The following is a 70320-nucleotide window of genomic DNA, read 5'->3' on the forward strand; positions in this document are numbered from 1 at the left end:
AATTTCGTTCCTTAATTTAATTATGAATTTCAATCTCCCATAATTATGAATTATGAATTTCTAAAACAATTTATAATTAATTCGTTTATCATTTAAAAACTCCAAAATTTCATGGTGAAATTTCTTATGATATTAAAGAGTTAATTAAATGTAACAAAAAAAAAAAGAGTTAATTAAATGAACATGACTCACAAAAAAGAAATTATTAATATAACAATCGACATACTTGTCATTAAAAAAATTAGTATATCATCTTAGTATTTGAGTGGATTAAAAACAATTGTGTATATCTTTCAAACTTTTAAAAACTGATTCGAAATTGAATTTAAATTCAAATACTTAATATCCCAAAATGGAATTTAAATTAGGATATTATTTTTGACTAAAGAGTTGTTGCAAATTATACAAATTTTATATTAAATCCATAAACTTTTGATATTCAATTCTTTCAAAAAAAAAAAAAAAAAATTTTTTTGACAAAAAAAAGAAAAACTTTTGATATTCAATTTTCTTTTATATATAAAATCAAAGTAAGTTTTTTTTGAGGGAATATATAAAATCAAAGTGAATATTTGTTTTTTTTTATCGAGCGTATAAATCAAGCAACAAAATCTTTAGTTCCTTCATGTTTGCGAGGTTTTGAAAAACCTCATACGATAGTTGCCATGGCTGATACCTCAGCGCAAATTCAACAACAACAACCAAGTCGATCAAGGGACCTCGACAAACTCCTTCTCCGACCCGGCAATCTTGTGGGTCCCAGGTTCGAACCTGGCGCAGAGGTACTCTCTTTTTCATTCTTCTTCAATTCTCTTTACTCCTAGGGTTTCATCATCAATTTTGTTGTGTGTGCTCTTGTAGTTAAGAGATGATCTTCAAGAATTCGCGAAAGTGTTGGTGGTTGGTGCTGGTGGGTTAGGTTGTGAATTGTTGAAAGATTTAGCTTTATCTGGTTTTCGTAACCTTGATGTTATTGATATGGATCGTATTGAAGTTACTAATCTCAATCGCCAATTTTTGTTTAGGTATATTATAATTATAATTAAACCCTTTTGCTTAAATTTCAATTTTTTGTTGTTTTTGTGATATGGATATTTTTTGATTTGTGTGATTTTGATTGTTTGTAGACTTGAGGATGTTGGGAAACCTAAAGCTGAGGTAGCTGCTAAGCGTGTAATGGAAAGAATTAGTGGTGTGAATATTGTGCCACATTTTTGCAGGATTGAGGATAAGGAGATTGAATTTTATAATGATTTTAGTATTATTGCACTTGGTCTTGATTCGATTGAGGCACGGAGTTACATCAATACTGTTGCTTGTAGTTTTCTAGGTTTGTGTTTTTATCCCTATAACTTATACAGTACTTGTTATTATTTGTCTTTATATGCTCCTCTGCTTTTTTTATTTTGAGGAATGGTGGTTGTGTTTCAAATACTTGAGTTGTTATGACGTATTGACTGTTTTTACATTTTATAAATAGTAATTCACACACATGCACACCATAGGAAGACACACACGAATTACAGGCTTAGATGGTTTGAATATGTAGAGAGAAGACTTTTAGATTCTGTAGTGAGGAGAGTAGATCAAAAGGATGATAGTTAGATCACTAGAGGCAGATGAAGACCTAAAAAAAACTATAAGAGAAATCATTAAGGGTGTGTTTGGATTGAGGGTTTAGGAGGGGAAGGGAGGGGGAGGGTTTACTTTTCTTTTTTAAATTACGAACTATATAACATGTTTTTCTAAAATAAATTAAGTGTGATTGAAGTATTTATATGATCGTTTATCATATTAATATGATAACTTTTTAAAATACATTTCATAGTGTCCGTAATTTAAAAATGAAAAATAAACCCTCCCCTCCCTTCCCCTCCTAAACCCTCCATCCAAACACACCCTAAGAAGAATTTAAAGATTAACGTGTTGGACCAAGATATGGTTTATGATAGAACATTATAACATAATTTGATCCATGTAGCCTACCCCACTTGGTGGGACAGGGCTTGGTTGTTATTGTTGTTGGTCTGCTCTCGGTAACTTGTCATACAAACTTTCATTCTATACAGTATATTTTGTGGATGTGTTTATCGTATCTGACTTAATTATGTTAATTTTCATGTCCACACTCTCATAAGGTTTGCTGCAGTGCAGGGTGCTTAAGCTAATTTTAGTTTCTTTTATTTTGACTGATAAATATAGAGTATGATTCTGATGACAATCCACGAGAAGAGACAATCAAACCTATGGTGGATGGCGGGACTGAAGGTTTCAAGGGCCATGCCAGGGTTATTATGCCAGGGATCACACCGTGCTTTGAGTGTACCATATGGCTTTTTCCACCTCAAGTGAAGTTTCCTTTATGTACCCTGGCAGAAACCCCTAGAACCGCTGCCCACTGTATTGAATATGCTCACTTGATTAAATGGGATGAGGTATATATATATCATCGTTCATCTTTTCTATTATTTTGTAATGATCCATTCCTTTTAAACGAAGTTTGATTTATAGGTTCATCGTGGAGTGCCTTTTGACCCTGATAACCCCGAGAATATGAAATGGGTTTATGATGAGGTAATTTCTATTTCTTATTGAGCATTACTCTTCAGTATAGGTTTTAAGCCCATCAATCAGTTACAACTTTCACTATTTATGTTTTATAGGCTGTCAAGAGGGCCGAGCTTTTTGGCATTCCTGGAGTTACTTATTCTTTTACCCAGGTATTTGGGATGCTAGTTCTCCCTGGAAAATTTTCTTTCTTTTTGTTTGTTTGATGTATGTTGTTGTGTACAAGTGTGAGTTATCCCACATCAGATAAAATAGTAAAGGTAAGAGGACCCATAAACCCATTGCCTTAAGGTTTTGGGTAAGAGTGTGGTGTCTCTCTCACTATGTGGTTGTTCTAGCCTCGATGTGGACAGTCCCCCGAGCTCCCCCAGTGACCCAACAGTAATGACGAATTCATAAAATTTGGCCGATGGTTGTGCTACTTGTTGTTTTCCCTTGATAATCAATTGCATAATTTGCATTTTCCTCGTTCGCTAAGCAATTAATTGTTTTAATAGGGTGTTGTGAAGAACATCATACCGGCTATAGCTTCAACAAATGCAATTATATCAGCTGCATGTGCGCTGGAAACATTGAAGATTGCAACAGAGTGCAGCAAAACTTTGTCAAACTATTTGACGTTTGTTCTTTATCTTTTTTATTACTTTTTTACTTGGCTATTGCTCTATATACATATTATTAATTTGTTCACACCTCATGTAGGTATAATGGTTCAGAAGGCCTCCACACTAAAGTCACAGAATTTGAGAGGGACAAAGACTGCCTTGTGTGTGGTCCTGGTATACGTATTGAACTGGACCCTTCAATCACATTGCAAAAGGTAAATTTTCAATCAGTGCTCAAGTTTTTTTTTTTTAAATTTGGAATGTATCAGATGTCAATTCCTTGTTTTCAGGAGGTTCAAATGTTCCTGGTATAAAATATTGAAATCATATTTTAAATTGTTTGGTTGCTAGCTAGCTAGCTATTTATTTATAACTTAAAGCCTTGACCTTAAAAGTGACCGTGAATGCCTATTTACATTTGGCAATTTTCAGCTCTTGCTTGTCTTTATTTCATACTGTTGTCTGCAGCTGTTGTATTGCATTTAAAAATGGTTTTTAAACTTAACATCTTCGGCCTTTTGTCCTTGGGTAGACTACAAAAACACTATTTCGGCAGACGTAGAGCTTCTTTGTGTCAAATCTTGAAAGTTTCATTGAGTTTATTCTCAACCCCTTTCCTTTTCCTTATTTTTCTAATGGTTGTACAAGGAATGAATAGAATGCTGAACAGGTAGTTGTTGGGACGTAAGTTCAGGAAGTTAGAGTCAGATAGGATGTGCTTAGATAGGTAGCGTTAGGCTGTGTTGTAGGTAAATAATAGGAAAAGTACGAGTATGGTTACAATATCTTTTATCAACGTAAAATATATTTTTTGCCAATTTTTATGGCTATAGCTGTGTAATTATCCCCAATATATACCCTTCAGTAACAGTAAACAAATGGTTGTGTGCACTCCTTGTATTCCTTAGACTTGAGCTTGGCCCATTACAAGGTGTTTGAAAGAGTTTATCTAGACTTACCTTATGACATAATCAGCAAACACTGATATAAGTGCTTGGAATAGATTATGAAAATAGTTTATGATATGCTCGTAAGCTGTCTTTATTCTTTTAACTTATTTTCATAAGCTCCCTATAATAGCTCATAGAAATAATTTATTCATGGCATATGCAGAAAATGTTTTACCTAACTGATTAACTGACTTAATAATTCCAAGTTCCAACTATTTAACACCTCTGTTATCCTAATGATAGAAACCAACTGATATAGAAGAATAAAATAGGGAAAATCCCTTTGATTACTGAATAATATTGCAGAACTTCGAGGGTCTGCACCTCCCTATTGCTAAAATGGCCCCTTCCCAGTCAATCTTCCCATCTCTCCCCTATTTATTCTTAAAACTTAACCTCCCACTACTGACTTAATTAATTATTAATCATAATATAATAATAAACCATAACTGCATAATTAACTACTATAATTATAATAAAACTGACACAATTCTAATAAGATATCTAACAATACTCCCCCCCTAAAGATTCACCTTATCCTCAAGGTGAAGGATATCATAAGTGTCCACCTGGGTCCCATAACTGAAGTATAATGACAGAGCGATGTGTGAATCATGCAAACTTATGCCCTGATCATATACTCTGTTTGTAGTGATATTTTTGAGAAAAAAATACTGGATGATTGATGTTGTGGTGCCCATAGTAGTCCCCCTTATCTCTGACCCCATACTCATTTCTTTATTGCAATTAAGTTTGCACAAATCCGTTTTGCTCTCCTGTTCCATTTCCATAATCATGACATGCATATGGGCATTTTCTACATATCTCTCTATTTTCCCCATTTCTTCATCCTTCCAAACCTTTCTCTTCTCCTATCGCGGTGGGATTTGGATTGCCCTGGTCAATATCTTGTGGTTGAATATTGAATGAACCTTGAGTCGTCAACCGCTCCAATTCAGTTTCAGGTTCCTCTTCTTTATCAGACATAGGCATGATATCCCGATATTCCGGTTTTAAACGCCAAATAAATGCAAGTGAGAACATATGCCAACTAACCTGTTGATGGCGTCGATTCCACCAGTGTGACCATTGGCGAGCACGACCTCTGAATAACATCAGCGCATCTGTCAGTTTCTCCTCATCTGGTGTATCTCTCTTTTTGAATGTTCCTCAATGCATAGCAGCCACCAGTATGCATCTTCTTTGCCATCAAACACTCGAAACTCCATTTCTTCCATAACGGTACAACGGTTCCAAGATCGATGCTCTGATACCAGTTGATAGAAACCAACTGATATAGAAGAATAAAATAGGGAAAATCCCTTTGATTACTGAATAATATTGCAGAACTTCGAGGGTCTGCACCTCCCTATTGCCAAAATGGCCCCTTCCCAGTCAAATCCTCAGATGCCCCTCAATCTTCCCATCTCTCCCCTATTTATTCTTAAAACTTAACCTCCCACTACTGACTTAATTAATTATTAATCATAATATAATAATAAACCATAACTGCATAATTAACTACTATAATTATAATAAAACTGACACAATTCTAATAAGATATCTAACACCTAACAAGTGGTTGGAAGTCGAATCTTGGCTACAACAAACTGAAAATGACCAAATTCAAGATGGAAGAGACCGAGAGGGGTTTGAGAGAGGGGTGGGTGATGTTTTGGAAGGAATGGGGAATCAAACCAATGCTTCGGGTTAAGCCACAGAGAAGGAGAATATCTATAGGGAATGGAAAACCAGACCCATGACATACATAGAGAAAGACAATATCTTTGGGAATATAACGGAACTAGGCCCGTGCCTTTGGCGGTTGCACATACAGGAGGCGGTACAAATGAGGAATACTGGGTTGTGGTGTGCATTAAATCTGGTTCACATGAACCATAACTGAAAATTCAGTGAACTAATTTAAAAAACTCAAACCATTATTTACAGAAACCAACCCAGTCCACTTGCAAACTCTCTTCTTCAAGAACCCCCTTACATTAGAAATACCATTCCATCATACTTACCCAGCCATATGCATCCTCTCCAAAATTGGCAAGGGTGAGTTTCCAACACTTTTCTCAAGTTGGGGACTACCGTTCTTTCATTTTTTTACTTCCTTTTCCCCAAAGCTCTCCTCTCCTCTCCCCAGCTCCCCTCATAAACTCCCATACATAGCTTAAGTGACTCGATTCATTAATTAGTAGTTACAGTGTGTACAAAATAATAGGATGGAAAAAGAGGGAAGTAACAATTTCATTTGATAGTGTTGGGATCTTTTGGGTTTTTAGAGGCGTAGACCCTCAAAATTCTGCATGTTTCCGTCCTCATAATCTTTGGAGCATCGCTCCTGTTAGGAACTTTAGTCAAAAGGGTCCATGCTTATTTCATTGAACATGCATTTCACTGTGAAAGGTTGCCACCTATGTAATATTTTGCATCTTGACTCTAAATCGGTGAAATTGTTACTGTGCATGTTGCTGTGTGTATGAAATTTATTTATTTATATATTTTTCAACAGGTCCCTTGCTGCTTTTAAGCAGCTCATTTCATTGGTTCATTATATCATATTCCTTTCTGATGCATGTTTTTTAATCAATTATCAAACTTGTGCAGTTCATGGATCTTCTGGAAGAACATCCTAAGTTGCGATTGTCGAAAGCTAGTGTTACACATCGAGGAAAGAATCTGTATATGCAAGCTCCCCCTGTATTGGAGGAAATGACTCGATCAAACCTGACTCTATCTCTTTTTAACCTCATGGGTAAATTGCCCAAGGACATTGTGCATGTGAATGGGATGACAAGCAAGAATGACCAAAAAACCTCATGTTTGAGAAAATTACGCGTTGTTTTCAAGGGAATTGATGGGGTTACAGATATGGATACTGCTGGAGGAGCATAACTTAGGAAAATGTTCTGGCTTTATAAGCACAGGTTAATGTTAGATATCACAGCTTGTTTCCAATATTAGTGAGGTAAGATTAACAATTTCTACTATGTAAACGTCAGTAACATCGGATGCTGCAAATTTGGTTGTCCCACAGGGTGATGATTTTTGATAATTCCATTTTGTAATGTGCACCTAGATTGATGGAAGCACATTAGACCATGGATTGCTGAAATATTTCTCACTACACGTGTTTCATTTCGCTATATCAATTATTATTATTTTTTTGAAGGAGGGTTATTATCAATTTAATTTGTGCTAGAGAAATTAGGATATTTGTAGAGATTTGTAAACAATGAATGATTATGCATAAATCATATAGACATATGAACCAATCTATATCTATATTTTTTTTTTTTTTGGTACACCAATCTATATCTATATTATATACAATTGAGAATGATTTACAATGACCAAAATTAAATGCTTCTCTTCTCTTGGTCATCCACCTATTTTGCCACGTGGCACTCAATCAAAAAACTTATTTCAATTAAAGCTACATCACACATTTTCATTAGACCTTAAAGCATCAATGCTTCATTCTAATTTTAACAAAACTAATTATAAAAGACATTAAGTATTAAATGGTATATAACTTTTTTTTTATTTTTATTCTTTATTTGAACAATCAAAACTAAATATTTGAACTAATTATGTTTCTTTGCTGGTGATAATTTTACTGTTCTAACTATATAAATAAGTGTTCAATTTAATTTAAAAAATATGACCATTGCGTGAAAAAATGAAAAGTATCAAAAACATATTTTTTATTTCTTAAGTTCTGTCAAAAAAAAAAAAAGATGATTTCTTAAAGAAATTATAAATGAGTTTTTTCATCCTAACTAAAATATACAAATTTAATATTATGTAACACATAAATATCTAAATATGAAGCTTGTCCTAAGAACAAAATATAATTTTCTATAGCTCACACCGGAAAATATTTAAGTTTGTAAAAAAAAACAGCAAAATATTTATAAAAGAAAATGCAGTCAACAAAAAATTAAATGATAGTACTTGATTTGAATTACCAATTAATATTCCTTAAAACCAATAATTAAAACCAATTAATTTGTTAGATTTTCAGAATGTCAAATTCTATAAATCACAAACTGAAATTTGTGTTGTATATAGACGGAATGGTATAGTGCATACATCACATATTATTAATAGTTTTAAATGTCTTGAATTAGTTCTCAATTTTGAACCAGTTTTGGGCACTAAAGTCTGGTATTTTCAGCCTATAAATAGAGGCAACTCAAATGTGAAAAAAGTACATAATTTTTCCTCAGCTCCGTAGAAAAAACTAACATTAGTATTTTGAGTACTATCACCAGCTATCGTGTTGTTTTTATATTCTTTATTATATTTACTTATTTTGTTGATTATTTTATTTCGATATGTTTTTTTTTTTTTAATTTGGCAACCAAGACTTTCTTGAATTTATTCATCTGAATTTTGTTTTTCAAACATAAAACACGTTTTCTAATAAATGGATTGCGTCTGATATAAAGGAAAACTTAAAAAAATGGCAAATTAAAGGAAAACTTAATACCTTAATTTCATATACTATGTATACTTTTGTGTCTCATATATTTCTTTTGTAAATGCTTCTCCATTACTTTTGATTCAATACTGTCATGATTTTCAGCATCACATTCACGGGCTTTGCTTAGGATTACTTTTTTGTTTTTTAAAAAATACTTGTGATTACTTTTTGATAGCGAGGATTGTTTGAATATAATTGTGCATATACTGTAGGAAGTATACCTTTGAGTATTCCTTCTCGGAATATTCCTCCTTCAGTGTATATACTACTCCTTTTATACATCGTACAATTGGTATGGTATATTTCAATGAATAACTATCATTATCCAACTCTTCTCCTTGCGCCCAATATGAAATTGCCCAATTCATTATCTAGCATTAAAAACACTTGCTAATAATTTAAAAATTTGAGTATTCTAATTTTTGAAAGATGGGTTATCCATCATTTTTCTAAATTTAAGCATTTAAAAATTTTAGTTTTCTAATTTAAGCACTTTTCAATTTTTTTTAAGGTTGATAATAATTAATATATTTTGTTTTTATTTTTAATCTTTTGTTTTAACGGTTTTTTTCATTTAAACATATTCCAATTCTAGAATAGAATATTAAAGATCATTGTAAAGTCATTAGTCCAAATCTGACATCTTTCATTTAAGATTTGTCTTAATATTTTAGGTTTTGATATTTTTTCTTCTTTTTTATTTCAAGTAATTTTTTGTTTTATTTTTGTGTTTTTGGTTTGAAACAAGATAAATTATAATACATTATTTATTTTATGAACTCAAGTATAAGATCTTACTAAATAGAACAATATTTGTGTCGAAAAAAATATAGAATGATTATAAAGTGGTTAGTGGATTTCATCAAAAGACAAATGGGTCGAAAGAATCTTTTATAATACATTATTTATTTTATCAACTCAAGTATAAGATCTTACTAAATGAACAATATTTGTGTCAAAAAAATATATAGAATGATTATAAAGTGGTTTGTGGATCCCACAAAAAGACAAATGGGTCGAAAGAGCATAATTTTGATTTTTAAGTTGAATAATTTTCGATCAAGATTTACTTTTTGGTTGAACTCCAGATTTCAAGGACCCCTACTCCGTATACATTGATGGGTTTACAGAAAAATAACTTTAAACCCAAATTTTTTTTGGTGTAAATAGATAATCTTCTATAATCAATGTAATTTATCATTTCATTAAAGGTGCATCCTATTTCAATGCATATAGGATTCGGTATTGCTAATTAGTGCTGATGATTACTTTTGATTGGTAACTTAAATTCCATTTAATTGGCGTATTATTGCTAATTGGTTTTGAATTTTCTTTGCACTCTAAGAGGGTAATCACATCCTATAAATATATAAGAAACAAATGTGAGAAGACATTTGGTAAACTCCTCTTAATAAAAAAAATAAAATGGATGTCTTTGTCTTTTAATTACTATCCCTACGTGTTTTTTTCTATTTATTTTTCCAAATTTATTGATTTGCAACATGAACGCTAACTCAAATGTCGTAGTGTCATGATTTCTAAAATCATAGACTCTACTTGGGATTATTTTGTTATGCCGAGGATTGTTTGAATGTATCTTGTGACTAAAATATTAAAATTTCATGAGTCACACTCATTTGAAATGGTCTTATTCGATGTTTGAGGTTATCATTAATTTGTTGTTTTTAGTGTTCTTTTACTAAATTCAAAGTGTTTCTTGATAAATCTAATTTTCGATTTTGATTTTTGATGCCTAGCGAAACCAAATTCAAGCGAAAAAGAGGCTCACATACATGTTTATAAAACAATTGAGAGAATGTGTTGTTAAGAACACGTGAGAATGTCATGCTATTACTTAGAGACAACTTCAAGATAGACAAAGTGCATCACATTAAATTTACAAGGGTTGACAATAATGATTTACCATGAAATTTGTATAATTTCACTCCACGGGTTGGTATCTTCCAAGATGAAGATGATTTTGACATAGATTTGTTGGTTGGTGAATTTGTTTATATATTAAAAAAATTAAACAACTTCATCGTAATAATATAAAATATCACACTACAATAATATTGTTTATTCTACTCAGGCGTTATTGGTTTACTAACTGCTATTGAAAAAAAAAGAGAAAATATGTTAGAAATAACTTCAAAGAAAAAATTGTTGTCGTATAGTTAGACAATAATAGGTGAACATTTTTCGTTATTGAAATAGTCCATCAACATAATCAATTTATGGGTGGCTTCCAGCAAAACCCATATATATATATATATAACATGTTTTTTTTCTTCAGTTCAATTGATTTGGGTTACAAGTAGGTGTTTTTCTAATAGATTTCTTTTCTAATATTTTATTAAAAAATAGCATAGCGCACTTGGTATGGTGATAACCTATCCACAAGATCGTGTGTTCAACTCCCATTGTCAATGTAATGATCTCTTTGATGGATGGTATGAAAGTATCTCTACTAACGTTCACTGAGCCTTGAGCCCTACCCTGATAAACCTTTGAAGCACAAAACGATAAAATAATTTAAGTGATTGAAAACAATGGAATAAAAAAATCACTTCAAAGATATGTATATTCCCTTAATCTACATATATTTTACTTATTATTTTTAACAAATATTATCACCATAAATTAAAAAATATAAAAAAAAAATCAGCACAAATTTTCCCGTGCAGGGCACGTGTTTGAAACTAGTAACGAGTTATGCAATAAACCAGGAACGTTCAAACGCATGATTATGGAATTCTGCCCAAAAACGATGACATGCATCTTTACAAAAGAGTGGCTTCATCACTATCAATCAAAGAATTTGATTTGGTTACAAATAAAGAACCCTTTATTCTTGCTCATTTCAATGTTTAAGATAAACTTTTTTTCCTCTCAAACCATTGATCCATCATCACTCGTCGATAGGAGTTTTCAAACTTCTAGGATGATAATTTATTCTTGGAGACTTGTTGAATCAAGGGTGTTCTCATACTCACATGTTATACCTTGAGTGGAGGCGGAGATACTTAAACCATATGATAACCACGGTTCCTCCACCTCCAAGATAGGAGGAGTATGATCCCCTAGAGTCTAGGCCAATACACCAACAGGTACCTGCCTGAACAATGAATTTAGCATTTGAAATGCTCCTCCACATATAAAACTTGGATTCTGACCAAGTGAAGCCATCAGAAATATCTTGCTTTAAATTATCAGGTCTGAATTTCTCTGGAATTTCCGTACTTATTTAGCAAACTATGTGTTTGGTTCTGAATGTATGGTTGTAATTAGCATTCATCATTTAGTATTAGTACGACATTGCTGGGGGCTGCGTGCATGTGTATCACATCACATTAAATTAATTTCAACACAAAAAGGAATGAATGTTTTAATATAAAATAATTTCAAGACCATTAAGAGCATTGAGTCTTGTAAAAAAAAAAGAGCAGAATTGAGTTTGGCGGGATAATTCCATGATTACGCGAATTAATAAATATTAATGATGGTGATGATGATACACGGTAACACGGAATAAACATTTTTGAAAAAGCTCAAATCAATATTTTTTAATTAAGTTCAGTTAATTGTAGATTGATTATGTGATTATATGAGATGAAAGTTGATGTGATTAACATCATTATTATGTTTTATAAGGCTTAAAAACATTAAGTTTAGTTAATTGTGTAAACAAATATTTAGTTTATTGAATAGTTATATATAACTTTTTTAATGGGTCCTGCTAACCGGTGTTCCGGAGCACTGGTTAAGTATACCATAAAAAGGAATTATACCATAAAACGAAATTGTTTTTGACTTTATTATAAATTAATTACACAATTTCAATACATTAACTGCTATATAATTTCCTTTTTCATATCCTTAACCAGTGCCCCAGAAACATCGGTTAACATTTCTCTTTTTTAATTGATGATTCATTTTATGAACCATTTAAGTTGGCTTGGTCTCTTTTGGTGCAGTGTGGCTTAGTTTTCCTAATATCTTCCATTACATTATTCTTTTTATGAAAATTACTAATTTATATTGTCCATTCTCCCATGTTTTTTTTTCTCACTATTAATTAATACATTTCTTCCCATGATTTACCTTTCTCCGTGATTCAACCTTAATTAATCAATATACAAGAAAAAACTAAAACACAATTCAATTAAAGAATAGGAGAAACAGATTATGAATCACCATATACCAAAAGTGGGAAATGGGTTGGATTTATATATGTTTGGTCAGTCCGCATGCCTCTACGCATGAGCCGGATTAGTCGCCCATCATTGGTGGGTCGGAAACCGGCGTGAAAGAAAAAAAAAGTGGGAAATGGGAATTGAGCTAAAATACCTTTTCAAAAATATATATGGTAATTCAATTAAAAATATTCAACAAAAACCACTTTATATATAGTATATATTTAATTTTTTTTTGGAGAGAATTTAATACATTTATATATTTATAGGGAAGATGTGAGTATTTGTGCAGTATCAAATTTGTGTGTATTTCTTTTTCTAAATTCAATAAGCAAAAGTGTTAGTATCTTTCAAGGGTGAAATGAAATAGAGTTTGATTTGAGGAAGAAAGGGATTATACAAATGGTTGTGAATGGGGGGATCCTTTTTGTTTGTGTTGTGCTTCTCATGGCAATCGAGGTTCCTAGAGCAGCTGCACAAATGGGTCAAATTCCAGGTACTTTTCTTCTATGTCATTGTTACTTTACTTTTCTTAGTTCTTCATTTTTTTTTGCATTGTTCTTTTTTGTTAACATTAGAACAAACATGTGTGTAGATGATTCATTGACACTAAATCTTAACCATTAGATCTAATTAATTCATCGACCAACAATATTCTATCTTTTTAAACATGAAAACATATAGAAGAGAAGCACGACACCAATGAAATCACAAAACATTATTACAGTAACGTGCGTTTGTTAGGAATAAAAAAAGACGATTTTGACATTTTATAATTTATAAATTGTATAAAAAATTAGATTCTATTTTGTGTTTGTTTATTACAATAAAAGTGTTTTCTTTTTTCAATTGATTTTTACAAAAGTGATAATTTTATCATAATAGTGATTTATAGTTTGTTTATTATTGAAAAAAAAAGTAGAATAATTTTAGATATGCAACCATTAGACCTGAATAATGATTTTGTTTGTTTGAATGAAACTATATAAAAGTGATATTTTTATTATAAAATTACTTCAAACTTTTGACGGTAATTTCATTTAAAGTTTTTTCCTTATTATTTTCTTGTCTCCAAAAGTTGTACAAATAAATAGAAATCTTTAAATGTGATTATTATTATTTTCTTCTAAAAAAGAGTAACCATAGTTTTTTTTTTTTTTTGAAGAAGCTAAAATAGAATATATTACTGAACGCCTGAATATTTCAGCACAAGAAGTGCTAAAAAAGAGTAACCATAGTTTTTTGATATTCCAAGTTTCAATTGTAGTCCATGTCTGATTTGAGATATACTATATCCCACCTAATGAGGAAATTCCCCTAACGAGGCTGAGTGTTTTTATTTACTTTAATCATCTAGTTGCACCCAAGTGGAAAAAAAAAAAAAAAACCCAACTCAGATCCAAGCCGTGGGACAATTTTTCAGTTGAAATCCAATTACGGCACTGTATTTTCTAAATATAGTAATCAAACTATTTAGAATTTCTCAAAAAAATTAAAAAAAGCAATTTAAAAGTTGTTGATAGTTTTGTGAAAAAAACTTCCCCGGCAATGTTGTGTGACCGACCGTTTGCCAAGCATTTTTCATAGAGATAAACCCGCAATTCTCTCTCTCTCAGTAGGGACTGAGAAATTTTGAATGCCATTTAAAAATAGTCATTTCAATATAATATTTGAATTTATAAAATTACAAATGCTTCTTATGATTACTTACGGACCCGTCCGAAAATGCTACATGATATTGTTGCAAGTTATTATTATTGAGAACAATTTAAGTCGTAACATTAAAAATAGATAAGATTTGCCACACGTTTCTAGAGAAAAATACTCTCCGTTTTACGAATCGATTTTGTTAAGAAGAGTTATCTCTAATATGAATACTTCAATTTGTAAAATGACCTTATTATCTTGGCATTAACACATTGTGTAATTGTCTTACCACATGTTCTTGTTTATTATGCAGAGCGTAAGAATATCTTCAAGAAAATGCGAACTCACTCCCGCCCCATTGATACCGTATTCAAGCTTCCAACTGCAACTACTTCTTGGCCAAAAGGTATCCATCATTTGATTTCCATTTTTCTCTCCTTTTATGATATATTATAGAGAATACTCTGATTATAACATCCGTTGAATTGCAACATACAGGTAATGGTTTCGCGAGAGGAGTCCTCGATCTAGGTGGGCTGCAAGTGTCTGCAGCATCAACGTTTAACAAAATTTGGGGCGCCATTGATGGTGGACCGGATGATAAAGGAGCCTCAGTGTTCGAACCAACAGGAATACCTCAAGGATTCTCTATGTTAGGCAGCTACAGCCAACCCAACAACAAACCTCTTTTTGGGTATGTTCTTGTAGCAAAAGATGTTTCTTCAAGCACCACAAAAAGCACATTAAAGCCACCAATTGATTACACATTTGTATTGAAAGCTAAATCCTATTCAGCTACTCAAGTCTTGCCTTTGTATATTTGGCTACCAGTAGCACCTAATGGCTACCGTGCTTTAGGCCATGTTGTCACCAAAACACGAGACAAACCTCCCCTTGACAAAATCATGTGTGTTAGATCAGACCTCACAGAGAAATGCGAAACTTCTTCGTTGATTTGGGAATCCGAAGACTTCAATTTCTATGACGTTAGACCAATAAGTAGAGGAACTCAAGCTCGAGGCATTCATGTAGGCACTTTTGTTGCACAAAATGGTAGACTTACTAACCCTCCATCTATTTCATGTTTGAAAAACCTTAATTCCATTTCAAAGATCATGCCTAATCTACAACAAATTAAAGCAATACTCAAAGTTTACTCTCCATTTGTATACCTACATCCTGATGAAAAATACTTACCTTCATCAGTCAATTGGTTTTTCTCCAATGGAGCATTACTATACAAGAAAGGTCATGAGTCAAATCCTAGACCAATAGCACAAAATGGTACTAACCTTCCTCAGGGTCCTAATCCTAAACATGACCGCGCCTATTGGATAGACCTACCAGCTGATCATGCAAATAAAGATAGGGTAAAGCAAGGTAATTTACAAAGTGCGGAATCTTATGTACATGTGAAGCCAATGTTTGGAGGAACCTTCACTGATTTTGCAATGTGGACTTTTTACCCTTTCAATGGACCTGGAAGGTTAAAAATAGGGTTTATAAATATTAAATTAGAGAGAATAGGTGAACATGTTGGTGACTGGGAGCATGTGACATTAAGGGTAAGTAATTTGGATGGTAAATTATGGAAAGTCTATTTCTCACATCATAAGACAGGTTCATGGGTTGATTCCTCTCAACTTGAATTCCAAAATGATACTAGCAATATTGATTTTCCAACAAAAAGACCTGTTGTTCATGCTTCATTGCATGGCCATTCAACATATCCACATGCTGGCCTTGTTCTACTAGGGAAAAAAGGAATAGGTGCAAGAGATGATACTGATAAAAGTAGCAAAGTTATGGATATGGGGAAATATGTATTGGTTTCTGCAGAGTATTTGGGTTCTAAAGTTAAAGAGCCAGCATGGTTGAATTTTTATAGGACATGGGGCCCACATGTTGACTATAAATTAGAGGATGAATTGAATAAATTGAAGAAGTTGTTTCTAGGGAAGCTAAAACATGTTTTTGAAAAAGTTATTAGGGGTTTACCAAAAGAAATGCTGCAAGAGGAAGGACCAACAGGTCCAAAGGAAAAGAAAAATTGGAATGGTGATGAACTTTGAATTATGTAGACATTTCTTTAGTTATATTCATCTGTTTTTTTTTTTTTTTTTTTGACCAATTTATATTAATCTGTCAAACTTCAAAGTTGTTTGAGAATAATGTTAATTGGTGAAATTGTAAAACTTTGTGAAGCAATGAATAATATTGAGGACAAAATTGTACGATAGAGTAAACATCAATCCAAATAACATTATGTAGAATCAGAATCCAATTAGAAAGCTCTACAAAATTTATGGTACATAAATGAAACTGAAGAACACATCAGCAAGCGACGACATAGTAGACTTGACCACACTCGTAATAGCGCAGAAAATCGTAGCTATGCAGAAATGCATAAACCAGATACACTTATAAACCAACCTATAACGCGAATTATGCAGTAAATCATGAACATTTAAACGCAACAATGCAGAATCGTATATATGGGAAAATTCACGTAGCAGCACAAAACACAATTGTAGAAAAAGCGGAAATGAAAATAGACAAAAATAAAAAGCAGCTAAACACTTAACAAAGAAATTAAAAACAAGATTGAGAGAAGAGAAGAATTGATCATGGAATTCTGCCCAAAACTGACGACATGCATCTTTAGAAAAGAATGGATGTATCACTATCAATCAAAGAATTTGATCTGACTACAAATAGAGAACCTCTTTGTTATTTCTCATTTCAATGTTCAAGATAAAAAAAATTCTCTCAAACCCTTGACCCCCCTCATCAATGTTTTAAAACCTTGATCGCTTATCGACCTGGTCAAGGCCCCAAATCACTTGATCATTAGTAGGTTATCAACTTGCATGTTGCATATCTGTTCGGCTACTCCACTGAGAGACATTTTCTTGCGCTCCAAGGGTTGTTTACCGTGAATTTTTTAAAGCTTGTAGCTTTGTTCCTATTGCATCGAAATTATGGTTTTGTACCTTGGCCGAGTATATTTATGGTCCATCGAAACTTTTTTTGAATGATAAATGTTAGTAGTTAATATTTTGTCTGGATTTTAAACGGAACTTCAACCTTTGTTTTTCTTAAATAAATTTGTTGTGTAATTTTGAGTGATTGGGTGGTGTTTTTTTAAAAAAAAAAAATTGGATAATTAAAAATAGTAAAATATAATAAGGTTAAGAATGAAAGAAAATGTAAAAAATTAGAGTTATAAATTCAAACATTACTTAAAATAACATATAAAAAAAAGTTATAAGCTAATAAGAAAAGTTTATTTAGCAAACACTTTTCATTTGATCAAACAAGCTTATATAAGTTAGTTCAATAAATTATTAATCTATCTAACCACAAGAATCATCGATTCAACTGTTGGGATTTTGTATTATGATATTTTATCTCACTTTTATATGCCCTTCGTCCGTTTCTTATTCATCTCATCACCAATCACATCTCATTAATTTCTTTCGTCTTCCTCTTCTTTTTCTTTTTTCTTTCTGCCTTTTCTACACCACTACTAATTGAAGAGAATCATTGTTGTTCTTGAACACTAAAAATTACTCTAAAAAGGTAGTACCAAATACTTTTTGATACTATATTAGGGTCCCACAACAAGTTGTACAACATGAATATCCAGTGACCGTAACACATAATAGGACTTGTCTCGGTGGTTTAATCTTAACCGCTAGAGGATACAAAAACAGATAAGAACTTTGAGACAAAAATTAATTGTCACCTATGCAAGGGCCAGTGGTATGAATATGATGAGCCATAACTCATAAACAATTCACAACCAAGTATTGTATATTCTCAAGATTGAATCTATCTTTGGATTAGATATCAGGAAATAGTTGTTCCTTGCTGTCCTCATCTCTTTCTTTTACTCAACTAGATAGATAACAATATCACATATTCATTCACAACATGATTCTAGCTAGTTAGTGGGAGAGTTTGTAGGTCCCACTGGTACCATATGACCCACCAACTCACATGCATGCCCACTCCATACATTTCAACTCACCTTTTTTGTTAACCTTAATAATTCTTCCTTTTGTTATCAAAGCTATATATATAGTATATCTTTGGGACAACACATGAGAAAAAAAAAACATCAAAGTTGAGAAAAGAGATTAGCATGTTATAACTATAAACTAGAATATACTTTGTTTCATGCCAAAGTAGATAATTTTTTAAGCCTATAACAAGATTGATTATACACAAATATGGAGGTTGCTGTTGAACTTGAAGATGATTTGTATTTTGCAGACTTAAGCAAGCAAATTTCACTCTTAATTATGGATGAAGATGAAGATCCTCTTACTTCTCATCCTTCACACTCTCTTCAGGTTTTTACTCGCACCTTTTTGATACTACTTCGCCACATAATCATGCATTTAACGTGACACAATTTGGACAGTCAAATTAAATTTAAACTTCCAACTTTACTAAATTGAGTCCAAAATATAAAGTTGGAATATGAACCGTCTTATCTTACCGAATATGTACGATCATAGATAATTCAAATTCAACATATATCTCATGGGATATTGCTATCCCGAAATTCATGAATACTATATATTACGACTCACTCACTTTCCGACTCGAGTCTAAAATATAAAATTAGAGCATGAATTGTCTAATCTTGATCCGACGGTCTAAATGTGAACAATTTAATTCAAATTCCACATATATTCACACTAAACAATTTCCAATTATGGTATTGACCAAAGAGTGATTTTATTCATTATGCTAACGATAATTATGATCTTAATTAATATTCTTAAACAAATTTTCAGTCTTTCTCTGGAGCAATCCATCCTCCTCCACAGTCAAATTTCCTGTACGAGCAAATGGCTTTGAGAAGACAAAGCAAAGGGACAGGTGTGTTTATCCCACAGTCAACAACACAACCAAGAAGGAAGCACAGAAAAGGAAGATCTTCTTCATATGCAAAATGTCAAAAACAATCTCAAGATACAACAAGAACGGTTTCTCAAAATTCTTTTAAACCTATAAATAATGGTTGAGGATACATACATGTGTTGATCCTTCTTCAAAACAGCATGATTTTCTACATCATTAGTTACTTTGCCAAGTATGAATAATTCTATAGATGGTTAATTTCAAGGATTTATATATACATAGGCCATTATGTACATGGGAATGCCAGTATTATTTTATTAGTCTTATTATAGCAAAGGTCCCTGCAAGGTTTATTCTGTAACACTTCACCGTGTGGGGAAGTTTTTATCTAGTTTGATAAGTTTTTTTTTTTTTTTTTATTATTATTATTTTTTTTATCTAATTGTATTGTAATATATATGATGATGTATCCACTTAATTGTAATATAAGCTTATTCCACTTAATCTCTACAACTATGTGTTTGGTAAGATGGAAGTTCAAAGAAACATCAAATCAATTCGTACTGTATGCAGATATTTATTTGTTTTCACTAGATTCCTATATGTCCTTGTAACTATTCTTCAAATAGAAGTTTAGTCCAACTCCTTGTATGAATGAAAAAAATACAAGACTATTACCTTTTTTACTCATGTATTTCTCACGCGTCCTATTTTTTTTTTTTTTATACAAAATTACTATTTGTTCGGATAATTTTGAATTATAAAATTTAAAATTTGGTATTGTTTAAATTTACAGAACAGAATTCAAACATAGTTTGGATTATAGAATCTGAAACTTGGTATTGCTCAAATTTACAGAACAGTAATAATGTATAGTATTAAGAAGACCAACTTGAAAATGACAGAAAATATAATATTAAGAAGACAAAATACTTTTTTTCCTTCTAGTTTAAGGCTTAATAACAGCAGTTTTGCCCCCTAAGTATTAGGAAGTTGCGATTTTGACCCATAACAAAATAAAATATAATTCAGCCCCTTAAGTACTACTCCTTTTGCAGTTTTAGCCCTCATGCCAATTTTGACCAAGTCAATGTTGACGTGGACGCCACATGTGCATAACATCAAGATTATGTCTCAATAAATTATCTTTCCAGTAAGGGAGATCCCAGAAGATACTTCTTTTGGTCCAATGGTGCTCGTTACCGTATTGTGGGTGTCTGACTCTTTTGCCAACATCTGTGAACTTCAAAAGTCCTAGTTCATTGACTCTACGGTATACTTCCTCTGATAATGTCCTAGGAGGCGGGCCATCTTTTTATGTTTTTCCTTTAGTAAACAAATTCCTCTTCTTACAAAATTCATGTGTCGCTGGTAAAAACGGACGATGACAGTCAAACCACGAATGCTTTCTTCCGTGATGCAACCATATGGCCTTTGTGTGTTCCATGCAATGTGGACAAGCCAATCTTCCATGAGTCGGCCATCCAGACAACATTCCATATGCAGGAAAGTCGTTAATAGTCCACATCAAAGCTGCCCTCATTCTAAAATTTTTCTTCCTTGCAATATCATATGTCGATACACCGTTCCACAATCTATTCAAATCATCAATTAAGGGTTGTAGATACACATCTATACCATCTAAGGGGCTCGTAGGTCCTGGTACAATACAACTCAAAAACAAATAAGGCTTTGACATGCACATCTCAGGAGGAAGATTATACGGGGTAAGAAGAATTGGCCAACAAGAATAAGGCGTTGCTGATGCTTGGATATACGGAATAAATCCATCAGAGCATAATCCAAGCCTCACATTACGTGGATCTTCTGCAAAATCACGATCTACTTGATCAAAGTGCTTCCATGCCACCCCGTCACAAGGATGTCGCATCACACTTGAATTAGTTTTATTGTAATAATGCCACGTCATTTTTTCGGCCGTGTGAGTTGATGCAAACAATCTCTGCAATCTTGGTATTATTGGCAGATAAAACATTGACTTGACTGAGACTCGTTTCTTCTTCTGAGAACCGGCATCATCACATACTTCATACCTCGGTGCATTTCAAAATTTACATGCCACCAACGCCCCATCATTTTTACCAAATTCGTTGTCGTAAAACAACATGCACCTATTAACGCAACAGTCAATAGTTTTAACTTCCAATCCCAACTTCTCCACCAACTTTTGAGCCTCATAAAAATTCAAGGGCAAATTGTCCTTTACAGGAGTTGCGTCCCTCATGATATCTGTATAACACTCCGAGCCTTCTTCGGCTACACTCCAATCTGACGCGGCAGCTAAAAGCCTCACACTCATGGATAGCTTAGAATCAGACGACCCTTCAAACAACGGCTTGTTTACTTCTTGCATCATCTTGTAAAACTTCAACGCTTTCTCATTCGGGATTGTTTCCTCTTCACCACCCTCGTTGTAAGACAGATTCACCCCAAGTGCATCACCGACCATATCTTCCATCACGCCAAAGTTTTCACACTCCATACGCGCCTCACTGCTTGAAGCGTGCATATTAACATCAGACTCGGTATTATTTATAGGCTCTTGTTCATCGTGATAAATCCACACATAATAATTCTCCATAAAATCAAGGTCCTTTAAATGGTTTAGAATATCTTTTGGGCTCCGAATCAACCTACACGTACATTTAACACACGAACATCTTATCCCTCCCTCCAATTGAAAGGCATCTTGCGCCATGGCGTAAGCAACAAAATCACGAACTCCATCCACAAAAGCCGCCTTAAGTTTCCTTTTCCCCGAATATTTTCTATCGTACATCCAACTACGATGGAAAATATGTTGATCCATTTTTCGCGTCGCTGCAGTTGACTCAAATTAGTACCATATATTTTTATACGTAAATATTTTTTTAATATAAATAACAATTTTTTTCTAATCACCTAAATATTTAGAAATTTGTACAAAATAAACATGCTATCGCATAAAAATTATATAATATTTTATATTTTATGACTAAAATATATAACATTTTCTAATCTATATCACATTTTCTAAAATTTGTATGAAATAAACATTGCGTGCATATACAAACTACGAATCACAAATAAATGTTAAGCGCGGACGCCAGAATTGATTCCCACAAAATAATTCACATATGTCATATTAATTAACTTCATAATTTTTTTTTGCTACTTTACATTATTTTTCTAACAAACTTAATTATACATATTTCTTTACTAACTTAACTTTTTTTTAAAGAACTACGGTAACATTTTTACTAGCTACATTTATTTTACGTAAAACAAATTTGATCTAAATAACATATTTACTACAATTTAATTTTACTAACTATGTTTCTAATATATAATATTTTTAATACTAATCCATTGAATAAATTTTAAATAAATAAAATATACTAACCTCAAATAACAAGCCAATGAACAAGTGGATCCAAAAAAAAAAAGCAACAACCAGCTAGCAGCAACACCTACTTTAAAATGGATCGAAAACAAGGAAACTACAAAAAAATAATGCAACATATTTTAATAACTAAATTAACAATATATATAAATACACACATTTTTAAAAGTAAACATTTTTAACTAAACTACAAGTTTTTTTACAAGCTAACACTTTTTTTATTATACTCTCTCTAACACTAATAAGTTGAAATTTAATTTAATCCCACTAAATATTTTTTTAAAGAAGTTAATCCAACTAACATTTTTTTTTAGAAAAATCCCGCTAACGTTTTTATTAATTACAATATAATAATTTTAGTAACTATTTTTCTAATAATTAATATTTAGTACTAATACCATTGTAATAATTATTTAAAATAAGTTAGAAATGTACCAACCTCAAAGAATAAGTCGACGAATTGAGCGGAGACAACAAAATCAACGGCAACGAACAACAACACCAACCTCAAAATGGATCAGAACCAACATAACTATAAAAAAGAATGTAACTTATTTTAATATATAACTACATTAAATATTTATAAATTCAAACACATGTAAAATTGAAATCAATTATAAGAAAATATCAATAATTACCTTTGTTAGAAACTTCAATAATGATAATAAAATGATGGAGAATAAAATTTGATGATATTAAAAAATGATGAAATAATGATAATAAAATGATGAAGAATAAAATTTGAGTGATATTAAAAAAATTTGAATGAGAATAGAATGAAGATTGTAAAGAAGAAAATAGAGTGTTGTATATTTATGCTGCAACGGTAACAAACGGCTAGTTAGCATGTGGGTCCCGTGTTTTCCGACGAAATTTTCGTAGGTAAATTCCACCAATCACAACCAGACACACACCCTTTATCCAACGGCTGTGTGCATGCGGGGCCGCAGCTTTCCTACGAAAATATTCCTCGGTAAAGTAGGTCAATCACATGCTTCCACACACTGCATGTGGGGCCGGAGCTTTCCTAGAAAAATATTCCTCGGTATCACATGCTTCCACACACCCTTTTTCTGCATGTGGGGGCCGCCGCTTTTCTACGAAATTATTCCTAGGTAAAGTCAGCCATTCACAAGCTGCCACGTGCTCCACTTTTCTGTCCATAGCATTGTTTTTTACTGAAAGTTGCTTTCCGACGAATATTTCGTCGCTAATTTGTAGGAAAACGCTTTCTAGAAAATTTCGTAGGAAAGTTTTGTAGGAAAATCCACCATTTTTTGTAGTGATCAGACAAAAAGGACCTAGCTAGCTAGGAGGAAATTTTAGAATAAAAAAACCAGGTGTGCATGCTCATCTTCGATTGTTAATGTAATGTCACACATTCAGCTGAAATCCACCGCTTGGCCAAGTAACCTTGATCTTGAACCAGTGTCATATGACACGTTGGCAGCATTCACTTGTACGTGGCATGCCATCATATTCTACCTCTCCTTTGGGGGATGGATCGCTACAAAAATATATACATTCTAATTCTAACTCAAAAGTTCATCAATATACACAGATTGATTAGACTCATCAATATACTTAACTTCAGTTTCAAACCCTGCAAAAATGACAAGTAACGAGGCTAAGTTCCCACCTCAGACCCAGCAAACTCAACCAGGAAAAGAACATGTCATGGAACCACTCCCACAAACCATAAATCCTGACCACAACCCCACCAATAAACTAAGGGTACGTAGGTACCAATCCATACATAATTTTTTTTATATCGATTAAAAATCATGTATTTTACAAAATTTAAAAAAGACTCAAGATTTGGTGGACTTGACTTATTCCCAAAATCATGGTTTTAATGGCCAAATTAATCTTAGCTCGTTGTTATTGTCATTTGTACAGGGAAAGGTGGCGTTGGTGACAGGAGGTGACTCAGGTATAGGAAGAGCAGTGTGTCTAATATTTGCAAAAGAGGGTGCAACAGTGGCCTTTACATACGTGAAAGGTGTTGAGGATAGGGACAAGGATGATACTCTGAAGATGTTGCTAGAAGCCAAGACAAGTGATGCACAAGAACCATTAGCAATTGCTGCTGATATTGGATATGATGAGAATTGTAAACAGGTTGTGGAACTTGTTGTAAAAGAATATGGAAGCAGCATTGATGTTCTTGTCAACAATGCAGCTGAACAACACCTCAGAAACTCAATAGAGGAAATCACTGAACAACAGCTTGAAAGAGTTTTCAGGACCAACATCTTTTCACACTTCTTCTTGGTCAGGTATATATATAATATATTATAGGGTATAACTTAGATGTGTATCATGTACCATTCAGTGTGATTCCAAATTAGCACTAGTGAAAGTGAAAAAAATTGGTTTATGCAGGCATGCTCTGAAGCACATGAAAGAAGGTAGCTCAATCATAAACTCAACCTCAGTGAATGCCTACACAGGTAAAGCAGAAACACTCGACTACACATCGACGAAAGGAGCCATTGTTGCATTCACTAGAGGTCTTGCTCAGCAGTTGGTGAGCAAGGGAATAAGAGTGAATGCTGTTGCTCCAGGACCAATTTGGACGCCAGTTCAACCAGCTACTATGCCTTATGAGAAGATACAGAATTTGGGGTCAGATGTGCCAATGAAACGAGCAGGTCAGCCTTGTGAGATTGCACCTTGTTATTTATTCTTGGCTTCTCTACAGGACTCTTCTTACTTTACTGGTCAAGTCCTCCATCCAAATGGTGTGTGCCTTTGCTCTTCTTAATGGACTCTTGGTTTCATTTCTTACATTAATTTTATATGTTCTAATATGGAGTTTCTAATTTGCAGGTGGGGTGATTGTGAACGCTTAATACTAGCCTGCCTGCTGTTCTATTTGTACCTTCGCCTGTTTGGGTTATGTTATGTTTATGCTTCTTGGAATAATTTGTACTTGTTGGATTATATATCAAATTCAATTTGGATCATGTTATATTTTGCGTTACTTATTAAAATGCATTGTGACTTGACTTTACTCAACTCTGTTTTGTTTATCCTTTGTACCTATGTGTGTGGGATTTACAATGAAATGAGTTAACTAGAATATAGTTTGAGATTTCACTCAAAAAACTAATTTATTGAACTTCGATTCAAAAACGCTAAATGTTAAATTCAACCAGAAAATTAACATTTAATCTTCTCTCTTATACTAGTATTATCTTAAACTTTATAATTAGTTTTTCTAAAAAATTTAGGTACCACATACCTGAAGATTGAAAAAATTACTTATTTACATATAACCGACTAAAGAAATCTTCACATCAATAATAGAAGTTGAATTCACCACATTGAAGAAGAGTCAACTCCTTATCAACTAAATCAATCTTCATCAATCATTTAAATATTTTTTGTCACGACTTTTAATCTCTGATTTTTAATCAAACTCATATATACCTTTGTACATTTCACATTTTAAGATATTGAAAATTTAATATTTTTAACAAATTATAAATTAAATATAAGTTTTTAAGGAGTTTAATTCGTATGTTTATTTTCCAAACACCCAATGATATGTTACAATAACTCATTTTCTTATAATCATTAATTGCCGTGTTATTATTATTGTGTAAAATAATTACATGTTAATTAAAAAATAAAGTTTATTTTTAAAAGTAAAAAACTTAGTCATTTATTAAATTAAAAAACAAAAAATGAAACTTGAAATTCAATCTCTATGAATCTCTCTTAATATAAGAAGAGAAGATGTTGTGGAAAATCTATTATTATCCTAACTTGAGGGCTTGTCAAATCACACAATTGAAGGTAAAAGTTGTCTAAAAATTACTTTATTGTACTAAATGACCACAATTAACTATGATGATGTCATGTAACTAACTACTAAAAACATTTGGTTATGTTTATTTGCTCTACAAAAGCATCCTTTCCCTTAAATTGCAACTAGATAAATCACTATGTCAACATTTATGTCAATACTAAATACCAATGCTGCAAGTTGTCCTCTTTGGGGGCAAAAATTCAAATTTCAAATTTCAAACTTCAAACACTCTTTTATATATCATCCAATACTCCATCACTATTATACTATTATCTCTTTCTCTTCTCTTTCACTGGTTTTTATTTATACTTTCTTTTTTCTTCTAAATTTTTTCTAACCTCCATTTTCTTTCATCTCTATTTTGCAGAAAATTCTTGAACAACTCAAGAGAGTGATTGAAACTCATGTTATCTTCTATCAAGATGATAATGAACTCATTTTTTGAGTTTGCACTGTCTCTATTTTCTTTCCTCTTCATATCATATCTCTAACAAACTATAACATGTTAAATGAAGTTCCTTTATATGTAAGATTCTACATGAATGCATAAGAAACAATATAGATATATGTATTATACATGAAACAAGTTGTCACTGTAAACATTAAAAATTATTATTATACATGGACGAAATTGTCACTGATACGAATTTACTAACATCTCCCTCTATTAACAATATATAAAACTCAAAATTCAACAAATTTTCATAATTGTCCTTATTAAAACTCATATCTCCTTAATCGAATGTGCATAATGGTAATTTTGAAATATTTAACTTTGATACCTAGGACAAGTTAAATGTACAAGATAAAATGACACTGACTAAATTAACTTTGATACCTAAGACAAGTTGTCATTTATAAAATATTGTTTATGATAAAACGTTTATACTATTTAGAATATCACCTTGCTCCAATTCTATAATGATATTGAACTGTCATCAACTAAAATGCACAATATAAGTGAGATTGTCTATAATATCGTAAATAAATAAAATGCACGGGAAAAACGGGCATTGACTAAAATTTCAGAAGTAACTCAAATGCACGAGATAAGTTGTCACTGACAAACTAACTTTGATGCATGTGACAAGTTTTTATTTATAAAAAAATTGTTCTTGCAAAAAAGTTTATATTATTTATAATATCGCATCACTTTAATTCTACAATAATATTGAACTCTCATCAAATAAAATGCACGAGATAAGTGAGCATTTTCATTGTCTAAAATTTTCTAAATAACTAAAATTCTTGGGAGAAGTGGGCATTGACAAATAATTCAAAAGTAACTCAAATGCACATGATACGTTGTCACTGACTAAACTCTATGATTATAATGAAACTTCATCAACTAAAATGCATGGGATAAATGGACATTGTCTATAACATCGTAAATAAATAAAATGCATAAGAAGCGTGTATTGACTAAAATTTTAAAAGGCTTAAATAGGTCTTTCGTCCCTGCAAATATAGACCATTTGAATTTTCGTCCCTGAAGTTACTAATCCTTCCAATATGCCCCTGCAAATATTAATCATTTGACTTTTGATCATAATTACATCTGATTAGTAACTTCAGTGATGAAAATTCAAGTGACCTATATTTGGAGGGATGAAAGACCTATTTAAGCAAACCACCTAGCCCAATCATCACTTGCCACATGGGCACCACGTCGCTAATGACAACCCACCTCACCAAAAAAACCTAATTAGGAGCAAAAGTCAAATGATTAATATTTACGGGGGCAGATTGAAAGGATTAGTAACTTCAGGGACTAAAATTCAAATGACCTATATTTGCAGGGACGAAAGACATATTTAAGTCATTTTAAAATTAACTCAAATGCATGGAATAAATTGTCGCTAACTAAACTAACTTTGGTATACGGGACAAACTGTAATTTATATGAATAAAAAAAATCATGCTAAACCGTTTCTACTATTTAGAATATCACATCACTTCAATTCTACAATGACATTGAACCATCATCGACTAAAATACATGGGATAAGTGACCATGGACTAAAACTTCAGAAATAACCAAAATACATAGGAGAAGTTGACATTGATTTGATAGTACAATCATACATGATACAAGTCGTCATTGATTAGATAGTACAATCATACATGATACAAGTTGTCATTAATAAAATGCACAAGAGAAGTTGACATTGATCAACGAGACATGCTGTCATTTAAAAAAAAAAAAAAATCCTCTTGATAAATGTTTATACTATTTAGAATATATCACCTTGCTTCAATTCTACAATGATATTGAACCGTCATCAACTAAAATGAACGATATAAATGGACATTGTCTACAATTTTGTAAATAACTAAAATGCATGAGAGAAGTGGGCATTAACAAAAATTTCAAAAGTAACTCAAATGTACGAGATAAGTTTTCATGGACTAAACTAACTAAGATACACGGGGAAGTTTTTATTTTTAAAAAATTGTTCTTACGAAAACGTTTATACTATTTAAAATATCACATCATCTTAATTCTACAATTATATTGAACCCTCATCAACTAAAATGAATGGGACAAATGGGCGTTGTCTAAAATTTCAGAATTAACTCAAATGTACAAGATAAACTGACACCGACTAAATTAACTTTGATACACGGGACATGTTGTCATTTATTAAAAATAATTCTTAATAAAACGTTTGTACTATGTAGAATATCACCTCACTTCAATTCTACAATGACATTGATTCGTCATCAACTAAAATGTATGGGATAAATGTATGTTGTCTAAAATATCGTAAATAAAGAAAATGTACGGGAGAAGCGAATATTGACTAATATATCAGACTATGTGGATTATTTTATATTAGTCCATTTATGCATTAGCATTACCTAGCAATTCTATTTTCTTCATTATAACTAAAATTAAGTGTTTTCTACATATTCACAGAAGTATAAATTATATAATTAGTGCAATTTTACTTTATTATAACATCAAACATATAATACATAAATATATGTACTCGTGTGCGTTTGTTACTAGTTTATTTGAAGATTGATAGTAGGTAGGAAAGGAAGAGAGTAACAGATACAGTATAGATATGGACACTCGAACTCTATCAGTCTCACATCTTCTTCTTCCTCTTCGTGTTCTTCCTTCATCTCAAAACCAAACCTTTTCTTTTTCTTCTTCTTCTTCTTCTTCTTCTTCTTCTTCCTCTTCTACTAACATTAACCACCACCGCGTCACAACAACAACAACAACTCCACTAGCCATTGCCAATCCTACTTCTGCCATCATTCCTCCTACTGCAGACGATGATACAGTCCCCATCACTCTCAGACAATTATGTCAATCTCATGTTCCCGACCAATTACTCCAAAGGCAATTTCAACTCTAATTTCCATTATTCTCAAATTAATTTCAATTTTATTATTTTTCCACACAATCTAATCTGCTTTATCATTATTAATTTTGTAATATGGTTTCAGGATGGAAGAAGTTGGATATGTCATGCCTACACCGGTCCAGAAACAAGCATTGCCTCGTCTTTTCTCAGGCCGTGATTGCATACTTCATGCTCAGGTTCTTTTTAATCTCTCATTTCTATGTTATTCATTGATTGATTCATGTTGTTGTGCCATTTCTTATTTGTTATGTGGCCTGAGTTGATGTTGAAGCAAAATATGGTATATGATAGAACATATGGCCTAATTTTATCCATGTACCTGACCCAACTTAGTGGGATAAGACTTAGTTGTTGTTGTTGTTGCGATCATTTTAGATAGACAAAGTTTTTTGGTGTGCGTTACTTTCTTGTGCGCATGATCCAAATTCTATCAAGTTTCTATTTTACTTTTTCTCTGTATATTCTACCATGTTGTCCGGGCTTTTCAGTCCTCATCTTTCTCTATGTATCGTCTTCTATCCATCAAATGAATTCACAAAAGGGAGATGTGTAACCTTGTTTTATTTCTTATCTAGACAGGTTCTGGGAAGACACTTGCATACTTGCTATTGATCTATTCCATCATCAGCACTAGAAAATCTTCTTTTCAAGCACTGGTTTTGGTGCCAACCCGTGAACTTGGCATGCAAGTAAGATTTTGTATGAGTTATGGTATCATAGTGACATGTTAATTATCTTTGATGCAACATATCAAGGGGAACACCCTTGGAAAAAGGCAAATAAATGACTTAGTGCAAAAAATATATTTAATGACAAGGTTACCAAGGTTGCTAGGATACTGGCGGCAAAGCCAACAGGAGTTGAAGGGGAGCAGAGATCATGTACCATCATGGCTCTGTTAGATGGAGGAACATTGAGAAGGCACAAGAGTTGGTTTAAGGTGGAAATCTTTCATTATCTTCTTCAAAGGATTTTATTTTATGGTATTTTTAATCAAATAGATGTGGTGGTGACTAACAAATAGTTTCCGCTGCAATGCAATTGTAAAATCTTCTAATTTAATTTGTTGGGGATTATTTTACAGTCTAATGGACTTGGTGTTTGCTAAAATGTATATCTGTCAGTTTGATAAAAAAAAATTGACTCTTATTCAACATATTTGCCACTGATGCAATTCATTCGTACTCAGTCAGTTAGTTAGTTTTATCCTTTCCATTTTTTGCAGCCACGTCTCACTGATATTAATTGATGCACAATGCTACAGTTTCTCGAATGTCAATCAAGTTTAGGATACTGTACTTTCTGTTTATTCTGTAATAGTAAATTATTAACCTGTTGTGTTTGTTTCGATACAATTATTTACCGGAGTAGTTGTTATTTAACTTTGTACATCTGGCCGTTGACCAAACTGTGGTATATAGGTACCATGCTCTTGGGGGTGTTTAAAGTCATATATTTCATTGGATATATCATATATGTTTGTGATGCATATGGTTAGTGGATGGGCATTACAGATTAGGCATGTATGATCAACTAATTCCCTGTGTATGTTGTGTATTTGACGTGTTAGACCTATGTTGGGAAATGGTTTGAATTTCCAAAAGCTATATAATAGCTCGGATTGAACACCACCTCTGTTAACATTGTTTTTTATCTTTTGCTTAACTGCTCACTAGCTGCACTAGTATGATAGAGAATTCCCTTATGTTGCTCATTCAGGCTTTGATCAACTTTCTTCAATTTTAGGCTGAGCCTCCAGCAATAGTAGTTGCAACAGTGGAGAGTTTGTGCCAAATGCTTGAAAGACAACTTTTTTCGCTTGGAAACTTGCGGGTGTTGGTTGTTGATGAGGTAAAAGTTTTCTCTTCACATTTGAATTGTGTCTTATCTTTGTACACTTTTCAGCAATTGTATACTTGTGCTGTTTAGGGTAAGAACTAAGAAGGCGAAATTCCAGATTTGCCTTCAGCGACTCTGTGCGTATGTTTCAAAATATACAGCTGCACCAACATCTTTCTATAATTGCTTTAAAAACGATATAGAATGTTATTAGTCATCCCATTCTTATCCAGCCATGTGATATAATGTAGCTAATGAATTGGAAGAAAGCAAGTTAAGTAATTTTAAAAGCACTTTAAAAGTGTTATTTAGCATATTAGATAACATTATTTCCTCATATAAGCCCCGAGTCGGAAGTGGGTTTTCACACCTTTGGGAAATTGTATTGGGTTGAGAAATATAAAAATATAAAGCCTGGAATCATATAAGCCCTGTCTCCCAACTTCTTTTTTTAGTTCCCTTGAGCAATTTTGTAAGTACTTATTATACTTTTTATTCTTATCTGCTTAGGTTGACTTCATTTTCAATTCTTCAAAGCAAGTGAGTTCTCTCCGGAAGATTTTGACCTCATATTCGTCTTGTAATAACCGTCAGACAGTTTTTGCCAGTGCATCTATACCACAGCACAATCAATTTCTTAACGAAGCTGTGCAGCAGAAATGGACTAAGGTATATTAATCTGATTCGTCTGATTATTTGTTGGTCTTTTTTTACATGGATTATTTGTTTGTCTGCCTTAAATTCATTCTGACTGTTTTTGCTTTCCAGAGGGATGTGATCCATATTCACGTTAGTCCGGTGGAGCCCATGCCGTCTCGTCTATCTCATAGATTTATAGTAAGAAATCTTGAGTATTAAAGCAACTTCTTGTATTTCTAATTTTCTATTACTTAAAACAAAACTTAGTCTTTTTTAATGCACTTGTAACTCATCTTCCCCCACCCTTTGACCTTGGAAAGATATAGAATGGTTTAAACTTGGGTCTCTTATAAATACCCATGTTGGGCATTAGTAAATTTCTAATGCTATTCAATTTTTCAATCATCAGGTATGTGATATAAAAAGAAAACTACAAACCCTGTTATCCTTGATACAATCCGATGCTCCCGAGTCTGGCATTATATTTGTTAGTGAGCAGGTATGCTGATAATGTATTCTTATATTACCTCCTCCTTCAATTTGATTACTCATCAATTGGATAATGCAATCAGTAGTCTATGCTCAGCGAGTAGATGAAATTTACTTTATAATTAGTACGTGAATTACTTTGTTAATAATTTTTCAGAACATTTATCCTGTGAGGCATGAGAAATAGTTGTAAGCTGCATTAAATAATTTCAAAAACGAACTAATGCCATTAGCTTTTTCATAATTAATGTTTAGTGCATATTATAAGCGATGAGCGTTTTCTATGTTATAGTGTTATTTTGTGCTGGTGTTGTTCTATAAGTTATTTTTATTTACTTTTTGATAAAAAAAATTTTATCGGTATTTGAAATCTAATACTTCTCAAGCAGTTGAAAGGTCACGGACTACAAGGTGCGCTTTAGGGAGTAAATTACATGTCTCAGTTTTTGACAAAATACAAGCTCATAATACTTAACAAACATCAAATCTATAATAACCACCCATAATTTTCTCACAAGTCACCCCTGTCAACCCCTGTCACATTGTAACTACTAATTAGCACAAAGATACTACTTGCTCTTTAGAGGATAAAAACCTTTAATTCTTTTATGACCATTCCATATTCATCAAATGAAGGGGGAACCTTGGCGCAACGGTAAAGTTGTTGTCATGTGACTGAAAGGTCACATGTTCAAGTTCTGGAAAGAACCTCTTGTGTAAAAAACAGGGTAAGGTTGCTACAATATACCAAATGGTGGGACCCCTTCCCGTACCCTACATATGCGGGAGCTTTGTGCACCGGGCTGCCCATATCCATTAGATGCTTGGGAGTTAATTTAGAGATCAGCTGCCTCACTTTCAAGCCAATAGTATAGGACTTGGTTGCTTGCATTATTTAGTACTTTACAGTTGACACCATTGAAATTATTACCCCAAACATGTGCATTTAATGTCTGTTTGAATCAGCCCAGGTAATATGATAAAGTTATCAATCATCTAATATTATATATTCTATTATGCAGTCTGAGAAGTCGAAAAAGGCTGGTAATTCTCCATCCACGTCCCTTGTGATTGACTTTCTAAAAACATCATATCATGGTTCTTTAGATATCCTCCTCCTCGAAGATGACATGAATTTCAATTCACGAGCAGCTTCTCTGTTGGTAAGTGCCACTTAATTGATTGATATGGATTGGAAATCTCATTAGCAACCTCCAATTTTCTAGTATCCTTGCATTATTGATTTTCATGTGGCCATCCAAATTCATTTTGCCATTAATCCATGGGTGAATAATCAAATACAAATTATAACTGAGTTTGAAACAAGATTTAATATACAAGTCAAACTATTATTTGGATAACCTATTTATATTGTTTCAGTCTACCTGACTAACTGGGAACATCGGTTTAAGGACAACCAACATTTTAATAAAATCTTTGATATTGTTTCCTTGGAGGAGGGGAATCAAGAATGGGGACCGGCTGAGAACGATGTTTATCCTCAAGGGAACATTTAGTTCAAAAGTTAGGATGTCTTTGGCTTCAAATCACCCGATGTTTCATATGAGTGCTACTCTTATAGAATTGACCCTCATCAAAATGCATATTAAGCCTAGTGCGGCTACCATAAGTATGCTAGTTTAAGGATGGTAGTGTTAAAATGTTGTTTCTTCAATTCATGAGGTAATGACTAGTGTTGAAAAGCGATGGTAATGATGGATTGCTGTTTCTTCAATTCAGGAGGTTAGGAAAGGTGGCGGCTATCTTCTAGTAGCAACAGATGTAGCAGCTAGAGGAGTTGACTTTCCAGAAATGACTCACATATACAACTATGATCTGCCAAAAACTGCCATAGATTATCTTCATCGAGCAGGGAGGACCTGTAGAAAACCCTTTTCTGATGTGAATTGTACTGTCACCAGCATTATAGTCTCGCAGGAGCGGTTTGTTCTGCAGAGATATGAAAATGAGTTGAGTTTTGTCTGTACAGAGCTTATTCCATAAACCTGACCTAGACCTTTACATAATTTACTCTGATCAATTATAATGTAATGTGCCTCAAATTGTATTTATCTGAAAAGTTCCCTTATTTTATTTCTTTGATCTGCAGAGATATGAAAATGAGTTGACGTTGTAAATTATTTTGATATTTTAGCTGTTAAAGCTCTCAATTTATATGGAATAAGATATCTTAATCTTAATTTTTGATGAAATTGCTACACATTCATGATTTGATATATATATATATATATATATATATATATATATATATATATATATATATGTGAATATAATATAAGTTACTAATTTTCTCATGAGTCGATGTTTTACTATATGTGGATTGAAAAATAATTTGGGTGTCTGCACAAAGCTCTGTAATTGAGCCTATGTAGACTGATTCCACATTTGGTTGGGTCATATATTGTTGACCGAACGGTGTTGGGTTTTATATCCTGGGTCAACCTGAAGAGTTTTCACTTTTCACCCGAGTAACACCTGGTAAATTTTTCTTAAGAAGTAATTTGACGTGCACTGCCCTCAAAGTTGAATCCTTAAGAGCATTAATTTTCTTTCGAAATCACCTCTTTCTTTAATTTTGAACAATTTATTTAACTAAAAAAAATTTGTTGTCTTTTTTATAATAAAATGTAATAATTGATAATGTAATAAAGAAATAAGCAGTTCTATTTATATTTACAAATCTTTTTTTTTTTTTTTCACCAGATTTACAAATCTCATTTTTTTGATAACGAATCCGTGCAAAGCAGAGAGATTGCAATTCAAGTATAACATAAATGTAATATTTTTTAGTGTGTTAAAAGTGTAATTGAGTCAATAATTTTTATGAGATGTTAAGATAGACAGAATTGGAATATAAGATGGATGATATGCCAATCTATTTATATCCATTGTGTTTTTATTTTTATTTTTACAATTCATAAAAACAAAAACAAAAATCCTCTAATCCATGGTAAACTCGTTCAAACAAATGATGGGTGAGTTTGTTATATGACGAGCCCGTCTTCAATTGTTGAATTTTTCAATACAACAGTGATGCCGGAACGGATGTAAAACCCTTCTGATGATCTATCAGCCTCTTGTACTCCCTGCAGTTAATTCAATTATCACATATGTAATGTTTACTTCATCTATACACTGTTAAGTAATGTTTATTTTCACAAGTGTGTTCAATTATCATATAATGATTTAGTGATTTGAGTCATTTGATAAGTAAGCTTTTATGCACTGTAAGATAGTTTTAGAAGCATACCTCTGAGTTTGCTATGACAACATTCTTTCCAATTCTAGCATTTTTGTCAATAATACAGTCTCTGCAGAAAAGTGAGAAGAAATTAGCAACTATAGCAACATAAACTAAATGTTACCATTGTAGTGAAAGTTTCAGTTCCTACTTGATTTTGGTGTTTTCTCCTATTCCTATTGGAACTCTTCCCTCAGCTAACTGTGCTGCCACTTCTGCCTCAGTTTCATAGTAATCAGCCCCAAGCATCATTGTGTCCTGTATAGAAGTGTAACACAGTAGAACTAAATGAGCACACAATTAGGAAATAAACATGCCAAAATACATAGTCTACTACCAGCAAAAACTTTAGGAATATTTAACCTATAAACTGAGACTTTCCACATAACTAGTAAATCAGGTAAGTATATATGGTAGTGCTGATAACAGAATACACTGTCATCTTTTGAAAACAGTAGAATGGTTACACCAAACCTTTAAATGAACATTTGAGTTTATTCTTGATCTGATTCCAACCACACTATGCTCTATGAAGGCATTATTCACGAAGCTTCCATGTGATATAATTGAATCAACGATCTGCATAAGAAAGGATACATAATGATATTTAGGTTGAAGATTTGATGACAGAAAGTTGTGATCACCTGGTATGGAGAGAAGGTAATGATATCGAGGTTAAGCAAATGAAAATGTAGAATGACCTTGCTATTGTCAATCTTCGATGGTGGTAAGTTTCTTCTTGATGTGTACATTGGTTTTGCGGCATCATAAAAACTAAACTTGGATGGCTGAAAATATAGAAAGTAAGCATTTCTAAGTGACTGGTTTTATATTTCAAAATAATGGAACAAAGAAATAGTTCTTTCAAATCTCAATGAAAACAAATTAATTTAAATTATGTCTATAGTTGAGCTTTTAAAGCTTGAATTTTAATTCATTTCTTAGGTTTTCCATTAATTACAATTGAAATTGATACTCACATGCTCAGTGAGGGCTAGATTTGCATCAAAGAATGATCTGATGGTACCTATGTCCTCCCAGTAATCGTTGAAGAGATAAGCCTGCATTCAAATTTTTGCTATAAATTATCTATAATAAGTGAAAGCGAACATTCTACTGGATGCAAAGGTGATGAATTTATTCACCAATAAGCAATTAAAAGTTCAAATCATCTTGTAATAACTTAATAGTTTCTTGAATAAGTTATAATCTGTTTTTTCACCTTAAATCATTTTAGGAATTTATTCACCTAGCATCTCCATAAGCAGCTATAAGATTTTAAGACTCTTGTCTAAGTTAGGAATTGAAGACTTATCTCAGATAATTTTTTTCATAAACTAGAAGCTAAAAATTTTATGCTGGTTTAAATCCATTGCAATGACAAAGAATGATGAATGCTGTCACAACATAGATGAAATCGTTACATAAAAACCTCCTCAGTAGACCTTCTTTATCAGTCATACCTTCATGTAAAATTCTTTAGCTGAGGCAGGAATGACCTCTGATCCAAAGTCATTTGCAGTTGGAAAGCGCCATCTAAATTAAATTAATTGGTAGCACTGAGCAAACAAGCTTGGCAATAGGATCAACATATTTGTGCATATTTCTGTATTTTAAAGAGTACATTGATAGATGACGTGAGCCACAAGAAAAAACCTAACATTTTGATACAACATTATCTGTACCTTAATAAATTAAGAAGTATCTCTTTCTTGAAGACGTACACTCCCATTGAAGCAATGTATGGTTTTTCTAGAGCTTCGTCCTTTGAAAGACCGAGAACGGTTGTATCCACTTGCTTTATCATGAAGCAGTATTATGTGAGTCTAACTCTTGAAACTTGTAGTATGTTAACAATTAGCAGTATGATAAACATGAGACTTACCATTGCTTTGAGCTCTGCTCCTTTAGGCTTTTCACTAAATGAAAGGATCCTTCCTTTATCATCAATCTTCATTAGACCAAAATCTGAGGCGCGGCTATAATGATTGCATAGTCGAGTTTTAAACAGTAAGATATATAATAGTATTATTGAGCTAAGAGATGAACACTAAATGACATGAATCTTACTACTTCGGGGAAGTAACTTACCTGTCATCCATTGGCAGACAAGAAAGAGTGATATCTGCACCGCTCTCTCGATGATCCTGGAAAACGTCTTAAGAGTCAATAATTTGAATTAATCTACTGAACTGAAAGAGAGAATATTGCTTAATTGGTTGACATGATCCCTACTTTAACAAAGTCCATATAGTCCATACGGTAGAGGTGATCCCCAGAAAGAATCAAAACATCCTCAATATCCTTGCTCCTGGGATCCTACTTCATGAAAAACATAGTTTAGATCATCACACTTAATTGCTTATTGGTCCATAACCTGCATTAAAGAAAAAGCTACAACTTATATTTTGTGGTTTTCTTGATTGCTTTAGGCTAATAAATACCTCAAAGAGCCAGTGGAACTGCCGTACAGCATCAGCAGTGCCTTGAAACCACTTTTTACCTTGCTCCCCTGGAGTTTGAGTTGCTGCAAGAACCTGAAACAGAACAAGCACTCTTAGATAAAAGATAATTTACAAATCAACGCGTGGCTGCTTATCAGTCCCAAACACACATAAGATGACTTAGGATGCAAGTAACATAAGAAAAAAGATGCGACATCGATTGAGAGATACCTCGACATAGCCATCTCCGAAAGTGACTCCAGTACCGGAGTTGTAAGCACGTGCAATATGTCTGTTGAGTGAGGCTGAATTAAACTGAGTGAGAATGTACACTTTGTTGATCCCACTATTGATGCAGTTACTCATTGGCACATCAATCAGCCTATAAGCGCCTCCAATTGGAACCTAGTATAGGAAACCATAACCAACTTAATATGTAGCTGCTTACATTATGGAAATTGAAGTGCATGATAGCATTAGCATAGACTACTTTATTGCACCATTTACGTTTTTCATTTCCTTGACCAAGTTATTAACAAGTAAATAGTATTATATCAAAAGCCTTCATCATGAAAACAAAATTTTGACAGGGTGGCCAAACTTATGTAGCACTGATACTTCAAATTGAAAGTGTGTTAGTGTTTGGTTAGTAACACCAACACTTATTGTTACATTCAATCACTCTATTTTCTTAAACTATTACCTATATCTACGTGATAGTGTCACTATCGTGTTTGCGTTAGTGCTTCATAGGATCAAACTATAAGCAACTACTATGCTTATAATGAATGGAACAATTGAGAAAATGGTGAAAGAATAAGAAAAGAAAAACTTACAGCAGGCTTTGCTCGTCGCTTAGTTAAAGGGAAGAGACGGGTTCCAGCTCCTCCACCAAGTATAACCGCCACAACTGTACTTGGATCCCTTTTTTCCACATCTGCATTTTTCAACTGCACTATCCCATATTCACATTCATCATATGGAAACATATTGGTTTTACATAAACTAACTTTTTACAAATGATGATGCATAAGCCCTATATTACTGTATTGAATTTAAGTGGATTGGTTTCGATTGAAGTTTATTTATTTATTTTGATGTAATTAAGTATATATTTTTACGTGTAGTAGAAGTATTGTTACACTTAATAAGGGATAATGCATCATTTATGCAGAGGCCAGGGTTCGAACCCCGACACCCCAAGGTGAATTTCTCTAGCCGCTAGGCTATTTGGCGGAGAAAAAAAAAAAGTATTGTTACACTAAAAAGAACTCTTAATCAATGGCATGCACAAGTATAAAGTTGTTGGTTCTATAAATAGTCTATTCCCATGTACACTGAAATGGGAGCAAAGAAAATGTTAATGGAGGGGCCTTGATACAGTGGACCCAAGTAACCAACCATTGAAGTATAGGTCACAAATATTGAACCAGCTTCAATCTAACAAAAAGTTATATTTATTTGTAGCAAAATAAGCTTATATATATAGTCATGGTATTGCAACTATATAATTATAAATTCATGGTCAAAATACAAGCCAAATAAGACATTCAACTTTGCACTAAGAATTTCACAATGTTTCAACATATTCATGTGTGTTTTTTTTTCTGTTAACATTTTCATGTTTTTTATTTTTTGAAAGAGTTAACATATTCATGCTTTCTTTCTAGACCAAATATGAGTTTAAATTGCATTGGATATTGAGAAGCAAATTAAGAAGTTCACTCAGATAAACCTTGGATTCGCTAGCCACATCAGCAGTGAGAGACATGGATATATTTTTCCTATAAACATTCTTAGTGCAACCATTGGTAGCAGCATGAAGCTCAATCTTTCGTCCCATCATTTCTCCATTACAAAACTTCACAACCTTCAAGTTCCTACTGCTCACCATTCCTGGCTCACGTAGCTGAACTGTAGAGGATAGCATTAACTGACCACTGGCAGAGACTGCCATTTTTTCCGGTCACCGGAGGAGGGACAGAATGGGAATTAGAGTTGTTAATGAAGGACCTTTTTCTTCTTGTCCGTGTTTGAAATCAATGTCCTACACATGAAGGTTGTGTAGTGTATAGAGTGAGTTGAGATTTTCATACATGCATAGATATCATATCACTACGCATTTGAAGATTGGGCCACGTTATCCAAATACAATTGTATCCACCAGTTTTGTTACAAACGGCACTAATTAGAAGGTGGTGTAATTAAATGACAATATAGTCCTTATAGTTTTTTGTTCGAATTGGAATGATTATCGAATATCCTATGGATTTAGACTTAGTATATTTTTCCAATTTTGGACTAACCCTCGAAAATAAGAGATTTACCTTTTGGTTTAAAATGAACATCTGCATAGACTATTTCCTCTAATCATGTATCATTGTAACATCTCGCAAAACTCTATGAATAAATTTAATATTGTTGCATTCGTATGCTTGAATTCAAACACAGAACATTGGTAGGAGAAAGATTTGTTTAAGGGCTCTAATTTATGATATGTTTCATAGGTGTTTTTTTGTTTTTTACATATTTTAGATGTGTTATTTATGGTTGTTCTAAAAATTGTCATATAAATGATTGTTCAAATAACACATCTCTTTTATATATAAGAGTAATCATTGTACTATTTTTTTTAAAGATGAGTGTCTGCAAAACACTTTTTAAAACTATAAAATGTAAGTTTTTATAAAAATTTATATATTCAATGCATTGAAAGTTGAAGTATTTGAGTTTTTAAATAATAATTTCTTAACTTAGTATCTTTAAAGAAAATCCGACAGTAATCAACTACTCATTAACAAGAACGCAATCCCTATTCATAAGCAGGCCATAAGTCGGCCCTAAATAGAAGGAAATTAGAGAGAGAAAATTAGGGCCGGCTGATACACCATTGAAAAACAGAACATCTTTTTATAACATCCTAATAGAAGGATTTTTAATCAAAATAACAAACAGAACCTCTTTTTTAATAAAACAAACAGAACATATGAATTAATATCCTCTAAAAAAAACACATGAATCAATATATTCACTAATTTTTTTATTTTAAAAGTAGTATATTCTCCTTAAAAAAATAGTACAGAAACATTTAAACTATATGGTTGGACTAACCCCATAGTTTTCAAGGGATCCACATAAATGTAATTTTTAGAGATTTAAAATATATTTCTTAAAAAAAAAAAGAGATTTAAAATATATGTGACCAACATGATTTGATTTTCTTACATGATTTTTTTTTTTTTGGTGGATCCTCTGGTTCATATAAGAAATTAGTAATTCGGAGCAATTTAATTTTTTGACAGCTGGGATTAAATAAGGAAACTTTTAAAAAATTTCATTCTCATCAAAAAAGAATGAAATGATTTAAAAAGACAAGTATTATGCCAAATTACACTTTTACTCCTCCTTCCATAATTAACAGCGAGAGATTTAATTATTTCACAAGGATATTTTAGTCATTTAAAAACGATATATATTTTATTTATCATGTCATAGTTAACTGTTAGAAAGAAGGATAACTTGTACCAACAAAAGAAAGAAGGACAACTATTTTTTTTAAAGAGAAAAAAATGATAACTATTATCATATCAGTGTCATATTATCTTTGTATTCATCTCCTTATTCCAGGTTGTTTCCATCCAATCATGCACATCAAACGAATCGACGAACTTTAGGGTCCGTTTGGTTCAATGGAGGGGAGGGGTTTTAATGGAGGGAAGGGAAGGGGAGATATATCAATTAAATATATATTTGGTTCAAATGATGGGAGGGAAGGGATTTTAAAATCAAATTACTTTTTTATCCCTCTAACCTTAAAACAATATCATGATTTTTATATTATTCACTTCATAAAAATTTAAACATAAAAACTCGTAACCAAAAACTCCATAAATAATCAAACACAAAAGTTCTAACAAAATATTAGATATTCATAAATATTAGAGCACTTCTAAAATAATCTAGTACAATATAAAAATATTTATAAAAAATTTATTATTAGAAATTATTTTTAAAATATATTTATAAAAAAATATTCTACAAATTTTATTAATTATGTTTTAATATATAATACAATTAAAAACTATAAAATAAATATAAAAGCAACATTAGTCAAAAAAGTGAATTCACGTAAAAAAAATTAGAAGACAGTTCTCGAATAAAAAAAATGACATTGGCATGTTACAAAAAAGATGGTAATAAGCAATATGTTGAAAACACTTAAATTTTTAATAAGGACGGTTTTGTCATTTAAAAATAAACATGAGGATAATTATGTCAATGTAATTAAAATTGCATTAACTCATCTCTCTTTCCCTCCCCTCCCCTCCAAAAAAACTTCAATTTGAGGGGGAGCAATAAATGAGCTTATGAGAGATTTTGCCCCCTTCTAAAAATTGAACCAAACACAAAATTTTTAAAATATTCCCTCCCTTCACCTCCCCTCCACTTCAAAACCCGCGAACCAAACGGACCCTAAGAGATTTAAAGGAGAATGCTAAATAGGAACATGTTAAAGAATTCAACGTGAAAATAATGTTTTAAAAATTTATACATGTACTTAAAAATTTTAATCATGTAAATCATGTAAAATTGTTAAATGTAAAAATTATACTCTATACCCGAATATTCCTCTAGAATTCATTTACTATGGCAACTCATTTACTACTGAGATACTCATTATTATGCAATCAAAATTAGAGGCTAAATTACAGTATTCCAATTCTATCATTGTGTTGCCCTACCTCTACGTATATAAGACCAGCTAGTTGCTCATCTTCCTTCACAAAATAACCGTCGTTCCTCTTCTCTGCACATTGTTCCATTGTCAGAAGGTTGGTAAAAAAAATTCCCATCTTCTATTTTTGCATAGTTGAAACTGGAAATTGTATGATTTTTTTCCAGATACTTTTCTATTTTATTTTGTTGATCAATGGCATATAGTTGATGCATAGTAATTTTTTTATGCCGATCTCACTCTTGCACATGTTTATCCTATAAATTTATGTATTATTACTAGTTGCACATGTCGTTTTTTTTTTTTTCTTTTTCCAATCTCAAATGTGTTGCACATCTCACTCTTGCACATGTCGTTTATCCCATAGATTTATGTATTATAAGATTCAAATGCTTAATAGTAAGAGACTTGATTAGATTTATGTATTAAAAGACTCGGTTAGACTAATCGCACATGTAGTTTTTTTTTTTTTTTTTTTGCCGATCTCATTCTTGGACATGTCGTTTATCCATTATAAGACATATGTTTTGTGCAACACATGCATGTTTAATAGTATCCCTAAAAAAAAAAATGCATGTTTAATAGTGAGAGACTTGGTTCGAACAACACATGCATTATCTCTATCTTTATGTAATTTTTAAATAAAAAATATACTTTTATGTAGTTTTATCCAACAAGCTAATGATCACTTACTTTTCCTTCAAAAAATAATCACTTACTTTAAAAAGTGGTTTTTATCACATTAAACATACATAAAATAGTTTTTATTTTTCATAAAATCTCTATAAAAAAACTTTAAATTATTGAATGCTCAAATCACGTATTTTTTAATTTGTAACAAATTGGTTTCCAAGTTATGATTCACTTTGAACTTCGATTTTATGGTTAGTTTGTTTTCAATTTTTTTTTAAATCACTTTGATAGTGTTTGTTTAGTATTTTTATTTTATATAAACAAGGTCTTAAGTGTAAGAGCTTCAGATGGGGAGCTAATATAATTTCTTTCAAAAATCTAGATTCTTTCAAATTAAATTCTCTCAAACAATTTTTTAAGCTTAAACAAACGCACCATCGATCTTTTTGAACTTAATGCCATTGTTTGTTCATGTTCATTGCAAGTGGAATGAACTTAATTTAAATTTTGATGTGCTGAATTTCTGAATTCCATGATATTTATTTAATTTAGGATGGATGAATCTTTGTCCTCAAATATGCCATCAAAATCAGTAAATGTGCCAGACACTTCTGATGCGTCTGAAGCACATAATCCTCCTTTGGAGTATCCAATAATTGAAGAAGTTTTTGATTGCAAGCTACGAATTGATGATGATTTGGCGGAGAATTATACAGTGTGGACACCACCAACTCCTGATAACCAACCAATGGATTCGCCAGAAAGATTCGACTGCAACCATAAGCGTAGAAAGTTGAGTAACGGTTTGGACAACCATCCACATATGGCCGGGGCAAAAAGTTCTAGATGTGCTATTTGGGGTTGTGACTCTGAATTGATGCGTGATGAATGCGGTTTTGATATTCTTCCTTGTGAGTGTGATTTCAAGATATGTGAAGATTGCTATATAGATGTAGTGGAATTAGGAGTTGGAATGTGCCCAGGATGCAAAGCGCCATATAATAAGAACACATAACTTGATGGAATTGCTGTGGATTATGAAATGAACTTTGGAGTTTAAAATTCCTTTTCCTTTTGAATTACCTTGTTTAGTTTGCTTGTGAATTTCGTTTTATAGTGAGACTTTGTCCAAGGAATATTAATAATTTGCTGATTTGAGTGTTATGTTTAAGAATCATTTGTTTTCTTCCATTCTCGTTTTGCATAGTTGTGTGAAATGGAATGGAATTATGCTATTGATGCAATGCACTTTTGATATAGTTGAAATCATCTTGTATAAATAACTGAATATCTTCAAAAAGAACTTATAGGAAATTAAAAAATTGAAATCATCTTGTAATACCCACAAAATTACCCGCAAAAAATACCCACAATGGGTAGGTAAAACCCCGCTTTTATGGGTCTGGGCACAGGTACGGGTAATACCCACAAAATTAAATGGGTATGGGCACGGGTAAGGGTATTATACTGCCCAGACCCACATATACATATTTATATAATATCATAAATTAATTTTTTTTTTATGTATAATTAATTAATTTATTTAGCTATTTAAGCCTAAACCTAAACTTAAACCAAACAACTACTTAATACAATAACAACTACATCATGCCGATGTATAATTTTTTAGGAATATTTCGGATGTTTTCTATTTGACTAAATACCACGGTTCATATTATTTTATGAGTTAATTTTAAAAAATTGGGATCGTAGTTTTATTTCATTTGTGATGTTTTTTTTGTTTTTCCATAGTTAAAGTGCGGGTAATGGGTGCGGGTATGTGTACTTAAGTACCCATAGGGTATGGGGAAGGGGACTAAAGTTGTTATCCACGAGGGCACGGGTACGGGTATTTTTTTTATAAATACGGGTATGGGGACGGGCATTGTAGTACCCTACCCATTGGGTACCCATTGCCATCCTTAGTAATAACTCAATAGCTTTTGCATAAGTTAAAATATGTTTTTTCACCTTAAATCACTTTAGGAATTTACTCGCCTAACATCTCCATAAGCAGCTATAAAAAGCTTCCATAAACTAGAAGCTAAATAAATATTCTATGCAGATTTAAATTTATTACAATGACAAAGAATGATGAATACTGTCACAACATAGGTGAAATCGTTATATGAAAAAATTCCTCGGTAAACCTTTTTTTTCTGTCATAACTTCCATAGAATTCCTTTATAGGATCAACATATTTGTGCATATTTCTGTATTTTAAAGAGTACATTGATAGATGACGTGAGACACAAGAAAAAGCCCAACATTTTGATACAACATTATCTGTACCTTAATAGATTAAGAAGTATTTCTTGAAGACGCACACTCCCATCGAAGCCGTGTATGGTTTTTCTAGAGCTTCGTCCTTCGATAGACTGAGAATGGCTGTATCCACTTGCTAAATCATGAAGCAGTATTAGCTGTCAATCTAATTCTTGAAACTTGTAGTATGATAAACATGAGACTTACCATTGCTTTGAGCTCTGCGCCCTTTAGGCTTTTCACTAAATGAAAGGATCCTCTATTTATTGTCAATCTTCATTAGGCCAAAATCTGAGGTGCAGCTATAGTGGTTGCATAAAACATTAGTTATGATGTCAATTTGATAAGGCTAAATATTAGACATGTTTTGAATGCCAAATGAGGAGGCTCATCAGTATGTAAATTTGTATATTAGTTATTGGTGGTTATGTTAGTAGTTATCAGGGATTGAACTGCAGACTTAAACTTCTTATAATTCTAAAATTTGTTTTTATCAGCAAATGTTAGTAAATTAGTGATTATGTTAGTTAACAAGGTTTGAACTTTGAACTATCGATCTCTTCGTCACCAACCGAGCTACATGTTTGGGACGGCCACAAATTTTCAAATTCCTGCACATACAAATGGATAAAGCTTCTGTTCTTGGAGAAGATATAAGGTACTTGAAGCAAACGAATAAAACTGTGGAACATGTTGTTATTGTGTAGAAAAACTCAACTTGGAATAAATTCTCAGCTGAGTTACCTTTGGAAATCTCAGAAGCTTCTTCTTCGGTATTGATTCAGTTAAGTTCGAATAAAATTTTCGGTCACATGCCAGAAGGTATAGGAAAATTGAAGAAACTAACTAGTCTTACTTTGTATAAGAACAATCTTTCTGGTGTTCTACCTGATTCTATAGGTTCTTGTGTTTCTTATAAACCTTGCTGGAAACTCTATTTCTGGTGTAATTTCAACTGGTATGGATTCTTTGCTTACCCTTAATTCATTGGATTTGTCTTTAAACAAGTTTTCTGATGAGATTCCATAAAATTTATCATCTCTTAGACTTGGCCTTCTAAATTCCTTACAGTTACCACTTAGACCAATTCAATGTTGGTAATTTTTTAGTCACTCTATTTTCACATTTGTTGAAATTTTGATCACAATAAATGTTTTTTTTAATCTATATATAGTTATTTTTGGTGCAAAAAAAAAATTATTTATTGCTTCAATGGTCAATCAAAACAAAACATAGTTGACGAGACCAAATTTAAGGGACAAAATCAGATCTTTATCTTTTATGGCACCTGCAGGGATAATCTCTCAAATGCATGCAAACAAAAAACATGTTGTTTTCAATCCACACTAGATTCTGGTCTGGACCATGCCCAAATCACGTGTCTGCGCATGTTTGCCGTCAAAATACACTTTGGATCAATCCCCAAAAAATCTCTACCCGTCCATCAGCGTTAAATTACTGTGTACCGAGCAAGTTGGATCGGTGATTAACTGAAACGAGATAGTCCACAACATTTAGGCATAAAATTTAGACACACACGTAAATTACTGTCGTTTTGATGCATATATATATATATATATATATATTTCTAGACCCATGCATGAAGCAGTTGCAGTGGAATTTACGTGTGGGTCCCAAAAGAAAACAAGGCAAAATCAATGTTGTATATCAACTATCTTTGTAGCAACAATATACTTTGCAGAAGGTGTGTTTGATATCCAACATGTATGAGTATCCGACACAACACAAATACAAATCATTATATTATTGATGTGGACATGTCCTTCTTACCGTTGAAACTTGATACTCTCTTTGTCACATACACACATTAACCTGAAACGATAATCAACTTCCCAATATTTGCAAATCCATCCTTAAGCCAAGCGTGAGCGAAATATAGATAGATACCCCAATTGCAGTGGTAGTAGTGTGTACTATTTATATTCCATCTACCACAATCGCATGTTTGTAAACTTTATTTCTAACACTCTCTAACATCTACTATTTTATTTGTGAAATCAGCATGAGTTTTATACATTGAAAATAAGTCTCGTTTAAAATGGTGAGATTAACAATGATTTCATCCAAAAAATGAGTATTGAATATAGTGTTATAGAGTGTTCCTCATCATCTATTTTATGACTATAGAGATAAAATAGTGAAATATTAATTATTTCGATATCATCTATACCTATATATAAATGAGAGATACATGATATTAGGGTAACTTTTTCACTTTTAAGTACAACATGTATATTCTAGAATGAGACAATACAATTTAGTATATTTTGGAGTATAACCGTAAATATATTTGCCTTTAAAAGTGTTTTATTGTCCACGGTACGTTATTCAAAAAGATAAGATTTTAAGTATATTTTTGTTATGTTGTTTTTTTTAGAATTTTTTTATTATATTGTAACCAAAAAAATGAAAAAGATAAGTATAATTTGTTACTCCCTCCATTATTTTTTAAGTGTCTTTTTAGAAAATTAACATCAAAATAGTGATGTGTATTTTTGCACGTTTTCTTTCTATTATGCCCTCATTTTAATCCACAATAAATTTCTATTTTTTTTGCACATACTTTATCTTTCCAATAAATTCAATAAGTTATATTTCTCACGTAACAAACAATTATCAGTTATTATCTTTTTCTCCAACAAATTCCTATTTTTTTACGCTCTCTCTCATACCAAACAATTGTTAATTTTCTAAATATTGTGCACATCTTTTTAATTATTTTAAGTCAATATAAAAATTATATTGATGAAATTTCTTCTTCATTGTCATCTTGTTCTTGTATATTGTCAAATGAGTCTTCAGCTATTGCTCCCTCTTCACCTCTCATCAGCAAATCCAACGAGTCTTCCATTTTTTCTTCCTTTTAAACATTCATAGAGTCTTTTATTTTTCTTCTCTCAAATCTGTTTTTTTACTTTGCAATTGAAATTTTTAACAATTGTTACTCATCTTATTTATAGAATTTTAACTCTTCTTGAAACCATTGTTTGTAGCAAAATTTTGTATAAATTTGAAGATAACAAGAAACAAACTTTGTTTAAAAAGAAAACCAAACTTTAGTTTTCCAAATAGATAGCATTAGTTAGTTTTATTGAAAAGGATAAAAGTAATTGACAAAGAGTATAATTGACAAATTGTACCTATAAAATACCAAAAAGATAGTTAAATATGAACGAAAAATTCACCCTAAAAAGACACTTAAAAAGGAACAGAGGGAGTACAATTTAAAATTAAAAAATATATAAACTTTAATTTTAATCAAATTCAAAATTTTGTAAAAAATATTATTCATAATCTTCTTCTTCTATATTATATATAAAGAAAATAGTCCCTTTTGCTCTTTTGGGCTGACTTTTTGTTATTGCAAAATTACCCTCAATTTTTAATGCAAATAATACATATAACAAATAGATAAGAGTAAATTCAAATATTAAAACAAAATGTAACAAATTGTATTTTCTGAATGAAATGTAACAAATTATATATATCCGACTTTTTCCTTATCATTTAAAAAAGATAATGGATGAGAGTTAATTCAAATATTAAAAAAAATGTAACAAACACAATATTTATTTTTATTACCTTACAAAATATATCGTGTAACAAACACGATATTAATATATGTCAAGTTTTTTTTCTTTATTCTTAAAAAAAGTGTAACAAACTTGATCAAATATATGTCACTATAAATATAATCAATGAGAAAATGATCGTTATTTTTTTTTATATACAGACAAACCAAAATACATCGAGTCGATAAATAATTTTGTTATATGCTTTGATAATAATTTTTAGATAAATCGATATACGAATAATTTTTATTAATATTTAAAAATTGTAATCAAGATTATACAAACAAATATAATAACATATACGCACGCGTTAGCGCAGTAAAAAAATGGATAGACGAACACGGTAGTGTCTGTCTTTCTCCTAGACCGCTAGAATCACAATAAAGAGAGTAGACAAATCTTGGTGTGTAACAAACAATTTTTTTAGGGGAGTATGTGTAACAAACATAAAACAAGATAAACAACTTATAGTCGTTTAATCAAAAAAGATAAACAACTTATTGTTTTTTTAAGAAGATAAACAACTTATTATCTCTTGCTTAATCCTCTTATCCAATAAATTTAAGCTTAATAGCAGTTTTCGTCCCCTAACTTTTACGAAGATGCGATTTGGCCCCCTAAAAAAAATTATAAAACGCCCCCTAAGTTTTGCAATTGTAGCAGTTTTAGCCCCCAAGGCAAAAAGAAAATAACATGGGGCACCTCACTTAGGGTGCCACGTCAGCGTAGACCAAGCCAAAATTGACATTGGGTGCCAAAACTGACACATGTGCAAAATTTAGGGGGCGATTTTGTAGTTTTTTTCTTAGGAGTTAAAACTGCTATTAAGCCATAAATTTATTTTTATCCTATCATCATATTTATCAAACCGCCACATCATTGTTTAGGGTTTACACCTGTATAAATATATAGAAGACTCCTCTACTTGTCACCACCTTTTCTAGGAAAAACCGTTGTCATTCTTGTTTTCGTTTTCTCTTTGGACTTTTCTCTTCCATATTCCTATCCTCACCAACTTCAAAGTTTACCAATCTCGCCGCCAATTCAACTTTGTTCGCATATTCCTTCCTCGCATTCATCGTTACATTACTCTTCCTTTCACATTCTATATTTCTATACTTAAAAGTTCAAACCATAAATAAATATCATCATAACACACACACACACACACACACCAAAAAACAACGTCTTCATTAACCAAGCACGTTTAATCATCATCATGATATCACAAGTCAAGTATACATCTTCATTACCCTTTACCAACTTTGGTTCATCAAACTTTATTCCAAGGCCTAAACTATGCACATTACCCATTGTTCAGCATGTTGGAAAGAACACAAATAACCTCTCTTTGTCTTCTCTAAAACCTCTTTACATATCATCCACTGAAAACTTCAGTTTCTCAACAACCAAACTCACAAGGAGGGAAACTGAGTGTCATGCCTATGAAGCAGATAGGTCACAGCCCTTGGAGATTAATATTGACATAGCAGGAGAACAAGCAGCTCAAAAACTCAAAATTGGTTTGTATTTTGCAACATGGTGGGCTTTGAATGTGGTTTTCAATATTTACAACAAGAAGGTTTTGAATGCTTTTCCTTATCCTTGGCTTACTTCCACTTTGTCCCTTGCTGCTGGTTCTCTCATCATGTTAATCTCATGGGCCACAAGGGTTGCTGAAGCCCCTAAAGTTAATTTGGAGTTTTGGAAGGCCTTGTTTCCTGTAAGCATGCAAACTCTTTTGGTTTCTTTTTTCTTAATTTTATTGCTTTTCACATCATATGATAAAATTGATTTTATAAGCTTCAAATTGATTCTTATTTATATGTATGAATGTTTCTGAGTACAGTTAATTTTCACTTTAGAATTAAGTGTGTTTCTGCCGTGATAAAATTGATTTTGAGTGAATTGGTTATGTAAGTTTGATTCTTGCTAAAAGTAGGCTGAAAAATAAATGAGGTAAAAAACTTGGAGTTCTAATTAATTTGAGAGGCATAATCAATTCTATTAGACAATATCTAGATATATAAAAATCAATCATATAATTCTAGAATCAATTTTTATTGGTTGGCCAAAGTATCCCAAGTAGAAAGTAAGAGACTAATCCTTCAAGATACGGAGATCTACGGGAGCTTACCTCTTTTAAAAAGTGCTCTACCATGACCACATGCTTAAGGGACACATTTATCTTCTAAATGTGCCACACTATGTTAGTTCTAGAATTAATTTTTTCCTCTCCGAAATTGTAGCCAAACATAGACTATATTAAAGCTAGAATATGAGACTTTTGCATCAAGTAAGATTCTTGCTTTTGAAATACGGAAATATTGATTTAGTACTGAATGGAGAATTTAAACTGCAGGTTGCTGTGGCACATACAATTGGGCATGTTGCGGCTACTGTGAGTATGTCCAAAGTTGCAGTTTCATTTACACACATAATCAAAAGTGGAGAACCTGCTTTCAGTGTTCTTGTATCAAAATTCTTGCTTGGTGAAGCGTTCCCTTTACAAGTTTACCTTTCACTACTACCAATTATTGGAGGTTGTGCACTTGCTGCTGTCACAGAACTTAATTTCAATATGATTGGTAAGACTACATTCACTTATTTAATTTACATGGTTGATTTTCAGATGCTGATTGTGTTCTTCTATCATAGTAGATTGAGTTGATATAGGATGCTGAATCTGTATTTTGTTTGACTGATCTTATCTATGTTTCAGGGTTTATGGGGGCTATGATATCCAATGTGGCCTTTGTGTTTAGGAATATATTCTCAAAGAAGGGAATGAAAGGAATGTCTGTTAGTGGAATGAACTACTATGCTTGTCTCTCCATATTATCTCTATTGCTTCTCACCCCTTTTGCTATTGCTGTCGAAGGCCCAACGATGTGGGCTGCTGGCTGGCAAACAGCAGTGTCCCAGATTGGTCCCAATTTTGTCTGGTAAGCATAACAATCTACAAATCTCAACCCATTGCTGTGTGCTATTTCATATCCATTATATCTTTAAGGTCTTTTTGTGGATAAACAACTTAAATAAAAGTTTATAGCATAAACGCCAATCATATAAGTTTTTATGTATAAGCTATTTCTATAACAAAAATAAGATAAAGTCAAATTGCTTTCATAAGTTGTTTTTTCCAAACAGACACTTGACCATGAATATTGATAATGCTTCTTCAAAAGGGTCTATGGAGGAGCTACAAGAATTATTCTATAGTGTTTGTCATTGGACTAATGAACTTATGGGTTGTAATTTTTTCAGGTGGGTAGCCGCACAGAGTGTGTTCTATCACTTGTACAATCAAGTCTCTTATATGTCTCTGGATCAGATTTCTCCATTAACATTTAGCATAGGGAACACGATGAAGAGAATCTCGGTTATTGTCTCTTCGATCATTATCTTCCACACACCAATTCAGCCAAACAATGCCCTTGGTGCTGCAATTGCAATCCTCGGCACCTTCCTCTATTCACAGGTGCATTCCTTTTCCTTCTATTTTTGTTTTCTTATTAAGTATAACCATTCACTATTTTTTATGCTCGTTCATTTTATATATACATGTGCACGCGCACGTGTGTCAACAATAAAACTATATTTCTCAATACTTGTGACGAAACTAATCTGTTTGTTACTTTTTAATTATTTCTACAGGCCAAACAGTAATGACTAGTTTAGAAGCTGCTATATCTATATGCAAGACACAATTGATGTTGCTGAGAAAATTATACATTTAATTCATTAACGAGTCAGTAGAAATTCAAGCTGCTTAATTTGAGGCGATAGAGTTATTTCAATTTGAACTTTTTTTTTTTCCTTTTCATTTTTAATGTCTAGATGAGATTTTGTTTCTTCCCTGTAATCGGAAGTTTAAAACGATGTACTGCAGTAAATAAGAATAATGGTTCAGAAATGTTGTAAGTTGAGGCTGAATATTTCTTTTGACAATATTTCATTGAGGTTGTTCGTTACCAATATAATATTGATGTATATCCAACAGAAATAGGATAAGAGTGTTTATATGGCCCTACCATTTTATAAGCTGCATAACATCAATATATATATATTGTTATTATAATGTAAAATCAATGATTGATTTAAGTTGATACGTATGGAATAGCTAAACAGATTAACTAAAAACAAAATATTGATTCTTATACATTAATTGATTATGATTGAAAAGAATGTTTTTAGCTATGAGTTTCTTAACTACTCTCCGAAAAAGTTTGATGAATGAACAGCAAGTATAATTAGTGGAAAAGGATAAAGTAAGAGAAAGCTAAAATGAACAAAATAAAATATAACTTTGTTTGACACGTTATCCACTAACATTAGTAGTGAATTTGCGTAGGTGAGCAGTTTTTTGAAATTTCGGTGCAATCATACATTTCCTTTGGGTGAAATAAATTTTGGTGAAATATTAGTACTGGAATTGGCTTTTGGGTCCCGGTGGTTGGTGCAGAGTTGGTCTTCAATCATTTAAACAGTATCTATGGTGTTAAGAATATGAAATTTTCTTTGACATTAATTGAGTTGAGAGCATCAATTAGTTTGAAGTTATCTACTTTTCAGAAAGCAGTATCTATGGAGATACTGCTACTCTTTTTCTTAATCACTACCTATGCTCTTGGAGCATTCTCATTCTCAGAGGAGTTTGATCATTATCCTTTTCCATCCAACTTTCTCTTTGGCACTGCTTCTTCTTCCTACCAGGTTTCTTTACCTTCTTCTTCTCCTAAAATCTTCATTATTTTAATTAATCATGGCTGATTATTAAACTTAATATTATAGTATGAAGGTGCTTACTTGAGTGATGGCAAAGGTTTGAGCAACTGGGATGTCTTCACTCATAAACCAGGTCATGATAACAACATTTCCGTGTCTTCTAGATATCAATTTTTCATACTTGAATACTTTAATTCAATACCATATATATTTTGCAGGTAGTACTCATGATGGAAGTAACGGTGATGTTACTGTTGATCAATATCATCGGTATCTGGTACACATCATAATATCTAATTGTCTGCACATCCTATTTATTTCCAAGTGTTTATGTATAGTATAGTTTCGGACATTATATTGTTCAACTAATGTTACTTTATTATCATTATCATCACAATACTTTTAAGTTCCTCATAATCAAAATCCAATTTAGTTTAAGAAGTTACAACCTTAATAAGTGCTGTGTCAATACTAGAATTTTGGACTTGTTGAGAAAGTATGTGTGCCTTATCTACTTTAACTAATTGTACCCATTATATATGTTCTAAATGTTGTATAAAAAAAAGGAGGATGTTGATTTAATGGAAGCTATCAAAGTCAACAGCTACCGGTTTTCAATTTCATGGGCACGAATTCTACCAAGTACGCATCTTGATTTTACATAATCTCAGTGATTTCAACTAATTAGCAGATATTAAGTACCTGCGTGTTCTAGTCAATTCACAAGCAGAATTTGCAATGACTGTGAGCAGAAGGTAGATTTGGAGAAGTCAACTTGGCTGGTATTGACTACTATAATAGGCTTATTCACGCTTTGCTACTCAGAGGTTTGGTTTCAATCTTCCATCTATGGCATGTGAGACGAACAAGAGGTGTAACCGTTGAATTAGCTTAACCTGTAATTATACAATTCGCAGGGATCCAACCGTTTGTTACATTATTTCACTTGGATTTCCCTCAAGAACTTGAGGACAGATATGGAGGTTGGCTAAGTCCCCAATCACAGTAAGCAACTTGTTCTATAATTCAAGTTGCTCATACTTCAACTCCTTTGCCATACTTTACCAGCATTATAATGTATTTTGACATGTGCAGGGAAGATTTTGTATTATTCGCAGACATATGTTTTAAATCCTTTGGTGACAGAGTTAAGTACTGGACCACATTCAATGAACCAAATCTCCAAGTTTCACTAGGTTACCGAAAAGGCAAACACCCGCCATGCCGCTGCTCCGGCAAATTTGGAAATTGTAGCGAGGGCGATTCCGAGAAGGATCCCTTTGTAGCAGCCCATAATATTATCCTATCGCATGCAGCTGCAGTTGATATTTATAGAAACAGATACCAGGTAATTTAGTAAAAAGACGTCACAACTTTGTAGCAGCACGTTAGGGACTCAAATTTATTGTATTTCTATTTAAGCTAATCAAAAAATAATTATGCTTCTAGTTTTACAAATCAAAGTGGAAAGTATGTATGACTGAATTCTCATTCAAAACATTGTAAACTTGATTTACTTTTAACGCCGCATCCAGGCCGAGCAAGGAGGACAAATTGGCATTGTCGTACACGTTGACTGGTTTGAACCATATAGCAATTCGGTAGCAGATAAACTAGCTGCTGAAAGAGCTCAATCATTCAGCATGAACTGGTAGGATTTCCTCATTGTTCAATGTCCATGGCTCATTCGACTTCTACAATGCAAAAGTTGCATTTGGATTTGTTCTACTCACATAGTCACATTCACCAATTTTAACTGCCAGATCAAGATTGAGCAGCTCACTTTGACTTTATATTGTGGCCTGATTTACCAAAGTCAGAGTGTGAGACTGAAATCTTGATCAAATGGTACAAATCATGTGATTGCATTCAATGCATGATTCTCTAACCGTAGACAGTCCACCAGATCATGAATTTCAACTCTATAAAAATGCAGGATCTTGGATCCAATCTTCTTCGGCAAGTACCCAAAAGAGATGGAGGTGATTTTAGGAAGCACGTTACCCAAATTTTCCAGTAATGACAAAGCAAAACTGAATCGAGGACTCGATTTCATTGGCATCAATCATTATGCAGGTTACTATGTTAAAGACTGCATATCATCAGTGTGTGAGTCTGGGCCAGGAACCTCCGCAACAGAGGGTTTATACCAACAAACTGCACAAAAAGATGGTGTCCCAATTGGAGAGCTTGTAAGTACTTCATCCTTTTGATGATCCCATTCCTCGCATTTTAACTTACAATTGTGTTATTTGAAGAACTAAAATTTGACAATTTTTGTGACAACAATCTAAGTAGCTAATTACGTTGATTAGATGGTTAATGGACATACTCAGTTGTCTAAATTTAGCCACATAATTTGGTTGTACGAATATGTTGGAACACTAATGTATAATGAAAAAAACTTGGAGTATACTAGTGAGTTTGTGGAGCCTTTGGAATGTTAACACAAGGATGGAGAAACTAGTGTAAAGTGTGAATTGAAAATTTTATGTCCCACATCGGATAGATCACACACTCTAGTAGAAATTCTCCTTATAAATTGAGAGCTCGGGTATAGTATTCTTCACTCCAAAACTGAGAATCAAATACTCTTCTCTTGTTTTCTCTCCTCTCTACTCCCTCCCGCGGTTTGTGTTGACGAACCGTTCTTTCTTTCCTCCTTCTTTGGTTAGGTGTTATTCTCGAGCAATTTCTGGTAGTGCAGCCTTTAATCGTATAGGAATAAGACTGGGAGCAATTTCTGGTTAGGTGTTGGAATTCTTATTCATAGGGCGGTTCTGATTCTTAAATGGTTTGCCAGCAGGCTTCAGAATAGCACCTACAAATTTCTTTTTAGTGTTGTTGTTAGAAACAGCAAACACCTCTTCATTTTGGTCCTGCTTTCTCGCTTCTTCTTCAATACGAAGAGAAGTCCTTCCAGGCAGGAGGCAGCTTATCAATAATCACAGCTATTTGGAACTGTTCGGGAAGTGTCATCCCTTCAGCTATGATCTCGTGAGCAATTTGTTGCAGCTCATGTGATTGTGCTTCCCATAATTGTTTAGCAGTATCATAGAGTCTATAATAATCATACAGAGGGTATGTGGGTCTATTGAGAATATAATTCTTACAGAGGTAGTCATTTTCCTTCCATAGAGCAATATCTATGGCTAGCTGTTTATCTGGGTCAGCTTTCTCAGCAGCAGTAGGGTCTGCTGCCTTACCGTTATCATTCGCTCCAGCAGGAGTCGAACTCGTAGGTGCTACATGCATAGCTTCCTTCAAAACATAGGCAACCTTTTTAGTGGTCAAGAAGAACAGCATCTTTTGCTGCCAACGTTTGAAGTGGCAAACAGAAACGGTTTGTTAAAGTCATTAGTTGAAACCGCGGTAATTTTTTCAGAACTCATCGTATCGTATTCGAAACGTCTTAAAAATGTTGTTTTTGTAATTTGAAAATTACGACAAAGCTTTGAAACTATTACCGGGGTGAGTCACGACCAGGTCGCTTTCTTTAAGACGTTTCGCGGCACTACCTAAGTTGTGCAAGGTAGACTAGCAACCGCGCCGTCTCCAGGATAAAACAGCCCAGATTCTAACTGTACGATTAAAGGCTGCACTGCCAGAAATCGCTCGAGAATAACACCTCAATATGGTTTTCGAAAAACCACTCTAATATGGTACGTAAACCACTCGATAAACCAAAGAAGGAGAAAAGAAAGAACGGTTCGTCAACACAAACCGCGGGAGGGAGAAGAGAGGAGAGAAAACCAGAGAAGAGTATTCGATTCTCAGTTTTGAAGTGAAGAATACTATTCCCGAGCTTTCAATTTATAAGGAGGATTTCTACTAGAGTGTGTGATCTATCCGATGTGGGACATAAAATTTTCAATTCACACTTTACACTAGTTTCTCCATCCTTGTGTTTACATTCCAAAGGCTCCACAAACTCACTAGTATACTCCAAGTTTTTTTCATTATACACTAGTGTTCCAACAATCCCCCACTTGAATTCAAAATTGGTTTCGAAAGTTACGTTTTAAACGTTTCTTAAAGATTGCTAGTAAACAAAGGTTTCGCCAACAACTTGAACCTTTGCATAGTGAGTAGTATTCCGATTAACAAGAGTTGCTTACAGCATTGAACTCAATCTTAGACATAGGACCCACACAACCTTTTCTTAGGTGTTTTCTAAAAAGCCCGTGCGTTAATGGTCTTGCACGTCTATCCCAGTTTTAACGAATGCTCTAGGAATTCTGCCTCAGAATTCCATAAGAACCGACCTCAGTTCTACATGCGTATAGGTGAGTCTATCAGAAGTACTCCTGTAGCTATGTACTTCACTCCATAAGGAGTATAGATCTCATTAAGAGTTTCTATTATCTCAACTTTCGGTCACTGCAGGATCATGCGTTCTCATAGCATGTTTTATCACTTGTGATTTGTTATTACCCATTGAACCTAGTTTTTGGGATCTCCAGTCATATAGGTCGGGTTTCCATCACTTATGATCAATAGGCATTAGTCCCATCCTAATGGATGTATTTGCGACTTTCTCTCTGTTTAGTCCTTTCGTCAAAGGATCGGCTAAGTTTTCATTTGTTCGTACGAAATCTACTCTTACCGTTCCGTTCGAAAGATATTCTCTTATCGTGCTGTGTTTTCGTCTTATCTGTCGTCTCTTACCATTGTAATAACGATTCTCAATCTTTGTGATAGCCGCGGTACTATCACAATGAATTAACACAGCTGGTAACGGTCTCTCCCATAAAGGGATTTCAGATAGCAAGCATCTTAGCCAACTTGCTTCTTCACTAGCAGCAGCTAGTACTATCATCTCAGATTCCATTGTGGACTGAGCCAGAATGGTCTGTTTCTTGGATTTCTAGGAAACAGCTCCTCCAGCAATGCTAAATATATAGCCACTGGTCGCTTTGGAATCATCTGATAAGGTGTTCCAATCTGCGTCATTGTATCCTTCAAGCACTGCAGGATATCTCTGATAATGCAGTCCTATAGTCATGGTCTTCTTCAAATATCTCATGACTCTTTCAATAGCTTGTCAATGCTCCATGCTTGGCCTGCTCGTAAACTTGCATAGTAGTCCCACGGCGTAGCCGATGTCGGGTTTAGTACAATCAGTGGCATATCTGAGACTGTCAATGATGCTCGCATATTCAGTTTGTCTAACACTATCTCCAGTGTTCTTAAATAGCTTCACACTTGGGTCACAAGGTGTGCTCGCAGGTTTACAATCGAAGTAATTATATTTCCTTAAGATCTTCTCAACATAGTGAGATTGATTCAAGGAAATTCCATTATCAGTTCTAGTAATCTTGATTCCAAGAATTACATCTGCCTCTCCTAGGTCTTTCATATCAAAGTTGTGGCACAACAATGATTTCACATCTGTAATGGCATTGAGGTTTGAACCAAATATGAGTAAGTCGTCTACGTATAGACATATGATCGTGCAAGTGTTATTTTCGTACTTGGAATAAATACACTTGTCGCTTTCAATCATAAGATTGTCAAATTTCTCATGCCATTGTTTCGGTGCTTGTTTTAGACCATACAAATATTTGTCTAACTTACAAACTTTGTTCTCTTGTCCATGGATTACGAAACCTTCAGGTTGGTCCATGTAGATTTCTTCTTCTAATTCACCGTTTAAAAAAGCAGTTTTTACTTCCATTAGGGTACTATCATTTATGTTTACTTTGTATGACCAACCCAATCCTAAAACTTGTATGTGCAGACTCCGTTTGATTTTCTCAATGTTTACCCACAAGGCATGAAGAAAACTCTTACCTATGTGAAGGACAGGTACAATAACACTCCAATGTTCATTACTGAGAATGGTAAGCGAAGAAACACTGAAGTTGAACCATTTTCATTGAATTTCAACCATTTTTAATCTTTGACGGACTCTATTCGAATGTTTTTGTAGGATATGGCAATTTTTATGATCCAAATAACACAAAGGAAGAATATCTTAATGATATTAAAAGAATAAACTACATGTCTGGTCACTTAAATAATCTGGGGGAATCAATAAGGTAAGAGTCCACAAAAACCGAGTAAACATCCAGTTTTGTTCCAGAAATTGTAAGCATGTATCAACTTAGTCTTCAACGTTATCGATATTTCAAAATGATCATTGAAATTGCAAAAATATTATCCATCTGTCCAAGTTGCACTTAATATTACTATAGTCCCGTAAATAGCAATGGAGGGATGCATTTGATTAACATTTTGTAATTTGAGGGATAATTTTGAAATATTGATAATGTATGAGACTAGTTCAATAGTGTTTGAAAGTTGAAAGACCCTCAATTCTTCTTGCTTATACATACATACATACATACATACATACATACATATTCTTAGACACGAGTAAAATAGCTGAGTATTTGTGTTGGTTATGTGGCTATAGGGAAGGAGCAGATGTTAGAGGATACTTTGCCTGGTCCTTGCTTGACAACTTTGAGTGGCTATATGGTTTTACAGTGAGATTTGGACTTTACCATGTTGATTTTGCTACACAGAAGAGAACTCCAAAATTGTCAGCTAGTTGGTACAAACATTTCATTGAAAAGCATAAAACTGAGAGCATTATTCCTGAACATGACATGGATACGAGAAACTGGAACAAACAATTCAAGGCAAATATGCTTAGAACCGTAGGCTCAGAGGGTAGAATGAAAAACTTGGATTAACTTGTGTCATTGTCCCTTGACACCAACGTTTCATTCACAACAACCTTAATTTATTCTCTCTTCATTTCTTTTTCTTGTTGACAACAAGAGTGTGACTTCCGTCCCAAAAATATTAAACCTTCCATCTTTAATTATAAGCATCTTTGAAGAATTTGTGTGCGCTAATTAAAATATAAGTCATATGCAATTTTCTGAGTGTATTCATTACTTTTTCTTTTCAAACATACCCCTTATTAACAGGGTTTCTACGGTGCGGTCAGAAAACTAACTGACTTTTTTGGTAAAATTATTTTGTTGGTCGACCACTCTAAAACTAACTTTTACTTTATTACAAATCAGTCCTCATACAAAATAGGTTTAATTACACTTTTGGTCCTCGTGTATTGGCCTACTCACGAAACTAGTCCTACCCTTTTAAAACAGAACAAAACGGTCCTTCAATTATCATTTTTGTTGCATTTTTCGTCCTACCTCCTATTTTCAAACTCCAGAAATGTAGAGAAATGACAGTTTTAGGCGGTTTTAGACCTACCCTTATGCTCAACCATGAAATCAACAAGGAATAAAACATGTGGGCACAAGGAATCTATTTTATTCAGCACACTAACCAAAAAAACCTAATTTGAAACATATCTTAGAAATTAGGGTTTTTTTGGTTAGTGTATTAAATAAAGTGGATTCTTTGTACCCACATGCTTTATTCCTTGTTTATTTCATAGTTGAGCATAGGTGGTAGGTCTAAAACTATCATTTCTTTGCGTTTTTAGAGAATAAAATGGGGGTTAGGACGAAAAATGCAACAAAATGATACTTGAAGGACCGTTTTGTTCTATTTTAAAAGGGCATGATCAGTTTCGTGAGTAGGCCAAAACACGAGGACCAAAAGTGTAATTAAACCTACAAAATATTAGGGGGAATTTCAATCTTAGTACACAAATAAGAATCTATATTTAATTTTGATTTAATCAGGGACACAATTGCAATAAGTAAAGATATAAAGACACACATTATGGACAAATGTGCAATACATCATATAACCTGACATGACATGGATTAAATACGCAAATGTACAATGATTGGCCATTTAACTTCACCAAAAAAGTCATTATCATGACTTCATCGTAGAATTTTCCTTATTAATATTATTAATTTATTTTAAAATTAAAAAAATTAAAGTTTCACATTGATATAGAAATGATATTTTTGAAAAATCAACATATAAAATAGATACGTTAAATTCACTAACCACTTTAATAGACGTGGAAAAATTAAAATGAGTTTATAATAAATGAGCGAGTATAAACTTTTGAGATTAGTACCTATAGATATTTTCAAAAGCTTCCCTCTATAAATCTTTAAGACTCTTATTTGATAAAATATATGGTAAATTCTATGGTACACCTAATATATTTGAGTGTACTGGTATATTCACTCTTTAAATTAATAATTAAATGAGTTGTTTTTTGAAGAAAAATATTATTTTTTATCATTTATAATTATAATACCTAAATCTTATTCATAAAAAATGTCAACAAAATAAAATTATTATTTTTTGAATTTTTATTGCTCATAATTGAGAACATTCATTATTTTTTACGATAATATGTAAAAAAAAAATTACTATGATTGTTATAAACAATGAAATGATGATTTTTTTTTTTATGAAATGATGTTCTATAAAATATAACTATTGACAAAGAGCTATTTATTACATAAAAAATGATCGTTAATTTATAAAATTATGAAACAGGAGTACCGTTACACCTCACTTTATGAATGTACTATAGAAGTTCCTAAAATATATATAGATTTAGCCGCTTTATGTTGGATCTATTCCAAAAATAGGTGTGACCCAAATATATTTTATCTAATAAAAGATATAATATTAAAAATAATGTGTTAAAATGAATGATGTTACATTACTTTAAAACTCTTTACTTTTGTTGAAAAAACCATTACTTCAAAACTGTAATTTATACAAAAAAAAAATGTTTAAAATACTCACGTTTTCTATAAAAAAAAAAAATAAAAAAAAAAAAACTATGAGTTCAAATATTGAACGAAATTCATTGGTTATTCCATCTAAAACATAAGTCAAAAAATTTGAAAAAAATAAAAGAATTAAGTCAAAAAATCGTCAAAATAAAAAAGACAAAATTGAACTTTTAGTCCTTTAATTTAATTTCATGTAATAGTTTGGTCTTTTTTTATTTTTATTTTGTCCTTTTGATCCATGTTCATATGGATTTTCAAGTTTCAAATATAATATTCTTATTCAAACATAGATGGAGACCATAAATTAAAAAATTGAAATATTATAAGAAAATAAAACCATAAATTTGAAGCTTGAAAATTCATATGTAAATGGACCAAAAGGACAAAATTGAAATGAAAAAAGTAAAGGGTCAAATTGTTACTTAAAATTAAGTTAAGTGACTAAAATTGTAATTTTGCCAATAAAAAATTACATTATTTTCTTTACAAAAATTACCCTTTTGATTCATTAAACAATGCATAAAGTTAGAGGTGTTCAAAATCGAATCAATCTAATAGAAAAACCACAAATCGAACCAATTCAAACTAAAACTGCAAAAACCACATTTGGTTATGATGTATTCGGATCATTTTTTTTTATTCAACCATATGGTTTGATTAAGTTTGCAATTTTTATTTTACCAATCGAACCAACCCGTAGCATAAGAGAAACATTAATTAAACTTATGTCGCCTTGCTCAATCTTCATAGAAACTCAATGAGAACGTTTATACATAAGACATTCATTAACAATTTCATTTACTTTTTTCTTTCTATAAAGTTTAGTTGAGTTAAGTTTCGTAAACTTTTCAAGATGGGTAAAGATCCTCTCCATTTATAAAAATAAATGGAAGTTGCAATTTGGAAAGAGATAGACATAAAAAAATAATAATAATAAGTAGTGGGTTTTATCTTTTAAGTGCGTCCTACCATCATTAATTATTGAGTCATGTTAACTTGTGTCATTAGGGCACATGTTAAGCAACCTAAAAAGAGCAATTTTGCATTGGAAAAACGCAATATTACAACTTTTAAGAAGTTGAATGCACGCATTTTGATATGTTTATTTCTATAATGAGTATCTTAACATGTGCCATTGATGGCACAAGTTAACATTTGTCTTAATTATTTTTTACTTTTTATGTGTCTTTATCTCTTTAAACAAAACAAATTGAAAAAATTGTAAGCGGATGGCATCTTAACCCCATCAAGATCAGCGTACCTCAAGACTCTCAACGAATACTTAGCATCCACATTTGTAGGATCTTTACCATTTAAGATCCGGTACCTAATAGGTACTCCAATTGTGGGGAAAATAATGAGGGTCTCTTAAGACCCGGGGTCTCACTTAAGACCTTAATCTTAAGTGGAACCCACACCAATTTTCAATAAAATAATCATTATTTGAGTTGTTTTTGTTATGGATGAGACCCTTTTAGATCGTATAAGACCTCAAATGTGAGAGTCTCCATAGCACATTAATTTGGTCAATGAGTAAATAATATAAAAAAATTAAGCGTGGTCCACGTGACAAATTAATTAATAGCAGTGTATATATATATATATTGCTGCATGACTGAGGCCAAACAGGAAATGGGGGTTTCCACGTTGTTGTCAATGACAACTCTGTTTCTGGAGATATTGCTGCTTCTTCCTCTGCTCTCAAATGCAGTGGATCTCTCTCCTCCATTTCCCACTAACTTTCTCTTTGGGACTGCTTCTTCTTCTTACCAGGTATATACATATCTTCAAAGCATATACAGTACTACAATTCATTCATATGTTAAAAAAAAATATTGTTTGTTAATTACTATATCCTATTTAATTTAATCTTAATTTGACAGTATGAAGGTGCTTATAACAGTGATGGCAAGGGACAAAGTAATTGGGATAACTTCACTCACGGAGGTAACAAATAACTTAATCTGCAAATGTTATTAACATACGTTATGTTAGTGTGAAAGTTTGAATTCATGAATTTTTTTCTCTCGAACTCTTTGAAGTGTCTTAGCTCAACCACTTAAGTTTCATTAATGTCTCCTTGCAGGTAGAGGCATAATAGTCGATGGAAGTAACGGGGATATCGCTGTTGACCATTATCATCGATACCAGGTTACTTTATTTTATTTTATTTTACAAAGGAGCAAGCTATTATTTATTAATAAGAGAGAGACATCATATCTTTTTGGATATGGGCAAAAATGGGTGGGACAACATAATAATAATACGGTGGTCCTTTCAAAAAAAATAATAATAATGCGGTGGTCCTTTCAAAAAATAATGATAATGAAAGTACACCTACCTACAATCAAGGTAACTTAATTTTTTTAATATCTTTTTAAGTTAGTTTAATCTCTTAATTTTTTTAAAAATTTTGCAGATAAATCCTTTTATCTTGTTTTTTTAAGCGAAATATAAGATACAAAGGGGTCTCCTGTCGGCTGTCGCAATACCCTAAACATATATTAAACGAAAGGGAAAAGTGCAAAAAAGAGGAAGACAAAACCAAAACCCTCTGGTTTTAATAACTTTCGGTATACATGTATTAAACGAAAGGAAAAAGTACAAAAAAGAGGGAGACAAAACCAAAATCCTCCGATTTTAATAACTTTGGGTATACTGGCCCTGTTTGGTAAAAATAAGCTATAAGCTAGCTGATGACTGATAGCTGATATCTTATAGCTGAAAAACTTGCTTATTAAAAATAATGTGTTTGGTAAAATTAGTTGTTGAAGTGGCTGATAAGTATAAAATATATATATAGACAAACATTTTTTTGTAATGTATTTATTTTTTAATATTTTTAATTATAGTTAAATATGTTTTTGGACCCCATAAATATTCAAACTTTTGGGTTTAGTCTCCATAAAAAAATTCTTCGACCTTTAATCCTAAAAAAATATTCACCGACAATTTTGATCTCTGCTTTATGAATCCCAAAAATAAGAGAAAGGTGGAAACAAAATGTGAGTTAGAATATATAAAATTTTACAACTTACACTAGACTAGTTATTTTTTCCTTTAAAAAAAATAGATTAGTTATTTTTTGTGTGGTGTCCGGCATGTTAGTTATAGCAAATGAGAGCACCCTTTAAAATGAGAGATGAGAGGGTTAGATCCTGACCCTTGGATGAATATTAATGGTTCAGATTAATTATTGTTAAAATACTCTCTTTCTTCTAGTTATGTGCACTATTCTTCTTCTTCTTCCCTGTTTTCATTCTAGATCTCCACTCCAGAATTATACCCAATTATTAGTTTTCCGTCGTTTTTAAACTAATTTTCTTTCCAAAATCTTTATGAATCGATCCCTTTTGTGCGACAGCAGTTTCGTTTTTCGGTGGACAATTGAAAGAATGTTGAATTTCATAGATTTCTTACAATGAATTTCTTATTGAAAATATGAACAGTATAAGAAAAAGAAAGTAATTGTGAGAGAGAAGAATTTTGAATAGCCGATGCATCCAAAGTTATTTTCCAGTAGAGGATTCAAAGAGGGTTGAATTTCCTAGTTTGTTTAACAATGAATTAATTGTTAAAAGATGAGAGGTGTAAAAGAACGATTATCCCCAATTTGATTTCATAGCTAGATTCAAAGTCATATGGGCAAACAAACTTCAAAAGTAAATTTCTTTTAACAAAATATGTAGCTGAGAAATCAATCCACAAGCAGGAAGTGGAGAAGTCAATTTTAAAACAAATAAAATAGAATTGTATTGAGAGAGAAGACACAGATATGGGTTCACGAAAAGTTTTGTCAAGAATTAGAAAAGCCAATGAAGAAGAAAGGAAAAGATGAAGAAGGAAATGAGGTTGAGTATCATGCGGTTGTTAAAATGAAATAACACAATAAAGATTAGTTCAAGGGTCAGGATCTAACCCTCTCATCTCTCATTTTAAAAGGTCCTTTCACTTGATATGCCCTATATATATATAGAGATAGGATCCATTGACACCAGATGTCAACGGATTCGTTGACACCAAATCTTAAACGTTCATTTCTTTTAATCTAAAGGTCAATAATTATTGATCAAAATCTTAATGTGAGCACTTAGTATTTCATATCTCCTTTCCTAAAAATCATCTTGTTTCCTAAACTATACCTATCTTCTTCTCAATGATATATCATGTACCAACACCATGTTATCTTTCAAAAGAATTGGTTCGTGGTGGTTAAATTGTTTTATGTAATTTTTTTTGACATAAACCCTTTTTTATTCCTTCACAAGAATATGAGTTTGGGATCATCCCTTCCAAATCATATTTCACCGTATATTTCCAATTCAAACCGTAACAAAAATATGAGATTAAGCACCTGAATTAAATTCTTGAAATTGGAATAAAAAAGTATGTGAGTTAATCGAACTGCATCATTGTTGTGAAATTAAATTCATGAATTATCACAACAATAATTGATCCAATTTTGCCATGACATCTCTAAAGAATTAGATATAGACGGCAACATTATTAGAAAAAAATGAAGCACAAATCGAAATTAATCACAAGATGTGAGAGGGCAAAAGATCAAGAAGATTCATGAATATCATATTCACTTTGCAAACAAGAGAATAAGCAGGATCATGATTGGGGTTTTTAATCATTGAATACAATAATAGTGTGTGATTGAAAAAGAGGATACACAATAAATACAATTTGGAAAGTTATCATCCATTCTTTAAATAAAATAAACGGTTAAGATTTAGTGTCAACGAATCCGTTGACACCTGGTGTCAACGGATCTGACTCATATATATATATATATATATATATATATATATATATATATATATATAAAGTGCTCTTTAAAAAAAACAACGTGACATTTTTTTAAGGGACAAAATGGGGCGGTTATAAAGATGAAAATGAGTAGTTGTTTAATTAAAAAATAATTAATTTAAATTAATAGGGTTAAAGTTGAAAGAAAATATAAAAAGCTATCAGCTATAAGTTAAAAAGCTATTTGAAATAGCTTTTCAAAAAACGCTATAAGCTCATGAAAAAAGCCTGTTACCAAACACACCACGTTTTCATCTAACGAGCTTATAAGCTAATCCAACAAGCTATAAGCTAGTTTTTTTGTGTTACCAAACACAGCCCATACTTGGAGGTTCATTTTTTTTCACAATAATTAAGAATTAAATCAATTATTAAATTGTTTAACACCGTCTTTCACTAACTAAAACAACACATTCCGTTTCAAATCTAATTTATTAAATTTTAACAAGGACACAATTTTGGTCTTGTGCATTTGAATTTGGTGTACAAGACAAAATCAAATAGAGTTTTCATAATTTCAATGTGGATCAAACCCAGGAGGATATAAATCTATTGGAAGATTTGGAAGTAAATAGCCACCGGCTCTCCATATCATGGGCAAGAATTCTACCAAGTACGCTTCAAGCTTGCATTATCAAAATCTTTGTGAAATTAATAATAATATTTCAAGAAATGTTATTAGTTGTAATAATATGGATTTTTTGTATATGATTGTGAACAGAGGGTAGATTTGGAGAGGTCAATTGGGCTGGTATAGACTTCTATAACAAACTACTTGATGCCTTGATGCTCAAAGGTAACCACCTACCTAGATTTCTATAACATAGCGAACCCAAGTTCTAAATCTTTGTTGTTGGGAGAGGTGTCCAATTCACACGTGTTCAACATTGGTTTTCTTTTTCTTGATCAGGTATCCAACCCTTTGTTACTCTAAGTCACTATGACATCCCACAAGAACTAGAAGACAGATATGGGGGGTTGCTAAGTCCCCAATCACAGTAAGCTACCAGTTTTTCAAATTTACCTGAAGAGTCTTCAATCACAAATTAACCATACAAACTCATAATTAAAGATCATGTTTTTTCTTTTATGTTCGACGAGCAGGGATGATTTTGCATTTTATGCGGACCTATGTTTTAAAACATTTGGTGATAGAGTAAAGTTCTGGATCACATTCAACGAACCAAATTACCTAGCATCACTCGGATACCGTTCCGGTCTGTTTCCTCCACGTCGTTGCTCTGGTTCATTGGCAATTGTAACCTGCAACGAAGGAGATTCTGAAAAGGAGCCCTTTGTAGCAGCCCATAATATTATCCTGTCACATGCAGCTGCAGTTGATATCTATAGAACCAAATACCAGGTAATATTTCTTGTTTTTGGTTTTCATATATGTACGACATTGACACTTTAGATTGAATGTGTATCGGGTGCCTAACACGATGCCAATGCATGTGGTACATCCAATCATTTCTATTTTATCAAATTATTACCAATGTCAACTTGTATTTTCTTGCTGATCGACTTGATAGATTTCTCAAATCATACGAATTATAGTTATTTGATTGATTTGATTGTAAAACATCGTATTTTAAAAGTGAAACATATCAGGCTGAGCAGAAAGGAAGAATTGGAATAGTGATTTCACATGAATGGTATGAACCAATGAGCAACTCTAATGCTGACAAATTGGCTGCTGAAAGAGCAAGATCATTCACCTTCAATTGGTATAATTCTCCTTTAAATACTAATATAGTAGCTTTTTCTATTGATTCACTCAAAGTATAAAGATGAGAGCCTCATAGTGTAAATATACTCAAATAAAAATACAGGATTTTGGACCCAATCATATTTGGTAAATACCCTAAAGAGATGGAGAACGTTCTTGGAAGCCTCTTACCTAAATTTTCTTCCAATGAAAAAAAGAAACTCATGAAAGGATTGGATTTTATTGGCATCAATTACTACACATCTTTCTATGTCCAAGATTGCATATACACCAAGTGTGATTCTAGATCTGGGACTTCAAGAACAGAAGGTTCATACATGACAAGTGGATACAGAAATGGTGTCTCCATAGGAGAAGCTGTAAGAATCCTTCAAACTTATTATAGTGTGCTCCATTATCACCTTTTTCCTCAAGAGTCGCCAATAATTTTTCTGAAGCTTTTTATGTCATGTTACAGACTCCATTTACCTGGTTTAACATTTATCCACAAGGCATGGAGAAAACTGTTACATATG

General features: G+C 32.5%; 9 protein-coding genes across 12 annotated transcripts in view; 8 read left to right on the forward strand and 1 right to left on the reverse strand.

The window, feature by feature from the left end:
* Positions 1-597: 597 nt before the first annotated feature.
* Positions 598-7407, forward strand: LOC11436326 (NEDD8-activating enzyme E1 catalytic subunit). Its single transcript, XM_003610341.4, has 9 exons — positions 598-782; positions 862-1025; positions 1128-1330; positions 2203-2435; positions 2512-2574; positions 2664-2720; positions 3066-3187; positions 3271-3388; positions 6740-7407. The coding sequence occupies exons 1-9, from the start codon at positions 666-668 to the stop codon at positions 7025-7027; spliced, it is 1365 nt and encodes a 454-aa protein (XP_003610389.1). The 5' UTR covers positions 598-665; the 3' UTR covers positions 7028-7407.
* A 5812-nt stretch (positions 7408-13219) lies between these two features.
* LOC11437881 (uncharacterized) lies at positions 13220-16537 on the forward strand. Its single transcript, XM_039832838.1, has 3 exons — positions 13220-13313; positions 14778-14870; positions 14963-16537. The coding sequence occupies exons 1-3, from the start codon at positions 13220-13222 to the stop codon at positions 16534-16536; spliced, it is 1761 nt and encodes a 586-aa protein (XP_039688772.1). The 3' UTR covers position 16537.
* Positions 16538-18424: 1887 nt separating this feature from the next.
* On the forward strand, positions 18425-19847 carry LOC11437301 (uncharacterized). The gene is made up of 2 exons (XM_003610344.4): positions 18425-18822; positions 19273-19847. The coding sequence occupies exons 1-2, from the start codon at positions 18700-18702 to the stop codon at positions 19501-19503; spliced, it is 354 nt and encodes a 117-aa protein (XP_003610392.1). The 5' UTR covers positions 18425-18699; the 3' UTR covers positions 19504-19847.
* Positions 19848-24272: 4425 nt separating this feature from the next.
* Positions 24273-25763, forward strand: LOC11437882 (NADPH-dependent aldehyde reductase 1, chloroplastic). Its single transcript, XM_003610345.2, has 4 exons — positions 24273-24476; positions 24642-25021; positions 25128-25486; positions 25575-25763. Exons 1-4 carry the CDS (start codon positions 24354-24356, stop codon positions 25595-25597), a joined length of 885 nt encoding a protein of 294 aa, XP_003610393.1. The 5' UTR covers positions 24273-24353; the 3' UTR covers positions 25598-25763.
* A 3806-nt stretch (positions 25764-29569) lies between these two features.
* On the forward strand, positions 29570-35087 carry LOC120575731 (DEAD-box ATP-dependent RNA helicase 58, chloroplastic). Of its 2 annotated transcripts, XM_039833958.1 has the most exons (10): positions 29570-29913; positions 30021-30114; positions 30514-30627; positions 30756-30878; positions 31685-31789; positions 32288-32446; positions 32546-32614; positions 32826-32915; positions 33928-34068; positions 34646-35087. In XM_039833958.1, the coding sequence occupies exons 1-10, from the start codon at positions 29630-29632 to the stop codon at positions 34907-34909; spliced, it is 1443 nt and encodes a 480-aa protein (XP_039689892.1). In that variant the 5' UTR covers positions 29570-29629; the 3' UTR covers positions 34910-35087. The 2 variants fall into 2 exon arrangements, with proteins under 2 accessions (XP_039689892.1, XP_024637124.1); XM_024781356.2 differs by lacking the exon at positions 29570-29913 and having other exon boundaries at positions 30017-30114; positions 30518-30627.
* Positions 35088-35772: 685 nt separating this feature from the next.
* Positions 35773-40764, reverse strand: LOC11443131 (glucose-1-phosphate adenylyltransferase large subunit 3, chloroplastic/amyloplastic). The gene is made up of 15 exons (XM_003610347.4): positions 40347-40764; positions 39448-39561; positions 38843-39016; positions 38612-38704; positions 38403-38486; positions 38259-38314; positions 38053-38146; positions 37853-37965; positions 37631-37703; positions 37148-37228; positions 36869-36955; positions 36642-36746; positions 36319-36425; positions 36177-36237; positions 35773-36012 (listed from the first exon to the last, which is right to left on the reverse strand). The coding sequence occupies exons 1-15, from the start codon at positions 40566-40568 to the stop codon at positions 35911-35913; spliced, it is 1566 nt and encodes a 521-aa protein (XP_003610395.2). The 5' UTR covers positions 40569-40764; the 3' UTR covers positions 35773-35910.
* A 9999-nt stretch (positions 40765-50763) lies between these two features.
* On the forward strand, positions 50764-53817 carry LOC112421318 (glucose-6-phosphate/phosphate translocator 2, chloroplastic). The gene is made up of 5 exons (XM_024782618.2): positions 50764-51560; positions 52200-52425; positions 52560-52782; positions 53105-53318; positions 53495-53817. The coding sequence occupies exons 1-5, from the start codon at positions 51057-51059 to the stop codon at positions 53504-53506; spliced, it is 1179 nt and encodes a 392-aa protein (XP_024638386.1). The 5' UTR covers positions 50764-51056; the 3' UTR covers positions 53507-53817.
* A 150-nt stretch (positions 53818-53967) lies between these two features.
* Positions 53968-61417, forward strand: LOC11440095 (beta-glucosidase 46). Of its 3 annotated transcripts, none has more exons than XM_024782616.2 (13): positions 53968-54108; positions 54192-54553; positions 54632-54698; positions 54784-54842; positions 55132-55207; positions 55318-55392; positions 55483-55570; positions 55661-55913; positions 56101-56216; positions 56502-56757; positions 60306-60408; positions 60498-60606; positions 60984-61417. In XM_024782616.2, the coding sequence occupies exons 2-13, from the start codon at positions 54347-54349 to the stop codon at positions 61264-61266; spliced, it is 1692 nt and encodes a 563-aa protein (XP_024638384.1). In that variant the 5' UTR covers positions 53968-54108; positions 54192-54346; the 3' UTR covers positions 61267-61417. The 3 variants fall into 3 exon arrangements, with proteins under 3 accessions (XP_024638384.1, XP_039689094.1, XP_039689093.1); XM_039833160.1 differs by having other exon boundaries at positions 53994-54191; positions 54413-54553; XM_039833159.1 differs by having other exon boundaries at positions 53996-54553.
* A 3456-nt stretch (positions 61418-64873) lies between these two features.
* LOC11439564 (beta-glucosidase 46) overlaps positions 64874-70320 on the forward strand; it is a 6367-nt gene continuing 920 nt past the window's right edge. Inside the window, exons 1-10 of the mRNA XM_003610352.4 lie at positions 64874-65034; positions 65145-65208; positions 65348-65412; positions 68614-68689; positions 68798-68872; positions 68987-69074; positions 69181-69439; positions 69688-69803; positions 69909-70164; positions 70263-70320. The exon at positions 70263-70320 is cut by the window's right edge and continues 45 nt beyond it. Of these exons, the coding sequence (XP_003610400.3) occupies positions 64894-65034; positions 65145-65208; positions 65348-65412; positions 68614-68689; positions 68798-68872; positions 68987-69074; positions 69181-69439; positions 69688-69803; positions 69909-70164; positions 70263-70320 (1198 nt within the window). The 5' untranslated portion in view covers positions 64874-64893. The remainder of the gene's footprint in view (positions 65035-65144; positions 65209-65347; positions 65413-68613; positions 68690-68797; positions 68873-68986; positions 69075-69180; positions 69440-69687; positions 69804-69908; positions 70165-70262) is intronic.

Source organism: Medicago truncatula, chromosome 4 (assembly GCF_003473485.1).
Source record: "Medicago truncatula cultivar Jemalong A17 chromosome 4, MtrunA17r5.0-ANR, whole genome shotgun sequence".
Taxonomy (NCBI): domain Eukaryota; kingdom Viridiplantae; phylum Streptophyta; class Magnoliopsida; order Fabales; family Fabaceae; genus Medicago; species Medicago truncatula.

Excerpts from the sequence above, each read along its gene's own strand:
- LOC120575731 (XM_039833958.1), top strand. The coding sequence starts at position 29,630 with ATGGACACTCGAACTCTATCAGTCTCACATCTTCTTCTTCCTCTTCGT. Across the intron at positions 32,447-32,545 it reads TGCAGCAGAAATGGACTAAG|AGGGATGTGATCCATATTCA; the intron begins GTATATTAATCT and ends TTTGCTTTCCAG. Across the intron at positions 34,069-34,645 it reads CACGAGCAGCTTCTCTGTTG|GAGGTTAGGAAAGGTGGCGG; the intron begins GTAAGTGCCACT and ends TCTTCAATTCAG.
- LOC11436326 (XM_003610341.4), top strand. The coding sequence starts at position 666 with ATGGCTGATACCTCAGCGCAAATTCAACAACAACAACCAAGTCGATCA. Across the intron at positions 783-861 it reads GGTTCGAACCTGGCGCAGAG|TTAAGAGATGATCTTCAAGA; the intron begins GTACTCTCTTTT and ends GTGCTCTTGTAG. Across the intron at positions 1,331-2,202 it reads TGTTGCTTGTAGTTTTCTAG|AGTATGATTCTGATGACAAT; the intron begins GTTTGTGTTTTT and ends TGATAAATATAG.
- LOC11443131 (XM_003610347.4), bottom strand. The coding sequence starts at position 40,568 with ATGGCAGTCTCTGCCAGTGGTCAGTTAATGCTATCCTCTACAGTTCAG. Across the intron at positions 39,562-40,346 it reads ATGTGGCTAGCGAATCCAAG|TTGAAAAATGCAGATGTGGA; the intron begins GTTTATCTGAGT and ends GGGATAGTGCAG. Across the intron at positions 36,747-36,868 it reads CGAAGATTGACAATAGCAAG|ATCGTTGATTCAATTATATC; the intron begins GTCATTCTACAT and ends TTTCTTATGCAG.
- LOC11437882 (XM_003610345.2), top strand. The coding sequence starts at position 24,354 with ATGACAAGTAACGAGGCTAAGTTCCCACCTCAGACCCAGCAAACTCAA. Across the intron at positions 24,477-24,641 it reads ACCCCACCAATAAACTAAGG|GGAAAGGTGGCGTTGGTGAC; the intron begins GTACGTAGGTAC and ends TCATTTGTACAG. Across the intron at positions 25,487-25,574 it reads TCAAGTCCTCCATCCAAATG|GTGGGGTGATTGTGAACGCT; the intron begins GTGTGTGCCTTT and ends TCTAATTTGCAG.
- LOC112421318 (XM_024782618.2), top strand. The coding sequence starts at position 51,057 with ATGATATCACAAGTCAAGTATACATCTTCATTACCCTTTACCAACTTT. Across the intron at positions 51,561-52,199 it reads TTTGGAAGGCCTTGTTTCCT|GTTGCTGTGGCACATACAAT; the intron begins GTAAGCATGCAA and ends TTTAAACTGCAG. Across the intron at positions 52,426-52,559 it reads ACTTAATTTCAATATGATTG|GGTTTATGGGGGCTATGATA; the intron begins GTAAGACTACAT and ends TCTATGTTTCAG.
- LOC11437301 (XM_003610344.4), top strand. The coding sequence starts at position 18,700 with ATGGAGGTTGCTGTTGAACTTGAAGATGATTTGTATTTTGCAGACTTA. Across the intron at positions 18,823-19,272 it reads ATCCTTCACACTCTCTTCAG|TCTTTCTCTGGAGCAATCCA; the intron begins GTTTTTACTCGC and ends ACAAATTTTCAG.
- LOC11440095 (XM_024782616.2), top strand. The coding sequence starts at position 54,347 with ATGAAATTTTCTTTGACATTAATTGAGTTGAGAGCATCAATTAGTTTG. Across the intron at positions 54,843-55,131 it reads ATCAATATCATCGGTATCTG|GAGGATGTTGATTTAATGGA; the intron begins GTACACATCATA and ends TATAAAAAAAAG. Across the intron at positions 55,208-55,317 it reads ATGGGCACGAATTCTACCAA|AAGGTAGATTTGGAGAAGTC; the intron begins GTACGCATCTTG and ends GACTGTGAGCAG.
- LOC11437881 (XM_039832838.1), top strand. The coding sequence starts at position 13,220 with ATGGTTGTGAATGGGGGGATCCTTTTTGTTTGTGTTGTGCTTCTCATG. Across the intron at positions 13,314-14,777 it reads ACAAATGGGTCAAATTCCAG|AGCGTAAGAATATCTTCAAG; the intron begins GTACTTTTCTTC and ends TTTATTATGCAG. Across the intron at positions 14,871-14,962 it reads AACTACTTCTTGGCCAAAAG|GTAATGGTTTCGCGAGAGGA; the intron begins GTATCCATCATT and ends TGCAACATACAG.